Genomic DNA, 72,089 nt, shown 5'->3' on the forward strand with positions numbered 1-72,089 from the left:
GTAATATTGTCTGCTTCGGGCCAAAGCCCGACAGCTTTAAAACGCGTCACTAAGATCTAAGACCTGTTTACTTATATACCCAACATCTCTCCCATATTTTGTCGATATGAGATTAGCCTATGATGTCACAAATTTATATAGATACTAATAAGAAAAATCCCCCTTTATACAAAGTTCTATTTTCAATAAAGAAAATTCAATTGAACTCCTCTTAGTAAGTGTGATTTCAGAAAAAAAATCAGAAATAGTCATATTTACAACAGATAATTAAACAATAGCTACATTTTCAAAAGTAATTAAAATTTAGCCACTTTTCATTTAAAGATAAAATCTGAATAAAATACTCTTAAAAATCCCGAAATATTCCAGCATAATATGTTGGAGTTCGAATTTTTTACATATGAACTTCCGGCATAATATGCTGAAATTTTATAATGTGTTGCAGTTTCATCATAATATGCTGGAAGTTTATATGCATGAGCTCCATAATCCCGCATATTATGCTGGAACTTTCCGTGTTTCAACAAAACAATGGCTATTTTTCAATGACTTTGCAAATACTGGCTATTTTTCAATTACCAATACGAAAACTGGTTAGTCCGTGTTATTTTAACTATGATTTCGCCACTGGCGAAACTGGCTCAACCAAGCTGTATAGGGTAAAATATATTATGCTAGGTGGTAGCATAAGAAAGTGACGCGTGGAGCCGAAGGCAGAGGATAGTTAAAACCTAAGACAACGGTTCCATTTGTCACCGAAAAGAATAATGCTCATAAAAATATATTAAATACCTACCACCCGGTAGCATTCAATGGAGAATATTTTACATCATTTAGTACACTGCATGTTACAAAGAATTTGTCATTTATGCTCACCGTTACACATTGTTCAATTGCCCTCATAGTTGACATTAAAGAAGGGCATGATCCTAGGACCTTACTATGTGCAGCTATAAATTGTGAGCTCTACTATCATTGTAAAGGACACGAATTTTTTGACAAACTTACACTATAATCTTTTCAAAGCTTTGTATAATTTTATCTTCTTATTTCTCGATTTTATTATTGTTGTGCCCAGAAACCTTGCTCCCGGATTTACTGTTTCTACTATTTCATATTCGTCTTAAGGCTAAGTATTACGTATTTCCTCAATTCTCTTATTATTTCAGGATCGAATTAATTCACTTGTCTAGAAATTACGTATAAATTCAACTATATCATTTTATGGGTAAACAGTTTGGCGCCCACCGTGGGGCCTAGACAATAGTGTAATTAAGTTGGTCCTTACCTCTTTTACTAACGTGTTTTGATTATTTGTTCTTAGCAAAAACTCACAGAAAATGGCAGATAATAGTGTTAACAACACACACAATCTTGAGGCCCAAGGAGACCAGCCTCAGCACGAGGATTCAATCAGTGACACCCGCAATGAGAGAAACAATGCTACGCCGGTCCATGCCAGGCGGTACCCGCGACATGTTCGGGAGGCGACTCTCGATGATGCTGAAGAGGAGCATGTTGTTGAAGCGGTAAGGGTCCTGCAAAAGCAGCAAGGGATCATTCTAGGACATCTCACACGGCAGGATAAGGTTATAAAAGAAATAAAGCACGCGTTGTCGGGTGCTTCCAATAACGCAAATGGACGAGTACCCGTTTCTCCTGGCACTCCTGCAAATCAAGCAACGCAGAGCGTCGACAACAAGACCCTGAGTGGCGAGGTTGACTCTGATAAGGCGGGGGGGGGGGGGGGGAGTAGTTCCAGTCATAACAACAAGAGCGATCCCTTTAAAAGAGAGCTCCTGTGATTTATGAGGGGAGTGAACTTCCGCATGGACCAAATCCTGTGCGCACCACCCGTGCTGAAAAGGCCGGATTCAAAGAAGTATACTCAGTTGCCGTATAAACCAAGCGTGGCACCAGAATTGATCCCGAAGCGGTTTAAAATGCCTGACGTGCCGAAATATGATGGGACTTCAGACCCTCATGAGCATATTACCACCTATACAATGGCAGTGAAGGAGAACGATTTAGCTCCCCACGAGATTGTATCTGTTTTGCTGAAGAAATTCGGAGAGACCCTTATGAGGGGAGACTTGACATTATATTCACTGTTACCCAAGCATTCCATATATTCCTTTGAGATGCTCACAGATTCTTTTATTAAGGCCCATGCCGGGGCCAAAAAGGTACAGGCTCGAAAGGCCGACATATTCAGAATTGCACAAGGAGAGTCCGAGTTACTACGGGAATTCGTCACCCTATTCCAAAAGGAGAGGATGTTGCTCCCAGCTGTTCCGAATGAATGGGCGGCTGAAGCATTCACCAAGGGTCTGAATCTGAGAAGCTTTGATGCTTACCAGAAATTGAAGGAAAGCTTGCTCGAATTCCAAGCAACAACTTGGGCTAATATTCACAACTGGTACGAGTTCAAGATAAGGATTGAAGATGATCAGATTGGCTTTCTGACGTCTGCCAAAGGCCGGGAGAAGAATAAGAAAATATCAAAGGACGATTTTGACTTAGATAAATGACCTTTGAGGGGCCAATATTTCCCCTACAAATGGGTAGAAGGACGCGGCAGAGATTTCCGGTCGGCAAACAGGTTAACTACCTACAGAAGAGCTGATCGTGGTCGAAATAACAAATCATTTCAGGACAAGAAAACGTCAGGTTCTCTTGATCCTTTCTACCCCAGTCTATCAGAATAAAACTTCAACGTCAGTATAGTAGAGTTGGTATCGGCTGTGAGGAACATTAAAGAAGCACGATTTTCAAAGCCGATGAGGTCCGATCCCAGCCAGAGGGATCCTAATTTGTAATACATATACCACGGGACGGATGGCCATCGGACTAGGGACTACCTACATCTGTGGGAGGAGGTGGCGACACTGCTGAAAAATGGCCATCTCAGAGCATTCTTAAGTAACCGGACCAAGAACACTTACGGTCGCAACCTTGATAATGCGGAGAACTCAAAAACAGGAGAAGACCCCCGTGCCAAACGATCAACATGATCTTCGGGGGGAACGAGATCAACGGGGTCACATTCTCGGTAGAAAAAAAGAAGAAGGTATGAATAACCCATAGCAAGAGACTCAGGGAAGTCGCTGAAGACGACATCAGTTTCACGGAGGAGGACACATGCGGACTGTTGCTACTGCACAATGACGCATTGGTAATTTCTTTAAATATACTAGATTTTAAAATCAAACGCATTCGGCTAATATGATACAATGGAGGATATTGGAGCAAGCCAAACTTAACGTAAGAATAATTCTGTCTACAAAACTCCTCATCGGATTCAACCTCGCAAGCGTGACAACTCGATGAGAGATCCTGCTGCCCACGAACGCTGAAGGGGTGATGAAGATGATTCTTTTTGAAGTGGTGGACGGTGATATCGGTTATAACATTATTCTGGGAAGATCGCGGTTGCACGAGATGAGAGTTGTACCATCAACATATCATTCGTTGTTGAAATTCCCAGCACTCGAAGGAATCAAACAGATAAAAGACGACCAACTAGTGGCAAGGGAGATGAATGCGATTTCGGTCTCCAATAGCAAAGGGAAGGAGCATGCGGCATAATAATTACAGGAACCGGCATCTGCTCCCGAATCGAGTGAAGTTAGCCAGGGGGAGAAGCGTCTGAATCTTATCAAGTGGTGAGATATTTCCAAGTATCAGAAGAGAAAGATGCAATAAAATCCACTACGGAATAGCTCGAGCAAGTTGCATTGTTTGAAAAGTTCTTGGAGAGGAAATTCCACATGGGGACAGGACTGCACCCCGAGCTCAGGTCTGGCTTTATTGAATTTCTTAAATATAATGCCGATTGTTTTGCGTGGTCGCATGCGGATATGACAGGTATCCCAACGGAAGTGGCCGCACACAAGCTTAGCTTGGATCCCAACATCCCTCCGGTAAGACAAAAAAATGCCATATTGCGGAGGCCATGAATAAATTAGTCAAAGAAGATGTGACTCTCCTACTTGATATCGGTTCGATCCGGGAGGTAAAGCATCCAGACTAGCTAGTTAATGTAGTAGTAGTTCCTAAGAAGAACAATAAACTTCGCATGTGTGTAGATTATAAAGACTTGAATAAGGCGTACCCAAAAGACTCGTTCCCACTGCCAAACATCGATTAAATGATTGATGCGATGGCCGGGCACGAGTTAATGAGTTTCCTCGATGCTTATTCCGGGTACAATCAAATTAAGATGAACCCGGAGGATCAGGAAAAGACTTCGTTTATAATGATTTTCGACACATATTGCTATAATGTGATGCCCTTCGGGCTAAAGAACACTAGAGCCACTTATCAATGGCTCGTAAACAAGATGTTTGAAAAATAGATAGGGAAGACTATGGGAGTTTATATAGACGATATGCTCGTTAAGTCTTTGAATGCAGGTGATCATCTTAAGCATTTGCAAGAAACTTTCGACATCCTAAGGAAGCATAACATGAAGTTTAACCCTGATTTCTGGTATCACAAAGAGGGATTGAGGTAAACCCCGATAAGATCAAAGCCATCGAAGACATCCCGGACCAATTATGAAGAGTGAAAGAAGTTCAAATGCTCACAGGGAGATTGGCCGCTTTTAGTAGGTTTATTTCCTGATCATCAGAGAAATGCCACCGTTTCTTCGCACTGCTCAAAAATAAAAACAACTTCGAATGGACCCCGGAATGCCAGCAGGTTTTGAGAGATTTGAAAAGGTAATTGTAAAGCCCTCTGTTACTATCAAAACCGAAGGAAGATGAAACACTATTATTTACCTCGCAGTCACGGAGGTAGCGGTAAGCGTCGTTTTAGTCTGTGAGGATGAAGGTACGCAATCTCCCATTTATTACGTTAGTAGAATTTTAAAGGGAGCAGAAACTCTCTACCCGCATTTGGAGAAGCTGGCCTTAGCTCTTTTCGTCACCGCTCGGAAGCTGAGGCCTTACTTTCAATGTCACTCGATAGCTATGGTGACCACCTTTCCTTTGCGGAACATCCTTCACAAACCCGAACTCTCGGGTAGATTAGCCAAATGGGCCATCAAAATGAGGGAATTTGACATAGAGTATAAACCGAGGACTGCGATTACGTTACAAGTTTTGGCCGACTTTGTGGCCGATTTCAGTCTGGGGTTTCTGCCTCTGGCAACCAAAGAAGCAGTGATGGTGTCAGAATCGACATCAAGAGTTTGGACCTTAATTACGGATGTAGCTTCCCACGTAAAAGGGTCCAGGCTTGGTATAGTAATAACCACGCCTTCGGGAGAAACCCTAAGGCAGGCCATAAGAACGGTCCTTTATCTAACAACGAAGCAGAGTATGAAGCTTTGATTGTAGGACTCCAATTGATCCGGGGACTATATTCTAAGGTCATAGAAATTAAATACGAATCCCAGCTGGTGGTAAATCAGGTTTACAAGATCTTCGAAACCAAAGAGGAGCACATGCAACAATATGTAGTGAAGGTCCAGGCTCTACTAGCTCGATTTCGGGAGTGTTCGATTCCTCACATATCGAGGGAAGAAAATGCAGAAGCATATGCATTAGCTAACCTCGGCTCATCAACGGAAATGAAGATATCAGATTTTGGACGCAGATAGCTACTATGAGGTAAATATGACTAATCTGGTCTGGGATTGGAGGAATGATATCAATTATCTCGAGCACGGGAAGTTGCCCGAAGACTCCAAAGCGTCTCGGGAACTGCACGCCAAAGCATCACGATATAGCTTCAAAGGAAGCCAATTGTACAGGAAATCTTTCCAAGGCCCACTGGCCCGATGCTTGGGAGCGTCCGAAGCTAATTATGTTATGCAAGAAGTCCACGAAGGGATATGTGAAAACAATTCGGGCGCACATTCCTTAGCCTTAATACCAGTAAGGGCATGATATTATTTGCCCCGAATGGAACAAGATGCCAAATCTTTCGTGCAAAAATGCGATAAGTTCCAATGCTACGCACCACTAGTACATCAACCAGTAGAACCATTATATTCAGTTCTATCTCTATGGTCGTTCATGAAATGGGGAATAGATATCGTTGGACCACTGCCGCTGGCCCCTGGTAAGGTAATATTTCTTTTAATTTTAACTGACTATTTTTCTAAGTGGGTTGAAATAGGTCCTTATCAGAAGATTGGCAAACGTGAAGTGGTGGATTTCTTATGGGAGAACATAATTTGCAGATTTGGAATACTAAAAGAGATAGCCTGCGATAACGGGCCACAATTTATGGGCACAAAGATCACAAAGTTCCTTGAAGATTTGAAAATCAAGAGAATCACATCTTCACCCTATCATTCGAGCACAAATGGTCAAGCGGAATCAACGAACAAAGTGATTATACAAAATCTCAAGAAGAAGTTGGAAGCAGCTAAAGGTAAATGGCCTGAGAAACTGCCTGGAATGCTATGGGCGTACCGAACAATGGCCAAATCGAGCAAGGGAGAAACTCATTTTTTCCTTGTGTGCAGATCAGAAGCCTTAATTCCAATAGAAGTAGAAGGGCATACCTTGAGATATTTCCAGGCAAGTGAAGAGACGAACAACGAAGCGATGTTAGTCAACTTGGAGCTACTCGATGAGTGCAGGGACTTGGCACATATAAGAATGGCAGCCCAGAAGCAGAGAATGGAAAGATATTATAATCGAAGAGCGAACTTCCGTTATTTCAAAATGGGAGACTTGGTTCTAAGGAAAGTAACTCAGAACACCCGGGAACTCAATGCAGGAAAGCTAGGTCCAACCTGGGAAGGCCCCTACTGGATTTCAGCTGTCACCAGGAAAGGTTCATACGAGTTGGAGAATCAGGATGGAGAAAAGTTTCCAAGCAACTGGAATGTGGCACACCTTAAGAGATATTATTGCTGACAAACATCACTTGTACTGAAAGTATGTGTTGCACTCTTTTTCCCTTCGTCCAGTTTTTGTCCCAATTGGGTTTTCCGGGCAAGGTTTTTAACGAGGCAGCAACAGAAAGCATACTAAGCAGAAAGTTTCAACAGCAGCAATAAAACCTTTAATATCAAGGTACACAAGCGAATAACCACTCCAGAGCGGTTAGATAATCTTTGGCTCGATAGCAAAATTCCCACCGGGAAAGTGAGTTTGCTATCAAGAAAAGGTTACCCGACCATTCACAAGTGCAAACCACTAGAGAATTGTTAGATGTATTTTGCTCGATAGCATAAACTCCTACGAGGAAGCAAAGTTTGTTACCAAGCTAAAGATTGTCTAGCAATTCATTAGTAGGGTCCTCGAAGGTGCAAAACTTCCAGTGTTCCAATTCGCATTCTTCGCATTCGAACACTCGGAGGGAATGATATGAGAGTACGGCAACAATGACTGCCACGTCGAACGGAACACAAAAACCAGGAACATAGTTGTATCATCGGGGCTGGGGACAGTGCTGTCAGCCCCGTAGAAACAAGTTGTACAAGTTAGCCACAAGAAATGGCAATTTATTTTTAGCATAACGAATGCATATATACTTTTTGAAAAATAAAGGAATAAAGTAAAGTCCTTTTATTTTCCATCTTGTTTCTTGTGAGACCGATGAATTGATTTTATCATTTTAAAGTTAAACAAGTACTTCAAATGCTAGTGTTATAATGAAAAGGAGTCGTCATCTTCAAGAGCACTGTAAACATAAGAGGGCCCTATCTTATAAAAACTCTCACCATAAAGGGTTGATTTCGAAAGAACTTGTGCCAGAAATCCAAATGCTTTTAGGGAAAAATACACCCAAGGCATTACATAATAAGATGCAAACAGTAAAACTTACGCATAACACTTAAGCAAAAAAGAATGCAAAGATTAAAACTTGCATAAATGTTCAAACCAAAAACAAAAGACTCATGCAATACTTGAGCAAAATATGTCTTTATTCACAATAAACGTGCTGAAACGACACAGATACAAAAGTTGGGGAAAAAAAGGAAAAGCTAAACTGCTGCATCTCCGGAACCCGGAGGAAGAGAAGTGTTCGCGCCTCCAGGGGAAGTGGGTAGATTCGTCGATGGCTCAACATCTTGGCCCTCATCAGTTTGGCCTTCAACATCGTCGCCTTCCAGTTCCTGAAGTTTCGGAACCAGAATCAGAAGAATTAGAAACATCAGGCCCCACCGGGAGACCCTTTTTAGCAGCTAACTCAAGCTCACGAGACTTAGCGATTTTGGCATCAAAGTCAATAATACCAGTTTTATCCTCTTCCAAGGTTTTTCTCCTCATGCTCTACATAACATAAGTTTTCTCAACAACGAGGGAAGCCGCTCAGCACTTAAGTTCTTCTTTGAGTTGGATAACCTCGGAAGAAAGGTTTTCTAGAGCGGATCTAATGGACTTGAGGCTAATGTCGAGTTCGCGGACAGTTGATGTGAAAATTTTATTATGCTCAATGGTCTTCTTGTACTTCTTCTCCAATTAGGCATATTTCACCCCAGCAGCAGCAAGCTCTTCAGTTTTGGAATTCAAGGCTGCCTCTAGGTTGGTCAATCTCTTAGCGGAGTCAACCTCATAATCGGTTACATCAAGAACATCACTATGGACTTCAGCCCATTTGGCCTTGGCCTCATCAAATTGAACCCTCAGCGGGCCAATCTCTTGGCTAAAGGTTTTCACTTCTTGCTCGTTTTTCTGCAAATGAGTCTCTAACACAACGGCCTCAACAGCTTTGGCTTCCAATTCTGAGAGGCGGGCAGCAGTTTCCTCCCGCTCGACCAAAATTGGATCCCGTGAGGAGGTAAGTTCTTCTTTTTCCCGAATCAACCTCTGGAGGCCCTCGAAAGCAAGGAAATTGGCCTACAAAACAAGAAAGGCAAACTCAGGATATTTTCAGTCAAAGACATAAGAAATGACAAAAGAAGTGAAGAATGTACCGCTGCGGAGTTGTGCATGGCATTGTTCAACAAACACTCTCCCGAGAGAGCCTGTATCTTTTTTCAATCTTTTTCTGAAGCCAAAGGCTTCAGATAGTTAGCAAGTTCCACCGACCGAGATAGCCAATTGCATCCGGTGGAGACCGAGAGAGTAACACTCCTCCTCCTTTGCGGATCTTCTGAGAAGGCAGCATAATTTTACCCCAAATTCCATGAACTGTGACTGGGGAAGAGGAACATCTTCTTCTCGGACAGATGCGGCCGGTGGAGATGATGTAGTTGTTGCTGGTGGAAGAGTTGGTGAAGATGGAGATGAAGCTGATGGTGTTGAAGAGTGAGAAGTAGTTGCGACAAACGCAGTGCTCGTTGTTGGTTTCTCATCAACCGAAGACGGAATGGACCCGGTACTCAGCCCCAAAATACCGGGCGCAGTGACTGGGATCCGGAAGCGGGAGTTAGCATTTTACACCATTTCATACTCCCCTAGAGCACCGAGACATCGTCTTCGATTGGTGTAATTAACTCAACATATTGAGTGGTCTGTTGAGTTGAGGAAGGTCATCGTCTTCTATGTAGAGAATCTCCCTCCTCGCTAGTTTCTCCATCATCGTCAATCATCACGGTATATATGGCCGGATCGGGAGGAGGGATCATCACCAGGACTTCCGGAGACGACTTGGGGGCAGCATTCTACTCCCTCCTATTCTTTCCCCCAACCTGTCACGACCCAAAATCCCACTAGTCGTGATGGCACCTAACCCAACCCGTTAGGTAAGCCAATTTTCATCTATCCAATTCCAATAAAATTAATTTTAAAAAAATATCTAAAACCAATACATCTCCCCAAGAACTGGTAGTACAAATCATGGGCTTCTAAGAATAGAGTGTACAAAGCGGAAATAAAATAAATACATAGTCTATTTGAATAATATATAAACAGAGCTTATATAAATCTAAGGCTACCCTGAACAAGAGGGAGCTACAACAGGAACGTAGGTACATCTTCAAATCCCGCAACCATCGAGCACAGCAACAACGGCAGCCAATATCTGCACACAATGTGCAGAAGTGTAGTATCAATACAACTGACCCCATGTACTGAGTAAGTAACAAACCTAGCCATAGGTTAAAAGTAGTGACGAGCTTCTACCAAGGTCAGGTCCAAAATCACTAGTCCACAACAGTCCATAACAAAATAAAGCAAATAGTACCAGAAGAAACACAGAGATAAAAATGCTCAGCCGAAACATGATTTCAAAAATAATAGTTCTTCCTTTCAAATACAACAGTGAAAATCCAAATCGTTTGCCGAAGTTGCCCAAAATATGAATAATTTGAGAACAGTAATTCTTCCAAAGTAAATAAAATATCTCATTTTCTTTCCCAGATAACCACTGTAAAACAAATGCATCACTATGCCCATCTGTCAACATGTGTGAAAAATCATAAATAATGTGATACTGTACAGCATGAGGAAAACATATCTCTATGCATATATGTCATGTGTGCATGTCAATGCAATGTATCTCAGAGATTGCACTCATGTACTCACAGTCTCAGAGTACTCAATCTCATTGTCTCGCATTCTCTCTCACTGTGCTCAGCACACTCAATCACTCAGCGCTATACAATACCTGTTGCGGCGTGCAGTCTGATCCCTGTTTATAGTCGATTGCGCTCACTGGGGTGTACAGACTCATGAGGGGCTGGCACTTCCCAAGTGCTATAAGCACGGACAACTCATGTGCGGCACGGATAACTCACGTGCTATAATATCATATCTGGATCCGCACGGATAAATCACGTGCTGCACGGATAACTCACATGCTATAATAATATCTGGATCCGCACGGCCAACTCACGTGCTATAATAATATCTGGATCCGCACGGCCAACTCACGTGCTATAATAATATCTGGATCCGCACGGCCACCTCACGTGCTATAATAATATCTGGATCCGCACAACCAACTCACGTGCAATAGTATAATATATAGATCCACACGGCCAACTCACGTGCAATAGTATAATATATAGATCCGCATGGCCAACTCACGTGCAATAGTATAATATATATAAAGCCAACATGGCCTGCTGTGGCGTGCAGCCCGATCCCAAAAATATCCTCACAATCAGGCCCTCGGCCTCCCTCAGTCATCAATCTCTCCAGTCTCTCTTTCATAGGCTCACAATGTCATGAGAATAGCCCAAAAATGATGATATTATGTATCAATAAATAACAATAGAGACTAAGATATGATATGCAATAAAATGAATATGACTAAGTATAAATTTTCATTTTAAAATAAATATTTCACAACAATATGACCTCTGTGGGTCCCAATAATACTGGCACATAGCCTCAACATGATTTTTAATATGCTTTTCAGCTCAATTTCTTTAACTCATAAAATCGCATGAAAAATGCCAAGATCATTTAACTACAAACTTCCACAGAAACAATTATGTTATAATTTCTATAGTGTACACCCACACGTCCGCCACCTAGCATGTGCGTCACCTCCCAACAATTTACGAAATACATATATTCAGGGTTCATACCCTCAACTCCAAGATTAGAAGAGTTACATACCTCGAACAAGTCAAATCCAATGCCGAGCAAGCTAAACAATGCTCCAGAAATCCCATTATGTGTGTATCAACTTCCAAACGGCTCGAATCTAGTCAAAATAATTTGATTCAGCATACAAAAATTATAGGAATTAATTCCATATCAAAATACTAATATTTTCCAAAAATTCAAAATTACGCCCCAAATATCACCCGTGGGGCCCACGAAAGTTACAAAATATTAACGCCCATTCAACCGCGAGTCCAACCATATAAATTTTACTCAAATCCGACAACGACTCGACCCTCAAATCTCCAAATTAAACCAAGAGGGTTTTCACAAATTTTCCAACTTAATTCACCAATTAAATGTTAAAAACAACTATGGATTCGGGTAATTTAACCAATATTGAGATAAGAACACTTACCCTGTTGTTTCCTCTGAAAATCTCCCAAAAATCGCCTCAATCCGAGCTCCAAATCGTTAAAAATGGAAAATGGGACGAAGTCCCATTTTCTGAACTTGAACTTTCTGCCCAGGCTTTTCTTCTTCGCGAACTCGACTACCCAAAAATTTAACTATTCGCGAACGCGACCGTGTCGTCGCGAATGCGAAGCTTTGCAAATCTTACCCTTCGCGAACGTGACCACGACTTCGCGAACGCGAAGCTTTACCAGCTCAGACCTTCGCGAACACGACCGCCACCTCGCGAACGCGTAGAACAAGATCTCGGGGTCCCCAATCGTCTCACTCCTTTTCGCGAACGCGACACCTCTCACGCGTTCGCGATGCACACACAAACCATACCTTCACGTTCGCGTCCTTCCCTTCGCGAATGCGAAGAACAAAACCTCACACTAAGAAAACACTCTTCGCGAACGCGAGGGCCCACTCGCAAACGCGAAAGAGAAAAATCAGAAAAATGCAGCAACAGATATCAGCAATCTCACTAAGGCCAAAAATGATCCGTTAACCCCCCGGAACTCACCCGAACCCCTCGCGAAACTCATCAGAGCCCCTCGAAACCTCAACCAAATATACCGACAAGTCCTAAAATATCATACGGACTTAGTCGAACCCTCAAATCACCTCAAACAACGCTAAAACCATGAATTACACCCCAATAAAGCCTAATGAACTTTGAACTTTCAAATTATATATCTTGTGCCGAAATACATCAAATCAATCCGGAATAACTTCAAATTTTGCACACAAGTCATATATGACATAACTAAGCTATTCCAATTTACACAATCGAATTCCGACCTCGATATCAAAAAGTCAACCCCCGGTCAAACTTCCTAAAAATTCAACTTTCGGCATTTCAAGCCTAATTTCACTACGGACCTCCAAATAATTTTCCGGATACGCTCCTAAGTCCAAAATCACCATACGGAGCTATTGGAATTATTAGAATTAAATTCCGAGGTCGTTTAGACATAAGTCGACATCCGGTCACTATTTTAACTTAAGCTTTAAACCTTGGAACTAAGTGTTCCAATTCATTCCAAAACCTCACTGGACCCGAACCAATTGCCGCGGCAAGTCACACAACAACTATAAATCGTAATTTGAGCAGTAAATAGGGAAACAGAGTTGTAAAACTCAAAACGATCGGTCGGGTTGTTACATTCTCCCCCACTTAAACATACGTTCGTCCTCGAACGTGCCAAGAGTTATTTCCAAGCCATCAAATCACTGTTCCATCTTACCACACACGTACTCGGGGGTGAACCCACGTCCCCCTATTCCATATGAGCTTGACAACACAATACAACTGAAATCATTGATTTAACTTTAGCCAGAAGAAGGCGCCTTATACTATAAAAGATAACCAGCTCAACCAGTGATTTGATCTTGGAGTGGAGAAAGTTCATAAAAAAGACTGATTTTATACCTTGGCACATCCCGGGCAAATCCTCAACAACACGGTACACTCATACCCTGGCAGAATTTGATGATTAGCTGAAGTATTATGTTATTTTAGATATCTATAGATTTTTTGTTTGAAAATTGTAGTTAAATTGTATGCAACAGTGAGAAATTATGAAATCTATTTTTTTTGTAGCACATTGATATTATTTTATACTATTTGAGGAAGAGAGGAAAGTATGGTCCTGAAAATAGAACACGATTTACAACCACTGACTGTATGTTCAAGACTAGAATAGAACAAATTTATGAGAGGTACAATAATCCCCCTGCCGATAAAAAGCTTACTGTTGTCAAAACCCAGGACATCGTATCAGAATACATATTGGGGTACCGATTACTTGCAAATGTTGCATGGGACAAAGTTGATTTTATGATTATGCCCATAAACATTATTGAGAAATTTCATTGGTTGTTGGTTGTGTTTGACATTACTGATAGGGTTCTATATGTTTATGATTCTATGGTCTCTTCACGTAATCAAAAACTTATTGAATTTGTTGTCAACAAGTTTGCTATTATGACCCCCCCCCCCCTCTACTTTTCATGCACCTGCTTATATGGAAAGCGTCCATACATCAACTACAAGAACATAAGGCATACATTGAAAAAGGTGTTACTGACCCTCTTGACATTCAGTGGTTGGTCAGTGAGATGCCCCATCAAAAAGAGGGATCACTGTATGTGCTGCTTTTTCTTCAATTTAACCAATTGTATTTTACATTGAATGCTAAATCTTTTTCACTATTATTTATTGCAGTGACTGTGGTGTATACGTGGCGGCATTTGCAGAATATGTCAGCATTGGACAACTCTCGATTTCAAAGGAAGACCTTTCTGATATTGATCAACACCGTAGATGCTATAGAGCGCTCCTATGGGATTATACTAGAAAACAACAAGAGCTTGGTGCAATTAGTTAAAGTGAGGTGACTGGGAGATTAGCAAGAAGAAGAGGTGCACCAGCTGTGAGGGAGAGACCACGAGTCCGGAACAAGAAGAAATAGTTGCCCTTTTCAGTAAAAATATTATAGTGAAAATGTTTAGTTGAAGCTGGATTATACTAAAGTTGTAGGAAAATTATTTATTAAGAACAATTCAGCTACAATTTATTTGTAGCATATTTGTGCTACAATTGTTTCACCTTTTATTTTGTTATTTTGTCCATAATTCTACTACTTACGATAGAAAATATTTGTGGCTTTTTTTTTTGTTGAAAGTTGTTAGTACTTGATCTCGATATTGATACTATATAATTTCTTTACATCATAACTACAATTATGTCTACAACTACTATACAAAAATACATAATCTATTCAATTTTAACATTGTTGTTAGGAAAAGCTTAAAACTAATAAATAAACCCAGTTTTTGAACAAAATAACTACAAACTAATTGCATTAAGAGTTGAAATCTGTTTACCAAACATTCATTATAGGAGATAATCTTTATTCAAATTAGCAACACAATTACACCACAACTATAATTCTCCAGAACAGAACAAATATAACTAAATATGTCTTAAAGGACATATTATCATCAATAGTACTCATTAAAAGACAATTCTTTTATACTATATCAATTCTTATTTCCTTTTGCGAGCATTCCTACAAGATCTTTTGTTATGCCCTTCTTGTCCACAGTTTCCACATGAAACCTTGTATTTCTTTGTATTTATTTCATCATATGGTTTGTATCTTTATTTTTGAGGTCTCCCTGGCTGCCTTTTCCTAGTAGGTGGCATTACAACTTCTTCTGCTATATGTTGTGGCACATTCCATTTGCTTTCATCAGGAAGCGGGTCTACTGGTATTTCATAAGTCTGCAGAAGTCTCTCCCCCGTGTAATAAGGAGAACAATAGTTTTCATAAGACTCGTTCATGTGTCTCAAAGCCGTCAAAGCATGTGGACAATAAGTTCATCAAGCTGGAATTGTCCACAACTACATCTCTTGTTTTGAAGGCAAACAATGAAGCGCTTCACACCATCTATCATAGTATGGATGTAATTTGTTGAAGCCCTCACCTACAATTTTATTACAAACACACAACAAGTTGTCAGCTACAGATAAAAGACAAAATAACTACAAATTATACAACAACATGTCTACAATTATCAATATATATTTAGTTTGATAAAATAAATGATCTGATGTTATTGGCCAAAACTTATTCTAATCTTCTGCGATAATGTCCTGTTATCCTCCAACTCTTTGTTGTATTTTTTTCCAAGGTATGTGAACGTACCCTTTGCATTCACTAACTTTTCATTAGTCTAACGTTCAAGAAGAGCCCTCATGTACTCTAATAGTTCAACTACGCACAGCTCTCTTGCATCTTTGGTTACTGCCTTCAAGGACTCTGCAATGTTTGATGTCATCGTTCATGTTCTGTTCACCGTAGCATGTACTCGAGACCATCTGTGATAGTGTTACGACCCAAAATCCAACTAGTCGTGATGGCACCTAACCCAACCCGCTAGGTAAGCCACTTTCAACTATCCAATTCCAATAACAATTATTAAAGCAATTTAAGTAACTAAAGATCTTAATCTTATACATTTTCCAAGAACGGGTAGTACAAATCACGAGCTTCTAAGAATAGAGTTTACAAAGCGGAGATGAAATAAATACATAGTCTGTTTGAATAGTACATAAACAGATCTTTTATAACTCTAAGGCTATCATGAACAAGAGGCAGCTACAACAGGAACGCATGTACATCTTCAAATCCGGCAACCATCGAGCACATCAATAACATCAGCCAACATCTGCACCCAATGTGCAGAAGTGTAGTATCAGTACAACCGACCCCATTTACTGAGTAAGTAACAAACCTAGCCTTAGGTTGAAAGTAGTGACGAGCTTTTACCAAGGTCGGGTCCCACACCAATAGTCCACAATATTCCATAACAACATAAAGCAAATAATACAAGAAGTAACTCAGAAATAAAATGCTCAGCTAAATCATGATTTTCTAAAAATAGTTCTTCATTTCAAGTACATCAGTGAAAAACCCAAATCGTTTACCGAAATTGTCAAAAATATGAATAAGTTTGAAAACAGTAATTTTTTCAAAATCCTTTCAATAATAAATGAGATATTTTATTTTCTTTCCAGATAACCCGTGTAAAACAAATGCTTCACTATGCCCATCTGTCAACATGTGTGAGAAATCATAAATGATGTGATACTGTACAGCATGAGGAAAATACATCTCTATGCATGTATGTAATGTGTGCATGTCAATGCGATGCAACTCAGTGATAAAATCATATGCATACTCTCAGAGTATCATTTCACTCAGTCCTCCCAGTCACTCATTCCTCCCAATCGCTCAACACTCGCACTCGGCACTCGCACTCAGTAGGTACCTGCGCTCACTGGGGTTGTTCAGACTCATGAGGGGCTCCTACAGCCTAAACGCTATAATCTGCACGGACAACTCACGTGTTGCACGAACAACTCACGTATTATAATAATATCTGGATATGTACGGACAACTCAAGTGCTGCACGGATAACTCACGTGCTATAATAATATCTGGATCCGTACGGACAACTCATGTGCTGCACGGATAACTCACGTGCTATAATAAATCCTATAAGGCCTGCTGCAGGCGGGCAACCCCGATCCACATAATAATCCTCACAATCAGGCCCTCAGCCTCACTCAGTCATTAATCTCTCCAGTCTCTCTCTCATGGGCTCACAATATCATGAAATAGCCCAAAAATGATGATATGATGTATCAATAATTAACAACAGAGACTGAGATATGATATGTAATGACATGAATATGAGTGAGTATGAATTTTCAATTTAAAACAAATAATTCACAGTAATATGACCTTTGTGGGTCCCAATAATACTGACACATAGCCTCAACATGATTTTTAATATGCTTTTCAGCTCAATTTCTTTAACACATAAAACTGCATGGAAAATGCCAAGATTATTTAACTACAAAATTCCACAAAAATAATTATGTCACAATTTCTATAGTGCACGCCCACACGCCTGTCACCTAGCATGTGCGTCACATCCCAACAATTCACATAATACATATATTCAGGGTTCATACCCTCAGCTCCAAGATTAGAAGAGTTACTTACCTAGAACAAGCCAAATCCAATGCCGAGCAAGCTAAACAATGTTCCAGAAATTCCAATATGCGCGTATCAACTTCCAAACGGCTCGAATCTAGTCACAATTAATTTGATTCAGCCCATAAAATTTATAGGAATTAATTCCATATCAAAATACTAATATTTTCCACAAAATCCTAAATTACGCCCCAAAAATCACCCGTGGGGACCACGTCTCGGAATCCGACGAAACTCACAAAATACGACAACCCATCCAATTACAAAGTTCAACCATACTAATTTCACTCAAATCCGACTCCGAATCGGTATTCAAACACAAAAAATTTATTTTGTGACATTATAGAAATGTTCTTCTATTTCTCTTGAAGATTCGATAATCTTACACCAAAAATAAAGATTAATTCATGAAATATAATCACAAGGGAGTCAAGAACACTTACCCCAAATTGTGTAGAAAAAATTCCTCTCCAAAAGCACCCAAACCGAGCTCCAAAATGACCAAAATGAGAAAAATCTCGGAAACTCACGTTTTTAACACTGCCCAGGCATTTCCGCACCTGCGATGCCTGGGCTCGCACCTGCGCATCCGCTTTTGCGTACGAAAATGCGCGCCTGCAAAAACAGCCGGCCTTCTCAAATCTTGCATCTGCGGCGCCCTTCTCGCATCTGCGGGCTCGCAGATGTGCATACCCCTTCGCACATGCGGCCTCGCAGATGCGGCAATTTCTTCGTACCTGCGAGCACTGTCCAGTTCCACTCTTGGCTGCTTCCGTGAGTGGTTGCGCGCACGTGCGGCTTCGCACCTGCAATCAAAATCTTTGCAGGTGCAATCACACCAGTAGGCAGCAGTCCCAGCATTTCCTTAAGTCCGAATTTGATCCGTTAACTATCCGAAACTCACCCGAGGCCCCCGGGACCTCAACCAAATATACCAACAAGTACCATAACATAATACGGACATACGCGATGCCTCAAATCACACCTAATAACATCAAAACAACGAATTATACCTCAATTCAAAATCAATAAATTTTGAACTTTCAAATTCTATATCTTGTGCCGAAACACATCAAATCAATCCGGAATAACTTCGAATTTGCACAAGTCACATTTCACATTACGAACCTATTCCAATTTCCAGAATCGGATTCCGACCCCGATATCAAAAGGTCAACCCCCCGGTCAAACTTCCCAAAAATTCAACTTTCAGCATTTCAAGTCAAATTCCACTACGTACCTCCAAATAATTTTTCGGACACGCTCCTAAGTCCAAAATCACCATACAGAGCTATTAGAATCATAAAAACTCCCTTCCGGGGTCGTTTACACATAAGTCGACATCCACTCACTATTTTAACTTAAGCTTTAAACCTTGAAACTAAGTATTCCAATTCATTCCAAAACCTCACCGACCCGAATCATTTACCTTAGCAATTTACACAAAAACTGTAAAGTATAATTTGAGCAGTAAATTGGGAAGCGGGGTTGTAATACTCAAAATGACCGGCCGGGTCATTACAGATAGCTAATATCGTATAGGTATGCTTTAACACGTGTGTCGATCTCTTCAATCTTTGACATTCTTTTATTAAATTCATCAAGCGTGTATGATCGTGTCATGACAAAGTATAATTCGCCTAACTTTAGATGACCTTTCTTGAACTTTGACCTTACATTTGTCCAAATATGCCACATGCAAGTATAATGTGGCACGCCGGTATAAATAGTAGATGTTGCCTTCAATATACTCTCATTCCGGTCTGAAATAACACACATATTTGATTTTTTACCATATGCATGTTTGAATTGCTCAAAAAGACACCTCCATGATGCGTCATTTTCTAAATCAACAACGACGTATGCTAGTGGTAATATGCTACCTATCACATAGGTAGCAAAAAAAAATTCAATTTCAGTAATAAAACTTGAAAATATAAAAAATACAGTCTCAAAAACAACTTTATTACAATATTTTTACAATTAATCTACATTACCTGCTGCATCCATTGTGCTAGCTGTTAGTATGATTCCCTTATATGCCAACTTCAAGAAGGTGCCATCGACTATTACAACTGGCCTACAATGCTCCCAACCCTTGATGGGCGTACCAAGAGCAACAAATTCATACAAGAAACAGTCATCTTCAGTCTTCTGCAATTTTACTACCGACCCCGGATAAACCTTCTCAAGAATATACAAATAACTCGGCAAGCGATTGTAAGAATCAACAGGATGACCTCTCAAAAATTCCAAAGCCTTTTCCTTTGCTCTTCCAGCTTGCGTGTATGTTAAGTTCACACCATGTTCCGACAACATGTCACTTTGTATATCTTTTGGTGTGTATATTGTCTTAGGATCCGCATATTTTGGCATCACCATGCTGCCAACTATCATGACAGTAGCTTTGCATTGTATATATGTGTTGTCCATCAAAGAGCATGTGTGCAAACTGTTGAATTTTCGAACCTTGAGCAATGCTGATTCATTTATGCTGGTGGACTTGAAGTGCCACGTACAATTGTCCCAAACACATACGAGGCAGTAGCTACAAAATAAAAATAATTAAAAAATATTATGCAAATTGTAGCTACAGAATACGAGGTTATTTATGCACAATAAATTATTTTAAACAATTTATATATAATTTATATATAACTTATACACAATATGAATTTGACAAATAAAATGTTCCTACCTTCTTGCACTAGACCTTTTCACCCTAAATCGAAACTTATTCATAACAGAATAGTGCTTTATTGTACTGATAATTATTTGCTTGTTTTGGCAAACTTGGCCTACTTCAATTACATTTGGCGTATGTTCTGTCATGATGATACTTTCATATTCCACAATTGCCGGAGATGTTGGCATATCAATCAACTTCGCAATTCCTGATACTTCTCGAATTGTGTTACAAATGCTTGACAATTGTACCATGTTATTATTACGATAATCAGAAGTACCTGTACTCAATTAAAAGTATAGTAATTCAGAACTCTGTATATTCAAGTATTCAGTACTTGACAGAATACTTTTAGATACTTTGTTCTGTGATCACATTTTTATTTTTTTAAACCTTAAGTAATGTGTAACAGTTAAACTTCAATTGTATTTAGAGATATAACAGTTAAACTACATTTGCTATGCAGTATAGTTGTAGAACACTTGAAATTGAAAAACATCAGTATTGGAAAAACAGAGAAAACCTGCAATTGTGCTCGCATTCGACATACTGCATTCCAAATCGAAATCACGTACTGTTATACACAACAGATATATTCCTAAGTTTTTATTTTCCTTTTTAGTCTCCATATACACTCGAACTCCCATATCGTTCCGAATTTTCATTGGAGGACAACGTTCGTTGACAGTGTATTTGATTTCGACGATTTTTGCCGAGCTATCTATCATTAGATGCTCTGCAATTGCGGAATTCATTTGACTATAATTTGAATCTTCATTGACTATAATTCTGTCAACATCAAAATCTTTGTATCTCCCAACGCTATCCCACCGACCATTGAGCTGAAGCATAATCACCAATTTTGACATTATGTCGCGAAGTTCAATTCAATTGTAGCTAAATGTTTGCAATTGTTTTCTTCAGAAGTTTTTTTTTTTTGAGTTTGTTGACTTGTTTATGGAAAACCAGAGGAAATCTGCATAATAGAAGGATTCTACAGATATGTTGCCTTGATTAGGGTGCGATGATAACCAGAGAAAATCTGAGTAATAGAAGCATTTTACATATATGTTTGCCTTAATTATGGTGCGATGATTGCGTCTAAAATTTCTAACTGAAATATAAGTTATCCCAAAATCGCGTGTATAAATAAGGAAGTCTAACGCAGAAAGGAGTCTAGTTTAAACAAATGTATATTTTTTGTAGCTAAAACATGTTTAGGTCGGGTAAATTCCAAAACAGGGATATTTTTGGTAATAAGGTTTCAAATAATGTATAAGAACGAAAAAATCTCTTTCTTTTAACCATTTTGCCACCACTAGTCATAGCTCTTAATCTTGGATAATGATATACGCACAATAAATCTGTAGTAACAACAACAAACCCAGTAAGTTTCCAAAAGTGGAGTTTGGGGAAGATAATATATAGTTGTATACGCAGACCTTATCTCTATCTTGGGAGGCTTTTTCTGATGGACCTTATCTCTAAACAAGAAATCTGTAGCAAGCTTCAGTTTTTCATCCAAGAAAATAACATTAGAGGCAACATTTGACAAGGTATTTGTTGTCAACTCTAAAATCTATTAAAAAGGGACTTAGTTCTTCGACTGAAATGAGAGATTGACCAACAGAGCAAAAACAGGAAAAATGACTTTCACTCTGAAGAGAAAACCTTGGTTTCTAACTGGTAAGCTTTTGTGAAGAATGAGGGCCAAGATAGATACGTCGAGAAGATACTACTAACAGTAGAAGCTCCAATAAGCATATTCATTACTACAATTTGCAATTGAATTGCCTCAAGAGGAGATGCTCCTCCCATTATAAGTCCTGTCATTGCACCTGGAAGCGATATTAGACCAACTGTTTTTGCATTGTCCAACACAGGAGATAAAGCAATAACCAACGATCTTTTCACTTGTTGAATTGTTGCTTGTCTTGGCGTTGCCCCTAGAGCCAAGGCTGTCTCTACCTAGCCAAAAAAAGAAAACTTTTTGAGTATCATAGTACGAAAAGTGCCATATACCAAAATTGAACATAATAGTATAGCAACATTATTACAGATTAAATAAATTTGTCGTGATTGGGCAGGAATTTAGAGAGAAAATGATCAAATTTGCCACTGTACTATCCGAAATTGATCAACTTTACAGATATGTTAGACTTTTGGTCTAATAATACCTTCACTGTTAGAAAAAAGTCTCGTTTTGCCCGTGTGGAGCTCCCCTGAGGATAATTTTAAACTAGTTTAAGTTAAGGGGTAAATTTTGAAGAAATATAACATATATGTGCGTGCACCTATGCTCAAAGACTTCTATGGTGCAATAATTACTGGGTGCACTTTTACAAGTGAAATTGACGGAATATAGATATATAAATGAAAATACTAAAATTTCAAAAAGAATATAATTTTGAAACTATAATTTCAAAAGTATGGTGTGCTCAGGGTACGAGACTATAGTTAACCATCAAATATAAATTCTAGATCCACTTCTTCATAATAGTGTACCCATCCTTTTGAAATTCTGGATCCCCCTCTGTGACTATTAGTAGCAACAAAAAATATGAGACGATTTGCCAAGAGTATGAATAAGACCAAACGTGTAACAGAAGTCAAAATTGAGAAATTTCGGATAATATAGAGATGTTGCATGTATTAAGATGTCAAACTTATCGTCTACTTTTAGAAGATGTTTGAAACAGAGAACTTATAAGTTGTGACGATTAATCGATAGGGATATGAGACGTACCAGGGCCATTTGTATCTTGATGTCATCGCGAAGTTTTTTCATTGTAACGCCAGTGACTGTCATTGAATTGCCAACCATCATCCCCGCGACGGGGATGATGTAGCGAGGAGTGAAAGGGAAAACATTCAAAATTACCAATAAAAACATAGTGATAGCAGTTCCAGTAAGAATGGAAACTCCTGCTATATATTTTCCCCTTGGTACATGTTTGGCACGTTGTCCTGCCGTATAACCAGCAATAGTAACCTGCATAATCAACAAATTTTAATTAGTAAGAAGATTATCTACTTAATTTGATGCCATAAAATCATTAGTAATGAGACCATGATTTAGTTAATATATACTGGCCAATATTCGCAGTGTAAACAACAACAACAAAGTAATCTCACAAGTGGGGTTTGGGGAGGGTAGAGTGTACACAGACCTTACCTTTGCCTTTAAAAAGACAGGGAGACTGTTACCGGTAGACCCTTGGCTCAGGAAGGAAAAAGGGGAGGGACAATAACACGCAAACCAATCTGACAGCCGAAAAGAAAATATTCGTAGTGTAATTGGTTTGAAAATCAGCATAAACACTTGTGAAAAGAAAATATTTTCTAATTATTTTCCTTGATTGTTGAAAAATCTGGAGTCAAGATTGTTGGTAGTTTTGGTGTTCACCTCGTCGATTATGATCCCACTGACAGAAGTAAGCTTAATTTCTGAAAAGTGTTTGTTAAGAAGCCTAAAATATTAAAAGGACTAGATTTAGGTGTCTTTTGTAAAACATAAGTCATTTTCCACAAAAATCTCTTTCAGAAAATGGCTTACATTTTCCGATATTTGGCCGGAAAATAATTTTTTTTTTTAATTATAACGGGAGCTTAGTACACCATGCTGCCTTTGGCCGGAAAATAAAACTTTTATTGATTAAAAATTGATACATTCTACTATTTTAGCAAATTTGATAATGTTTTGATGAATCTTTTTTGTATAAAAATTGATAATAATGTATAATTATTAGCTGAAACAAGGATATGAAGTCCAGAGTTAAGATATTTATTAAAGAACATCACTCCCGCCCAAAACTAAGGGAAGCCATTTTCAACTTTTATTTAAAAATACTTTTTCTAATTTTATCGGATGTCCCCTAGGGGACAAAATACCTTTTTCTAATCAAACACAAAAAGACTGCCTAATTAAAAGATGATTTAGAAGGTTAACATACTCAAAGGGAGAGGAAAAGAAAAATTAACCTAAATAGCCGTCTATCCGACTGCTTAAACTAAATATAATTGGTGGATGTATAATATGTATATAATCTTTGCATGATTTTTGAATAAATATATATAATTAGTGTATAATTTATGTATATCGACTAAGAAAAGTAAACAATGAATTCGGGTGGCTATTTGTATAAAAAATCCTAAAAAAGAAAAAAAGAGAACATGGATGCCAATTGCAATAAAGTCAACTACAGAATCAGCAAGTGGGAGAAGAATACCATTATTTAATTCCTTTTGGATTCTGTAATCAAATAGATAATGATAGAATAAAATAGGAGTGCAACCAACCAAATCATAATAAGAAAAATGAAAAACATGTATTTGTTGAATGATTCTTTGCTTAACGCGAAAAGAAGAGGAGAATCTTGATGAAATAGGTTTTATATCTTTAGACTTTGGTAAATAATTGACCTCGAGAAACAAGAGGAAATAGTAATAAACTACAATAACAATATTAAATATGCTTCAATTTAAAATAAGTTAAATATTCACTATATAAATTGTTACTAGTCATGTCACTCCGTTTAACCTTATCTTAGACCCTTATGGTCTAAAATAAAAAAATAAAAAAATACTAGAATTTATCTATATTTTCTAGTGATATATAAATCCCGGGCATGTCTATGATGTACATTGACTTGTATTTTATAGATGTTTGGAGGGAGATTGGATACTTAATTTATCTCACGCTTTTTTGCACAGGCTAGTGCTGTAATAGTAGTCCTAGTCTAGAATATCTAAGAGTTTGGAAATGTCCAACTCTCTGATTTAGGAAGTTAAGAGGTAAGGTCACATGTCCTCCTCCTTTGTACCATTTTGGATGTTAATATACACGGTAGGAGTAAGCCAAAACCCTCCATTACCGCAGGAGGTGAAAACCAGGGTGGATGGATTTTTTTTAAAAAAAATAAAAAATAAAAAAAATCCCGGGCATGATTAGATGACTCTTAGAAATATAGGACCTATAATAAATGTGCTAACATGACTAGAACGCATATATACATATAAGGGTGTTCATAAAAATCGGAAAAATCGAACCAAACCGATAACCGAATCAAATCGACGAAAAAAACCGATACTTTTTAGGTTTGGTTTGATTTTGGTTTTGAATTTTAAAAACCAATCAAATTTGGTTTGGGTTTGATTTTAATCAAAAAATAACCAGAAAAAACCAAATCAAACCGACTATAGAAGTAACTATTTAAATTTATTATTACACCTATATACATGTATATTTTTATATAAAGTTTCTAAAATGTTATGGTGCATATTAGTCGTTTGTATTTTAAGTCGAGTTCTTTGCTATTACAATAATCTAATTCTTTGCCTTTACATTCTAGTTTGATTGGTAGTTTGTTTTTGCTAAGAACAAGAATTATTTTTTGTTAAAAATAAACAATTTTTAATTGAGTACTTAAATTATTCATCACTATTCAATTCAATTATCATCAATATATCATGGTAAATGATAGATTTCTCAAAGAGCAATTAGTTTGATAGTGTTACGTTGAAAATGTAGTCGCTGGGATATGTGTTTGGTAGTGTATGTCTCATATTTAAGAAAAAACCCGATAAATAACCGAAAAACCGATAAAAACCGACAAAAATCGAATCGCTAAAAAACCGACTTAATTGGTTTGGTTTGGTTCCAATATTTTAAGAACCGACTTACTTAATTTGATTTCTTTTTAGAAAAAAATCGATCCAAACCGAACCATAAACATCTCTATATACATACCTTTATTCTATAGTGCCTTATCTTTCATTGAGTGAGAAGGAATTTTATTTCGGTACAACTTCTTTTTTATGCTTACCTTGTTCATTTAACACTTTCACTATGATCTCGTACATGTGGAAATCGACATAAGTTATACCATATGACTAAACCATCTCAAGCGATTTTTGTAAAATTTGTAAAGGAAAATCAATTCTAGAAATTCACTATTTATTGGAGAAAAATAGTAAAATAAATAAAATCAGATAAGCCTTTACGGTTTTATTTAGTAATTACATAAGTGTAACAAAATTATATATTTCTGCATTTGTTTGATTCATTTTCTAAAGAAGAAGAAAAGGAGTACATACTACATACCATGAATAGATAAGCAAGAATGATCCAACCAGCATTCTTCTGACTGAAAATGAATTGAAGAACAAAACCAATAATGGATAGTTGAACAAAAGCTCTGAAAACTGAGTAAATCATTTCACCTTCCAATCCCAGTTTCTGTACATAAGACAAAGCTACAGCCATAAATACAACTGCAAGTGCTGCAATTGGCTTTATCATTCCTCTCAAGAAATCCTTCAGCCAGTTCCACTCCATGTCTTCTAAATTGAACATCAAATTTATTTAGGAGGAGAAATTTCTAAATTGTGAAAAACAGAAAACTAAAAGATAATAATTATTAGAGAGTTCGAGAATATTTATGGGTGTAAGAAACTTTAGGAAATGACCTCACTCTTTTTTTTATAGTATATAATATATATTCTTTTTCTTGTTTTAACTTTTGTTTCTTTTCCTTTCTAAAGGATGAAAAGTAGAAAAGACCTTCCCTAGATGGTCTGTACCCGAAAGCATAGGAACGTACGTACGACCACATACGAAGTGGGCCCCACTATTTGTGGGCAAAGTATATCTTCTGTTTAGTGGGCTTGGATTTTAGTGATATTGTGGGACCTCAGGATACTGTGTTTTAGAGGTGAGGTACACGACAAAATGTATATTTTTTTTTATATATAATATACTTTCGACTAATAAATACAATTAATTTCAATTGGTCAATCAGTTTTGTATTTTGTCCAATTCTACAACTTATGACCAATGGATAAAAGTCTACTCCCGCTCACATTTTTATATCAGATCAATAAATATAAGATATTTTATCATACAAAAATTTATTACTTAATTATAGTTAAATAATACATATTTTTACTTTAAGATTTAACTATTAAAGTTAAACTGTTTAATTTAATTTAAATATCGAGTGCAATGAATATTTATCAACTTTTCAGTAATGAAGCAGAGAATGGAACTGCTCTGATCCCGCGACTGAGCTGGTGTAATGTGTTGCCTACCTCTCTTTCTTTCAATCTTTAAAAGTTAGGCGTGGGTTTAATTGGGGAAAGAATGCAAAGGAAAGGAAAGGAAAGTGTAAATTTTTAATAATTTTATTTAAAAAGAAGAAGAGAGAATGGATAAAAAGGGATATTTTTTTGGTTGCTATTTATAAGCAAGTGGAGTAAGGAGAGATAGCTTTTAAAGGCAATTGTAAATTTGTAATTGAGAATACTCTCCTTGTTATTTTCTTTGTTACTTATGAGAAAAGAGAATTTAATTTTGAATCATATACTGTAAGGGCTAAGGGAATTACTAGGCTGAGAGTGTGGTCTTGGAACATAGAAACTTTGACTAAAAAATCTGTAGAGTTAGCGAAGATTCTCGAGAAAAGGAAGATTAATATAGCTTGTGTAAAGAAGACTAGGTGGATAGGAGATAAGGCGCGGGATGTGGGTAGTTTCAAACTTTGGTAATTTGGGAGGGTAGGGGGCATGAACGAGGTAGGTATCTTGGTTGATAAGGATCGCCATGAACTAGTGGTGGAGGTTAGGAGGATGAATGAGAGGTTGATGACTATTAAGCTAGTTGTTGGAAGTTTTACTTTGAACATAATCAGTGCGTACGCACCCCAAGCAGGCTTGGATGAGGAAGTCAAGAGGCGTTTTTGGGAGAATTTGGATGAGATGGTGCGTGGTATCCCGTATACCGAGAAGCTTTTCATAGAAGGAGATTTCAACGGCCATATTGGAGCGACATATGGGGGTATGATGATGTGCATGGTGGCTTTGATTTTGGAGATAGAAACGGAGGAGGAACGTCTTTGCTGGACTTTACTAGAGCATTTGATTTGGTGATAGCAAACTCGAGTTTCCCGAAGAAGAGGGAGCCCTTGGTCACCTTCCTGCGTTCGGTGGCCGAGACTCAGATTGATTATTTACTCTGCAGGAAGTCCGATAGAGGTTTTTTCATGGATTGCAAGGTCATCCCGAGTGAGAACCTCTCGACCTTTCATAGGCTCATGGTCATGGACCTTGAGAGCACGAGGAAGAGGAGGAAAAGGGAGATGTATAGCCAACATAGGATCAAGTGGGGAGCCTTGACGGAAGCTAAAGCGCAGGAGTTGGGATCAAGCTGGTGACTATGGGGGCTTGGAGGAGTAGTGGGGACGCAAGCGCTATGTGGACCACGACTGCGCAATGCATTAGAGAAGCCGCGAGAGAGGTATTAGGGGTCTCAAAGGGTTACTCTGGTAGTCACAAGAGAGACTGGTGGTGGAATAGAGAGGTGGAAGAAAAAGTGAAAACCAAGAAAGCAGCGTATCTGAAGCTAGTGGAAAGTGTAGACAAGGAGGAGAAGAGGGCGAATAGGGAGCATTATAAGTTGGCTAAGAAAGAGGCAAAGCTAGCAGTTACGGCGGCCAAGACTGAAACTTTTAGTCGTTTGTATGAGGAACTCGAGGGCCGAGGTGGGGATAAGAGGTTGTTCAAGTTAGCAAAGGCGCGAGAAAGGAAGGCGCGTGACTTGGACCAAGTGAAGTGCATCAAGGACGAAGAAGGTAGAGTTTTGTTGGATGGGGGGCTTATCTGTCGGAGATGGCAGACCTACTTCCATAGTCTCTTGAACGAGGAGGGGGACAAGAGCATTGTACTGGGTGATTTGGAACTCTTCGGGAGTCGTTGTGACTTTGGATATTGTAGGCGGATTAGAGTTGATGAAGTTGAGGGGGCTATGCGTAAGATGAGGAGGGCCAAAACGACCGAGCCAGATGAAATCTCGGTGGAGTTTTGGAAGAGTGCAGGCAAGGCAGGCTTGGAGTGGCTCACTAGGTTATTTAATGTCATTTTTAGAACGAATAAGATGCCCAAAGAGTGGAGGCGGAGCATGATGGTTCCTTGATACAAGAACAAGGGTGATATCCAAAATTACAATAACTATCAGGGTATCAAGCTGCTTAGTCATATTATGAAAGTCTGGGAAAGAGTGGTGACGAGCGCAAAACACACACTTAAATTGTGCTCGCTAGTCAAAGATAGTATAGTAAAATATCGTATCCACAGGGATTGGATTTAAACAGTATTATCATAGTTTGTAGCTAGATTGCTATCTAGGAGGATCAACAATGGAGATATATATGAATTCTAACTACAATAAACTAAAAATCTAAAGCTATTGACTAATGACAACCGCAACAAAGGTAAGCAAGGAAGTTATCAATGAAAGAAAATATGAGTTGATAGGATAGGTGCAAGATATGTTCGGGATCTAACTCTAGATAATTCACTTCTAATATTCAAGTGAGTCTCTCGAATTCACTTAATTATCAGTACAAATGTTTAGTGAAACTGCTCTCTCGATTAAGTCTCAACCTCACTATATGAACCAATTTAAGCTCAGTGAAGATATGCAAGAATTCGTAATGGATTGGTATTTAGGAGAACCTCTTTCGATTATCCTCCTAACTAGGTTTAATCAAGGATTCAACTAGCCTTTTTTGATTACTAAGAAGAATCTATGAACTCAACCAACAATATAGTGCAAATATATCACACGTTATGCCTCTTTCGATTACAAGAACAAGTGAACATAGATGCAATAATTAAATCTTCCAAAAATGATTCAAATATATAAACATAGAGTTATAATCCACAAACAACCATCAATATACCAAATCTATCAAAACCCAAATGGTTCTACTCCATAGACACGGAGAAGTTCTTCACAAATGAAATAATAGTAGAGAAAAACATAAATACAATCCAAATCCGGATTTGAGTGAGGAAGGAAGGATGAAATCCTTGTACTCTTTCTTCTCCCTCGTCTCCTTAGCTACCCTAGGTCTAAGGTATGTCAAAAGTCCTTCTAAAATGGTGTTTTGGGGTATTTAATCCGCCCCCAAAACAAAAGCAGACAAAACAACCCTTTTCTTAGTAAAATAGGACTCTTCCCGGATAGGACATGCGCTGTCGCACACCTGGGGACTTGGTCGCGCATTTTGCACACCGTTCTGCCCCAAGTGCGTGCCCAATGCGCGATTGCTCACTTGGTCGCGCACCTGGGTGGTATAGGTTGGGAATTTCGGAAAGTGTAAAACATGAAAAATGTGGCCCTTTTAAATAGCTTTCCAAATATATATTGTGGAGCCTAAGCGGATTTATGAGCTAAACGTTATGTGCATTTTATTGGACAAGGCGATGTATGCCTGCTCGATTCTTCATTTCGTTCTTAAAGTGCACTATTATCCATTGATCCCCGAACACGATCCCAACTTAATTATTGGGCTTTTAATCAGACTTCAAAGCTCTAAAATAGCATGAATTCATTTTACAACATCTACATAGATCGGAATCATTCCTACAAGGCATAAAACACACAATTAGTGTAAAACACTAGCGATTAAAGCTCCAACTCTATTAAAGTGCAGTAAATTGGAGTGGAATAAGCGACAAAAATACGAGATTATAGCCTACCATCAACACCCTACACTTAAACCATTGCTCGTCCTCGAGCAATCAAACTACACTTCATATAGACATCATACCAAGAATATTTAAAATAGACTAAGCACAATAGTGTAACATCCTAGCCTCAAGATTTGACTCAATAGCACCACACATTTTTCACAACTCGCTCACTTACTCTAACACAGAGGTCAATGACAATACCTTTCCTTCATGAATCAAGTGCCCTCACCCAACAATAGAGAGTAGTTTGTCACGACCCAAAATCCAATTAGTCGTGATGGCACCCAACCCAACCCGCTAGGTAAGCCAACTTTCAATTATCAAATTTCAATAATTATTATTAAAGTAATTTATGTGAATAAACATCTTAATCTTATACATCCCCCAAGAACTGGTAGTACAAATCATGAGCTTTTAAGAATAGAGTATACAAAGCGAAAATGAAATAAATACATAGTCTGTTTGAATAATACATAAACAGAGCTTTTTATAAATCTAAGGCTACCCTGAACAAGAGGCAGCTACAACAGGAATGAAGGTACATCTTCAAGTCCCGCAACCATCGAGCATAGCAACAACAACAGCCAACATCTGCACGCAATGTGCAGAAGTATAGTATCAGTACAACCGACCCCATGTACTGAGTAAGTAACAAATCTTGTCGTAGGTTGAAAGTAGTGACGAGCTTCTACCAAGGTCAGAGTCCAACTTACATAACCAACAATAGTTCATAACAATATTAAACAAGTAATACCAGAAGTAACTCAAGAATAAATGCTCACCTAAATCATGACTTCTGAAAATAGTTCTGCCTTTCAAGTACATCAATGAAAACCCGAATCGTTTACCGAAGTTACCAAAAATATGAATAAGTTTGAAAACAGTAATTTTTCCAAAATCCTTTCAATAATAAATATCTTATTTTCTTTCTCAGATAACCAGTGTAAAACAAATGCATCACTATGCCCATCTGCCAACATGTGTGAGAAATCATGAATAATGTGATACCGTACAACATGAGGAAAACACATCTCTATGCATATATGCCATATGTGCATGTCAATGCAATGTATCTTAGAGATTACACTCATGTACTCACACTCTCAGAGTATTCAATCTCATTGTCTCGCATTCTCTCTCACTGTGCTCAGCACACTCAATCACTCAGCGCTATACAATACCTGCTGCGGCTTGTAGCCCGATCCCTGTTTATAGTCGACTGCGCTCACTGGGGGTGTGTACAGATTCATGAGGAGCTCCTACAAGCGCTATAAGCATAGATAACTCACGTGCTGCACGGACAACTCACATGCTATAATATCATATATGGATCCGCACGGATAACTCATGTGCTATAATAATATCTGGATCCGCACTGCCAACTCACGTGCTGCACGGCCAACTCACGTGCAATAGTATAATATATGTATCCGCACGGCCAACTCACATGCAATAGTATAATATATATAAAGCCAACATAACCTGCTGCGGGCGGGCAGCCCCGATCCACATAATAATCCTCACAATCAGGCCCTCGGCCTCATTCAGTCATCAATCTCTCCAGTTTCTCTCTCATGGGATCATAATGTCATGAAAATAGCCCAAAAATGATGATATGATGTATCAATAAATAATAACAGAGACTGAGATAGGATATGTAATGACATGAATATGACGACCCAAAATCCCACTAGTTGTGATGGCACCTAACCCAACCCGTTAAGTAAGCCAATTTCCATCTATCCAATTCCAATGAAATTAATTTAAAAAAATATCTAAAACCAATACATCTCGCCAAGAACTAGTAGTACAAATCATGAGCTTCTAAGAATAGAGTGTACAAAGCGGAAATGAAATAAATACATAGTCTGTTTGAATAATACATAAACAGAGCTTATATAAATCTAAGGCTACCCTGAACAAGAGGCAGCTACAACAGGAATGCAGGTACATCTTTAGATCCCGCAACCATCGAGTACAGCAACAACGACAGCCAATATCTGCACGCAATGTGCAGAAGTGTTGTATCAGTACAACCGACCCCATGTACTAAGTAAGTAACAAACCTAGCCGTAGGTTAAAAGCAGTGACGAGCTTCTACCAAGGTCAGGTCCAAAACCACTAGTCCACAACAGTCCATAACAACATAAAGCAAATAGTACCAGAAGAAACACAGAGATAAAAATGCTCAGCCAAAACATGATTTCAAAAATAATAGTTCCTCCTTTCAAGTACATCAGTGAAAACCCAAATCGTTTGCCGAAGTTGCCAAAAATATGAATAATTTGAGAACAGTAATTCTTCCAAAATTCATTTCAATAGTAAATAAAATATCTCATTTTATTTCCCAGATAACCAGTGTAAAACAAATGCATCACTATGCCCATTTGTCAACATGTGTGAAAAATCATGAATAATGTGATACCGTACAGCATGAGAAAAATATATCTCTATGCATATATGTCATGTTTGCATGTCAATGCAATATATATCAGAGATTGCACTCATGTACTCACAGTCTCAGAGTACTCAATCTCATTGTCTCGCATTCTCTCTCACTGTGCTCAGCACACTCAATCACTCAGCGCTATACAATACCTGCTGCGGCGTGCAGCCCGATCCCTGTTTATAGTCGACTGCACTCACTGGGGGTGTACAGACTCATGAGGGGCTCCTACAGCCCAAGCGCTATAATCACGGATAACTCATGTGCTGCACGGATAACTCACGTGCTATAATATCATATCTGGATCCGCACGGACAACTCACGTGCTGCACGGACAACTCACGTGCTATAATAATATCTGGATCCGCACGGCCAACTCACGTGCTATAATAATATATGGATCCGCACGGCCAACTCACGTGCTATAATAATATATGGATCCGCACGGCCAACTCACATGCTATAATAATATCTGGATTCCTACGGCCAACTCACGTGCAATAGTATAATATATAGATTTACACGGCCAACTCACGTGCAATAGTATAATATATAGATCCGCACGGCCAACTCACGTGCAATAGTATAATAAATATAAAGTCAACATGGCATGCTGCGGCATGCAACCTGATCCCAAAAATATCCTCACAATCAGGCCTTCGGCCTCCCTCAGTCATCAATCTCTCCAGTCTCTCTTTCATGGGCTCACAATGTCATGAGAATAGCCCAAAAATGATGATATGACGTATCAATAAATAACAACAGAGACTAAGATATGATATGTAATGAAATAAATATGACTAAGTATAAATTTTCATTTTAAAATAAATATTTCACAACAATATGACCTATGTGGGTCCCAATAATACTGGCACATAGCCTCAATATGATTTTTAATATGCTTTTCAGCTCAATTTCTTTAACACATAAACCAACATGGAAAATGCCAATATTATTTAACTATAAAATTCCACATAAATAATTAGGTCACAATTTTTATAGTGCACGCCCACACGTCCGTCACCTAGCATGTGCGTCACCTCCCAACAATTCACATAATACATATATTCAGGGTTCATACCCTCAACTCCATGATTAGAAGAGTTACTTACCTCGAACAAGCCGAATCCAAAGTCGAGCAAGCTAAACAATGCTCCAGAAATCCCATTATGCGCGTATCAACTCCCGAACGATTTGAATCTACCATAATTAATTTGATTCAGTCCACACAATTTATAGGAATTAATTCTATATCAAAATGCTAATATTTTCCACAAAATTCGAAATTACGTCCCAAAAATCACCCGTGGGACCCATATCTCGAAATTTGACGAAACTCACAAAATACGAAAACCCATCCAATTACAAGTTCAACCATATTAATTTCACTCAAATCCGACTCCAAATCGGTATTCAAACTTGAAAAATTCATTTTGTGACATTATAGAAATTTCCTTCTATTTCTCTTGAAGATTCAATAATATTACACCAAAAATAAAGATTAATTCATGGAATATAATCACAAGGGAGTTAAGAACACTTACCCCAAGTTGTGTGAAAAATTTCCTCTCCAAAATCGCCCAACCCGAGCTCCAAAATCCGAAAATGGGTGAAAATGTCGAACCCTCGAATTTAAGGTTCTGCCCCAGCGATTTCTGCATCTACGGACAAGTTTTGCGCACCTGCGCATCCGCTTGTGCGAGCAAAACGTCGCATTTGCGGACTCCACTTGCCTACCCAGTTTTCGCTTCTGCGCGCGTCCGTCCGCATCTGCGCTCACGCAGGTGCGGAATTTTCCCTCGCACCTGTGACCAATGCCTCACAGCCCTCTGCCTGCATTTGTGCTCCTTCTCGCGCAGGTGCGATTCCGCACCTGCAAAGCACCTTCCGCACCTGCGCACCTCGCTTCAGCGCACCCCTGCTCGCACTTGCGAGCTCGCAGCTACAACTACTTTTCCACAGGTGCGATTACACCAGAAGGCTTCAGTTCCAGCAGTCTTCCAAATTCAAAAATTAATCCGTTAACCATCCGAAACTCACCCGAGGCCCTAGGGTCCCCGTTCGAACATACCAACAAGTTCCATAACATAACACGGACCTACTCGAGGCCTCAAATCATACCTAACAACCTCAAATATACGAACTACACACGGATTCAAGCCTAATAAATTTCCAAATTTCCAAATTCTACAAACGACGCCGAAACCTATCAAATCATGTCCGATTGACCTCAAATTTTGCACACAAGTGGCCTACAATGCTCCCAACCCTTGATGGGCGTACCAAGAGCAACAAATTCATACAAGAAACAGTCATCTTCAGTCTTCTGCAATTTTACTACCGACCCCGGATAAACCTTCTCAAGAATATACAAATAACTCGGCAAGCGATTGTAGGAATCAACAGGATGACCTCTCAAAAATTCCAAAGCCTTTTCCTTTGCTCTTCCAGCTTGCGTGTATGTTAAGTTCACACCATGTTCCGACAACATGTCACTTTGTATATCTTTTGGTGTGTATATTGTCTTAGGATCCGCATATTTTGGCATCACCATGCTGCCAACTACCATGACAGTAGCTTTGCATTGTATATATGTGTTGTCCATCAAAGAGCATGTGTGCAAACTGTTGAATTTTCGAACCTTGAGCAATGCTGATTCATTTATGCTGGTGGACTTGAAGTGCCACGTACAATTGTCCCAAACACATACGAGGCAGTAGCTACAAAATAAAAATAATTAAAAAATATTATGCAAATTGTCGCTACAGAATACGAGGTTATTTATGCACAATAAATTATTTTAAACAATTTATATACAATTTATATATAACTTATACACAATATGAATTTGACAAATAAAATGTTCCTACCTTCTTGCACTAGACCTTTTCACCCTAAATCGAAACTTATTCATAACAGAATAGTGCTTTATTGTACTGATAATTATTTGCTTGTTTTGGCAAACTTGGCCTACTTCAATTACATTTGGCGTATGTTCTGTCATGATGATACTTTCATATTCCACAATTGTCGGAGATGTTGGCATATCAATCAACTTCGCAATTCCTGATACTTCTCGAATTGTGTTACAAATGCTTGACAATTGTACCATGTTATTATTACGATAATCAGAAGTACCTGTACTCAATTAAAATATAATCACAAGGGAGTTAAGAACACTTACCCCAAGTTGTGTGAAAAATTTCCTCTCCAAAATCGCCCAACCCGAGCTCCAAAATCCGAAAATGGGTGAAAATGTCGAACCCTCGAATTTAAGGTTCTGCCCCAGCGATTTCTGCATCTACGGACAAGTTTTGCGCACCTGCGCATCCGCTTGTGCGAGCAAAACGTCGCATTTGCGGACTCCACTTGCCTACCCAGTTTTCGCTTCTGCGCGCGTCCGTCCGCATCTGCGCTCACGCAGGTGCGGAATTTTCCCTCGCACCTGTGACCAATGCCTCACAGCCCTCTGCCTGCATTTGTGCTCCTTCTCGCGCAGGTGCGATTCCGCACCTGCAAAGCACCTTCCGCACCTGCGCACCTCGCTTCAGCGCACCCCTGCTCGCACTTGCGAGCTCGCAGCTACAACTACTTTTCCACAGGTGCGATTACACCAGAAGGCTTCAGTTCCAGCAGTCTTCCAAATTCAAAAATTAATCCGTTAACCATCCGAAACTCACCCGAGGCCCTAGGGTCCCCGTTCGAACATACCAACAAGTTCCATAACATAACACGGACCTACTCGAGGCCTCAAATCATACCTAACAACCTCAAATATACGAACTACACACGGATTCAAGCCTAATAAATTTCCAAATTTCCAAATTCTACAAACGACGCCGAAACCTATCAAATCATGTCCGATTGACCTCAAATTTTGCACACAAGTCACGTTTCACATTACAGACCTATTCAAATTTTCGTAATCAGATTCCGACCTCGATATCAGAAAGTCAACTCCCTAGTCAAACTTCCAAAAAATTCATCTTTCGGCATTTCAAGCCTAATTCCACTACGGACCTCCAAATAATTTTCCGGACACGCTCCTAAGTCCAAAATTACCATACGGAGCTATTGGAATCATCAAAATTTAAATCCGAGGTCGTTTACCCATAAGTCTGCATCCGGTCACTATTTTAACTTAAGCTTTAAACTTTGGAACTAAGTGTTCCAATTACTTCCAAAACCTCAATGGACCCGAACCAATTACCCCGTCAGTTCACACAACAACTGTAAAGTACAATTTGAGAATTAAATAGGAAAACGGGGTTGTAATACTCAAAATGACCAGCCGGATCGTTATATAGTTCCACACACAATTAAAGTTAAGAATAATTAGGATCTCAAGATAGAAATAATTCACTCACTCTAAGAAACAACATTCATATGCCCCAAAATATGCACCATAGGCTTGCCCGTAGTGTACTACTCTACTAATCGAGCTTATTCAATCAAGGATCAAGTAGGACTTTAATTGGTTGTAATGTAGGCTGCGTGACGGGTAGGATACATTTAGATATAAGAGTAACTACGCCTCCCTAAACACTTTTAATACATATACTTGACCTTTAAACCCCACATTTATGTCAAACCATAACTCCACCTTTACATCCGTATATGTCAACTCCCAACTTCTTTAAGCAAAAATACATCAAGAGTTACCACTATCAATGACTATAAACTATTTTTTTTTCATTTTCTTTTTCAATTCAAGTGGCTCATACTTTTTCACAACACTGAACCTTTCTCCTTATTTCAATAGTTCCACTCAAAAGCCAAACCAACCACCCCACACTTCAACTTTTACAAAGTTCATACCAATTTCAAGTGCTCACGAGAGGTAAATGGTTCAAATAGATGGTCAATTCAAACAAAAGGATAAGGCTTGTAATGTGGTTGCCAAAGAAACAAGATTACAGGCTAAACAGAGTTAACTACGATACATAATAATTTGGTGGGTAAACTATATAGCTGGCTCAACAAAGAAATGCCTATATCACTTCCAAGACTAAACAAAATACTATTTCGCTTTGCGGACACATGGGGCAAGTTCTAGACATCAAATGCAATACACAGAATACACGAAACCTCACACACACATGGCACATAACTCACTCAGGATCGGACTTATCAAGACACTCTAATCAAAGTAGTTTAGCAAAGTTAAGATTGTACAATTTAAGGTGCTTATACAAGATTCAAAAACTGAGCCTAAGCGTCACAACTAAAGCACTTACTATTCTCAGGGAATAATAAAGTTAAGAGATATTACTTTCATTTAAAATCACAACACAAGATCTCCTACTCCTAAAAAAAAAAATAACTATACCCGGTTCAAACAAAACCCTTGAAAAAGAACCGCGGCACAAAGAAAAACCAAAGGGAAATTATATATATATATATATATATATATATATATATATATATATATATATATATTCTTTTCTTCCTTCGACTTAATCCCTCAAGAAACCTGTCGAATGACATCCATCGTCGGGAAAAATAAAATTTTTTAAAATTTTCAATCAAATGAATTACAAAAACACACATAAACATTTATACATTCTATACATATATATACATCCCTACCCCACACTTTAAATTATGTCATGTCCCTATGACCCATAAATAAAAAGAAAGAGGTAAGGACAACTTCCCTAAACATCTAGTCGGGATATGAATCGAAGTTGGACTCCATCCCTCGTGCCCGAACTAATGCACACATCCATGTAGACAACTTCTTCTCGGTCTTCCTTGGATACACCCCACACTTATCTTTTTCACTCGCCACAGTCTTCTCTTTCCCGCCCTTCACTTTCCACACAACACCAGTAACTAACTTCTCCCTTTTTACCCCCCGTTTCTCTCATGTATATCTAATATTGCTCTACTCGTTACTAGGAATGGTCTTCCTAGGATGAGGGGGACCTCCTAGTTCTCTTCCATATTAACCACTATGAAATCCACAGGAAATACAAACTTATTTACCCGAACTAAGACATCTTCAACTATTCCCTTGGGTATTAGAGTCGTTTGGTCTGCCAGATGCAAAGATATTAGTGCAGACCTTATCTCTCCAATATCCTTCTCCAGTTTTCTGTAAATAAATAGAGACATTAAATTAATTGAGGCACCAGAATCACATAGAGACTTATCAAAATTAGTAGTGCCTAAAGAGCAAGGTATAGTAAAACTCCCTGGATCTCCACACTTTTATGGGAGTTTGTTTTGCAATATTGCACTACAATGCTCTGTGAGCTTGACCACTGAGGTCTCTTATATTTTCCTCTTCTTTGTCAGAATTTCCTTCAAGAACTTGGCATAAGCCGGCATTTGTGAGAGCACTTCTGTGAATGGTAGGTTTATATGAACCTGTTTCAGCACATCTAGAAATCTCTCAAAACTGCTTGTCTAGCTTTTCTCGACTCAACTTTTGGGGAAAAGGCAACGCAGACATATGCTTGCTCTCATCATGTTCCGCCCTTCTTGATTTTTCTTCCTTCTTTTTCTCAGTTTTCATCGGGCCTTTATTCTTTTTATCAACATCACCCTTCAACTGCTTCTCACTTTCTTTTTCAAAGTTTACCTCATTTTGGATCGGGGTGGGATCTTTCAACACTTGTCCACTTCTCAAAGTTACATCCATCAATGTTTATTTTGGATTTACGGGAAGTGTTCCTGGGGCTCTCTCCTACATTAGAGTAGCTAAGTGCCCAACCTGTTTTTCCAGTCTTCAAAAAGATGTACTCAATTCTTTGATAGCTGCATCATAGGCATCAAGCCTCTCATCTATCTTTATAATGAAGGTCTTCATAAGATCTTCCATGCTAGATTGATTCAACTGTGGAGAGTGATACTGCTGCCTCTGCTTATTTTGAAAACTTGTAGCTCCTTGTTCTTGGAATCTAGGGTTGTTTTGTTGCCATGCAATTGCAGTACCCCAGGTGAACTCCATGAAAAGCCGGGGTGCCTCTGACCCATTGCATTATAGTTTCCTACATCATTCACTTCCTCAATTGAGGCTTGGCACTCATGGGTGAGGTATCCTCTTCTACATATATCACAAGCTGCGTGGTGTACATTTTGCATCGAAGCTACAGTTAGCTTCCGTATTTCTTTAGCCATAGTATCAAGTTGTACGCACGCAAATGTAGTAGCATCAACTTGGTGAACACCAGTTGATTTTCTTCTTTCCATACTCTTAGAGGGCCACTGATTAGCATCTTCAGATAATTCATCAAGAATTGTAACTATCTCTTCTGTAGTCTTCTTCATAAAAGGGCCTCCAACTGCATTGCTCAAAGTTCTACGCGAGGCCGATGTCAATCCATCCCAAAAATCCTGGAGTGTCATCCAGAGTTAAATTCCGCTATGTTGACACCTTCTAACTATCTCCTTAAACCTCTCCCATGCTTCAAAAACAGTTTCATTCTCTTTCTGGAAGAAGTTATGGAATTCTCTTCTAAACTTGCTCGTCTTGGCTGAGGAGAAGTATTTATCAAGAAATTTTCTGGTCATTTTCTCCCATGTTATAATTGATCCATTTGGCAAGCTTCGAAGCCATTGCTTCATGTCATCTTTAAGTGAAAAGGGGAATGCCCTTAAATACACTGTATTTTGTGATACCCCATTATATTGAAAAGTGTTCTTAATCTCCTCGAAGTCCATTAGATGCATGTTTGGATCTTCGTTCATCTTCCATCTGAAAACGCAACTGCTTTGAATGGTTTGAAGCAAACCTTGCTTCAACTCAAATTTATTGTTTGCAATTGGAGGTGGTCTAACACTTGACAATCCTTGATTGTAGACTGGTCTGGCATAGTCACCCAGTGCTCTACCAGGCCTTGGTAGCGCATTCTCGAACTAGTCTTCAATCAAGGGTCGATTTAAATTGAATCTTCGATCCCTATTGTCTTCGACAGTTTCCTCAGCAGCTCTATGGGCTGCCTCAGCAGCTATCCTTGTAGCTTCCTCTACCTCATTGTCATCGTTATTAGCCATGTGTTCTTGGGTTGAAGGTTGCCCCAAGAACCTTACGGTAAACTCTTTCTCCTTCCTCTGTTGCCGCAGGTGTTTTTCCAATTCCGGTTTGTAGGTTATTACTTCTCTACAAGAAGATCATGTCATATACCATAGACTTAACCTGTTGCCTGCACACGGAGGAGAAACCCGTGAACAACAAAAATAAAGTAAAAATAAAAATAAAAATAAAAATAAATTCATGAATTAGCACTACAAACTATTTCCAACACTATTAATTGCCAATATTCGGCAACGACGCCAAAATTTGACGAGCGCAAAACACACACTTAAATTGTGCTCGCTAGTTAAAGATGGTATAGTAAAATATCGTATCGACATAGATTGGATTTAACAGTATTATCGTAGTTTGTAGCTATATTGCTATCCAGGAGGATTAACAATGGTATATATATATATATATATATATATATATATATATATATATATATATATATATATATGAATTCTAACTACAATTAACTAAGAATCTAAAGCTATTGACTAATGACAACCACAACAAAGGTAAGCAAGGAAGTTATCAATGAAAGAAAATATGGGTTGATAGGATAGGTGCAAGATATGTTCGGGATCTAACTCTAGATAATTCACTTCTAATGTTCAAGTGAGTCTCTCGAATTCACTTAATTATCAGTACAAATGTTTAGTGAAACTGCTCTCTCGATTAAGTCTCAACCCCACTATATGAACCAATTTAAGCTCAGTGAAGATATGCAAGAATTCGTAATGGATTGGTCTTTAGGAGAACCTCTTTCGATTATCCTCCTAACTAGGTTTAATCAAGGATTCAACTAGCCTTTTTTGATTACTAAGAAGAATCTATGAACTCAACCAACAATATAGTACAAATATATCACACGTTATGCCTCTTTCGATTACAAGAACAAGTGAACATAGATGCAATAATTAAATCTTCCAAAAATGATTCAAATACATAAACATAGAGTTATAATCCACAAACAACCATCAATATACCAAATCTATCAAAACCCAAATGGTTCTACTCCATAGACATGGAGAAGTTCTTCACAAATGAAATAAAAATAGAGGAAAACATAAATACAATCCAAACCCGGATTTGAGTGAGGAAGGAAGGATGAAATCCTTGTGCTCTTGCTTCTCCCTCTTCTCCTTAGCTACCCTAGGTCTAAGGTATGTCAAAAGTTCTTCTAAAATGATGTTTTGGGGTATTTAATCCGCCCCCAAAACAAAAACGGATGAAACTATCATTTTCTTAGTGAAATAGGACTTTTCCCGGATAGGACATGCACGGTCGCGCACCTGGGGACTTGGTCGTGCATTTTGCACACCGTTCTGCCCCAAGTGCGTGCCCAATGCGTGATCGCGCACTTGGTCGCGCACCAAGGTGGTATCAGTTGCGAATTTGGGAATATGTAAAATATGATAGTTGTATCCCTTTTAAATAGCTTTCCAACAATATATTGTGGAGCCCAGACGGATTTAAGATCTAAATGTTATGTGCATTTTATTGGACAGGGCGCATTATGCATGCTCGATTCTTCGTTTCGTTCTTAAAGTGCACTATCATCCGTTGATCCCCGAATACGATCCCAGCTTAATCCTTGGGCTTTTACTCAGACTTCAAATCTCCAAAATAACATGAATTCATTCCACAACATCTACATAGATCGGAATCACTTCTACAAGGCATAAAATACATAATTAGTGCAAAACACTAGCGATTAAAGCTCCAACTCAATTAAAGTGCAGTAAATTAGAGTGCATTAAGCGACTAAAATACGAGATTATAGCCTACCATCAAGTGGTAGATCTAAGGGTGAGGAGGAGTGTGTCTATTTCCGAAAATCAGTTTTGATTTATGCTGGGGCGTTCGACTACAGAAGCCATTCACCTTGTTAGGAGATTGATGGAGCAGTATAGGGAGAGAAAGAAGGACTTGCACATGGTGTTCATCGACTTAGAAAAGGTGTACGATAAAGTTCTGAGGGAGGTTTTGTGGAGATGTTTGGAGGTGGCTATAGGTGTTCATATTGCCTACGTTAGGTTGATTAAGTACATGTATGATGGAGTAAAGACCCAAGTGAGGAGAGTGTGTGGGGACTCGGACCATTTTCCGATTATGATGGGGTTGCATCAGGAGTCGGAACTCGGTCCTTTTATGTTTGCTCTAGCGTTGGACGTACTGATGCGCGACATCCAAGGGGAGGTGCCGTGGTGCATGCTGTTTGCAGATGATATTGTATTGATTGATGAAATGCGAGAAGGTATGAACGCGCAATTAGAGGTATGGAGGCATGCCCTGGAATATAAAGGTTTCAGGTTGAGCAGGACCAAGACGGAATACTTGGAGTGTAAGTTCAGTGGAGAGACTCAAGGAGGGGAAGGGGAGGTGAGGCTGGACTCACAGTTCATCCCTAGGAGAGGGATGTTTTAGTACCTTGGGTCTATTATTCAGGGGGATGTGGAGATTGATGAAGATGTCACATATCGTATTGGGGCGGGATGGAGGAAATGGAGACTCGCTTCCAGTATTTTTTATGACAAGAATGTGCCACCGAAACTTAAGGGTAAGTTCTACAGAGTGGTGGTCACACCAACGATGTTGTATGTGGCTGAGTGTTGGCCAGTCAAGATCGCTCATGTCCAGAAGATGAAGGCAGCAGAGATGAGGATGTTGAGATGGATGTGCGAGCATATCAGGTTAGATGGGATCAGATATGATATTAACCGCGACAAGGTGGGTGTGGCCCCTATTGAGGACAAGATGCGGGAAGCGCGGCTTAAGTGGTTTGGTCATGTGAGGAGGAAGAGCACAGATGCCCCGGTAAGGAGGTGCGAGAGGTTGACATTGGAGGGCCTACGGAGAGGTAGAGGTAGGCCAAAGAAGAGGTGAAGAGAGGGGATTAGGCAAGACATGGCGCAACTTCAATTGACCGAGGACATGACCCTTGATAAGAAGGTATAGAGGTCGAGGATCAGGGTAGTAGAGTAGGTAGTCTAGAGTGTTCATAACAGTAGTATTACCACGCAGTCTCGCTTTCTGTTAGTAGTATGTTTTTATGACTAACCGTTGTTTTCTTTCATTGTTGATCACCTTACTATCTTGTTGTTTTTATTCTGCTTTTATATGGCTTTTTGGTTATGTCCGTTCTTGTCTATATTTTCATTAATGTGGTGCTTATGCTTTCCTGAACTGAGGGTCTATTGGAAACAACCCATCTATCCTCATAAGGTAGGGATAAAGTCTATGTATACACTATATTCCCCAGATCCCACGGTATGGAATAATATTGGATATGTTATTGTATATTGTATTCTATGAATAAGTACAATATTGAGGAAAAGTACAAATATCACAGCAGAATCACATGGGATCCCACGTTCTTATAGCAACATGCAAGTCTAATTAGCTGCTACCATTTCATTAAATAGTCGTTGAAAAATTAAACACAGATGTTCACATTTTTCATTACAACTAGTACTACTAGAATGGAATTTGTCTAATTCCATTCACACTTGGATCCCATTTACAGTAAACAAGGCAAACGCAGGGGTGTGTGCGGCAATTTTTGTAAGGAGTGTAGAAATGTATAGTTGAACGAGAATAATAATTTTAATTATCATACTTTGAGATAAAAAATAACCTTAGTCTACTGGTGTTGTTGAGTGTTAAGTTAGAAAAGGTCATGAGTTCAATTCTACTTCATCACTAATTTTTAATTACAGAGGCTCTCTCAAATATTTACAAAAAAATGAGCTAGTTGAGGTTAGAACCTCTGACCTCTTACAGCTTGTTTGGATGGTTGTTACCTATTGTATTGTATCGTATTGTTACTTTAAATATAATATTTGTTTTGATTATTACTTAAACTTTATTGTATCGTATCGCTAAATTTATCGTTACGGAACCACGAAAAGTGCTACTTTATGAAACGACGAATTTGGTGTGATAGCATCGTTTTCTTGCTTTTTTCTCTTATCTTGCCGTTTTTTATTATTAAATAATCATATTTTATCCTTTACCCTGCTTTTTATATAATAATTCTACTTCGTGTCCTATTTTTTTTTAGTAATGTTGCAAGTTTATTTTTCATATGATAGGTGCGTGACATCATGAAACGACGACAAATGATAAAATCTATCCAAACGTTGTATTCATCAAACAATATAATACAATGCACAACAATACAATACGATACATTATAAAACGACATGTAACAACAATCCAAACAAGTTGTTAGAGCAAAAGCATGCACATGACCAATACCCCAAGAGACAATTTATGTCATTGATGTCATTTTTTCCTACTTATCCATTTCCTCGCAGTATTAATATGTATATTTAGTAAAAAATTTCGATGAAGCGATGTCGCGTGACACCGCTTCATTAGGCATGCATCCGCCCCTGGGCAAAAGTTGTTTTTTTTTTTTTTTTTTTTTTTTTGTGGGGGGAGGGGGGTAGAATGAAGGTTAGAGCTCTGCGCACCGAGTAATTGCACGAAACTATATTAACTTATCATAGTTAAGTGATCCGATGAAGTGAACAAATATGCTATAGTCAATCATAATTAAGAAGTGTATATGCAAATATATACTAGTACATGTTATATATTTATTAATTTAGTGTAAATATCTTAGGCGGATAAATTTTTACCAAAAACTTAATTTGATTGAGATAAATCCAGACTCAATAAAACATGGCAAATTTTTTGTAAGTCCAAGTAGCTCTCATGTATCGCAAATCATACTACTTACACCTGTAAGCATTTGCACAGAACTGATTAAGGATTTATTAAATGGGTCATCATATAAAGAAAGAATCTGGCTTTTTGCCTGCATTATATATATACAATGGGACTTTCTTTAATTTGTTTTATCCTATGTCTTTAATAGTATCAGCACTGAGTGTGCACATTTAAAATAAACCTATCCATTTCACAACATGATAAATAAACATAACACAGTGACACGTCGATCTTAACTTGTAAGAAAATATAGTTTTGTTTAATAACTATAAATAAATACTTAATTATCAGGCCTCACTTTGAACCCAAATAATTTGCTTGACTTATTCTCAAGTTTAAAAAGGTTAAGTAAATTTATTGACAGTAAGGTACTAATTACTGAGGGGTCTTTTGGTACATGGGATAAGAGGATAAAAATTTCGGGATAGTATTTGGGATTAACTTTATTTCATGTTTGGTTTGGGATATTAGCTAATCCTGGGACAACTTTTACATTAATATGATGAGATTAGTTATCCCATATAAAAATGAGATGACTAAACCCATGGGATGGGATATCCTGGGATATTCCACTATTGTACCAAACGGTCCCTAAGTATTTCATCTGTACTATTTATGTGGCGCGATTTTCTTTTTACTTTGTTCGAAAAGAATATAATGTCATATTTTTATATTTAAAAATAATTTAACTTAAGAATTTTCACCGTAACCTTAAATCTTAATAGATGATTTATATATAGCCATACAATTATCTAAAATTCTTTTTAAATCACAACTTTTAATTTTTTTTTTCCTTTCTTAAATTCCATGTAAAATCAAAGGGTACCACATAAATTGGGATGGAAGGAGTAATAATCATTGTACACAACCAAATTGTACTCGTATGATTGTTGAAATCATAGTTATATTTGTAGAGTCATTATCTTATTTTCTAGTTGTACTTGGTGGTCATCTATTCTACTTTTACTTTGAAACCGTTGAATTGATTTCTAAAACTCTTTTTTGAAAATCCAAAAAAGATGGAGTATTAATAAACAGTAAACAAAAAAGGAAAATAAACTAATGCAGCTACATCATTTACTCGTTATATACGGAATCTTCAACTTCTTGACGGGTTGTATCCGAAAATAAGTAATAAATAAAGTGCAAGAGAGATGTTAAAGGTATCAGAATAGTTTCAGAATATTTAAATGTGTAGGCAGAGAATCTAACCCACGCAATATGAGGAGTGTTACGACTTACGATATGTGTTTTCCCATTTTGATTTTTTTTTTTTTGCGAATCATAAAATTAGGAACTCGATTTTACAACATCGTGCAAGTAGATATTAATTAATTTATGTAATAAGCCTTCCTTTTAAAAATGGATTATTTAAAACATTTGAAGTTGATGTTAGAAAAAGAATTGAAGTAGAAGAGGGATGAACTAATAAGATCTTCTAGCTTTATATCCCTTCTATATATAGGGAAGAAAAGGAGAAACGATCTAAAAGATTTGATCTTTTATTTTCTGAAATTAAATATCTTTAATTTCTTAATAGTTTGGATGATAAATTGATTGCCATTTACTAATTACAGTAAACAAGGCAAAAGGTGTTAAATACAAACGAAGGAGAGAAGAAAGAGAGAGAGAGAGTTTGATCAAATATTATAGTGGTGAGTGGTAAATACTCTATCAATTATTCCGGGTTCGAGTCTTTGGTACGAAGTCAATTTATTTAATAGTGCTTCACTCTCAATATGAGACTTTCCAACGCGAGTCAAAATATTAATTAAGCCTTAATATGGATATTGTAACTCTTGGAAATGTAGCCAAGTGCACAAGGTATCATATGTTCAGGCAGATCCGATTAACGGTTACGATAAAAGGATGTAATGTAGATAATTTATCCTCATACCAATATTAGATACTATATTCACGATTTGAAACTGTAACGTATAAATCATAGGGATATAATTTTACTAAGGCTCCTCCTACGTGAACAAAAAGAAAAGTTTGATCAGATAAGTTGAGGCTGAATAAAACCGGGCAAGTTATGATAAGTCCGAGTAGTTCTCAAATGGTACTGCTTGTTGTTGTTGATAAGCATTTCACCCACTTGTACTGAATATATACGACAAAAATAGATGGGACTTTTTTATATATGGTGCTACTTTTTCTCCCTTTCCTTTACTTGAGAAGAATCTGGCTTTTTGTAAAGGCTGAGACATTTTCTTGTTTTATAAATCAAAAGAATATATTTTCCAAAGGATGTTTTCAACTTGGAAGCATATTATTTTTGGAAATATTGAAACTTAAAAAAAGAAATTAATCTTTTTCTTTGCAATTTTTTCACAAAACAAAAACACTTTTTCCTGCAATATTTTCTTGTTCATCTTTTTCCCCCAAAAGTCACTTAAAATGCATGTATATATTTTTCAACTTTTGGTGTTACTATAGTTGAATTTAAACGTGGTTTCTAGACAAGTGAATAAATTCGATCCTAAGATAATAAAGAATTGAATAAATATGCAATACTTAGCCTTGAGACGAAGATGAAAAAGTATAAACAATAAGTACGGGAGCAAGGCTTCCGGGCACAACAGTAATGAAATTGAGAAATAAGAAGATAAAATTATATAGAGCTTTGAATAGATTATAGCGTAAGTTTGTCAGAAAATTCGTGTCATTTACAATGATAACAGAACTCACAATTTATAGTTGCACCTAGGGAACAAAGTCCTAGGATCATGCCCTTCTTTAATGTCAATTATAAGGGCCACTGAAGAATGTGTAACAGTGAGCATAAAAGACAAAAAATTCTTTATAACGGGCAGTGTACTAAATGCTATAGAATATTGTCCATTGAATGCTACCGGTGGCAGGTATTTAATGCATCTTTATGAGCGTCATTCTTTCCGGTGACAAATGGAACAACTGTCTTTGGTTTTAACTATCATTTGCCTTTGGTTCCACGTGTCACTCTCTTAGGCAACGACCTAGCATAGTATATTTTACCCTATACAGATAGCCCCTCTGCTTTCCTATGAAATAACTTTGTGTCACCGAAAAGTTGGTAGAAACATTCTTTTTGGCGGAAATTTCTCCGATCCCCTCTTAAAAGCTTCTGACGATTGATTAGACGCACGTCTCTCCGCGTATAATGCCCCGAACACGCGTCATCTCATGATTCAACATAACTTATTTTGGTTATCGAGGTAATCATGGACACAAATTTGGCCGCCTAAACCTTTACTTATGCGCTTCAACCTCCTTCATTCAAACTCCATAATTCTCCAAACTCTCACAAGCTCTCTTCATTCAACTTGTATTCTATTCTTCAACCTTTCCTTAACTCTCTCCAAAAGAGAAAAGCTTTTCCTTCTTCCATAACATACAATGGCTTCTTCTTCAAAAAATACCAGTTCCTCAAAGAACAAAAACAAAGCCGATGACACCGCTCCTCCAACAGTGAGCACCATCATCCCTAGAAGTCTTGTTACAACAAAAGATTTCGAAGAAAAATTTCCTTCTGTTAGCCCTCCTACATGGGCCGTTAGCAGATATCCTTATTCCACCCGTCCTTCCAGTATTCCTACTGTGAAGGAAGATTGTCGTTGCCAGGATTTAGACATTATCGCTCCTGATCTAGCGGAGCGAGTAACCTTACCCAATAAGGGTTTTACGTACTTCTATACGTATCCCTTCACTTTGGGAATATTTTCTCTGAGTGGAGAGCTTGACTCCGTTATTGAGGAGTTTTGCCTTCGCTACCAAGTGTGTTTGACATAGGTGAGTCCCTCTGTGTGGAGGACGATTGCTTGGCTTCGGCGCGTGTGCCAGGAAACGGGAGATGAGCTATCCCTAACTCATATGATGGATCTATATTCCCCCAAGATCTTCCGTGGGGGGATGATTAACTTCAGTAAATAAGTCCATCATGCACTGCTATCCAGCATGGATGATGATAACGATCGTGGGTGGATGGAATGGTTTGTTTCAGTTGCCACCAGTGAAATCATCCCGGCCTCAGCTCCTTCCCTCCCGGAATTGTGGAACCGTACTCGTAAGTATACAATTTGCTTCTACTCTTATTAAAGATCCTTTCCTTATCATTATTAACTTTTCATCCTTTACTTGCCTCAGCGACTTAGTGGGTTCCTCCTAGGGTTTAGGTCTTAGACCAATGGGTTCAGAAAATTTTGGACGTTACAATGCCCAAAACCCGCTTGTGGAAAGAGCTGTCACTGAAATATGGGTGGAAGGCCAAAAATCATGGTAAGTTTAACTCATCATGTCCTTACCTTTTCTCGTGAGAAAGTTATCTGATTCTTCTCTCTTGTTGAATATAGGTCTACCCCAGGGCTTAGTTGTCATTCCCAAGGAGGACGTTTTGGATGATCCTGTTGATACGGCGAGGCTGCTGCAGAAAGTTTTTTCACAGACGGGTGTCTCTGGGCCTCTTCTGGTGCAATTGCTTCTTCTCGTAGTCCCCGGCCGGAAAACAAGCAACCAAAAAGAAGGTGTTCCTCCGCGGTCGTGTAACGACCCGACCAGTCATTTTGAGTATTACAATCCCGTTTCCCCATTTACTGCTCAAATTGGGCTTTACAGTTATTGTGTGACTTGCCGGGGCAATTGATTCGGGTCCGGTGAGGCTTTGGAATGAATTGGAACACTTAGTTCCAAGGTTTAAAGCTTAAGTTAAAATAGTGACCGGATATCGATTTATGTGTAAACAACCTCAGAATTCAATTTAGATGATTCCAATAGCTCCGTATGGTGATTTTGGACTTAGGAGCATGTCCGAAAAATTATTTGACGGTCTGTAGTGGAATTAGACTTGAAATGCCGAAAGTTAAATTTTTAGAAAATTTGATCGGGGGGTTGACTTTTTGATATCGAGATCGAAATCTGATTCTGAAAATTGAAATAGTTTTGTTATGTTATTTATGACTTGTGTGTAAAATTTGAAGTCATTCCGGATTGATTTGAGGGTTCGACTAAGTTTGTATGATGTTTTAGGACTTTTCGGTATATTTGGTTGAGGTCCCGAGGGGCTCGGGTGAGTTCTGGAGGGTTAATAGATCATTTTTGGCCTTGGTGAGATTGCTGATATCTGTTGCTGCATTTTTCTGATTTTTCTCTTTCGCGTTCGCGAGTGGGCCCTTGCGTTCGCGAAGAGTGTTTTCTGAGTGTGAGGTTTTGTTCTTCGCGTTCGCAAAGGGGAGGACGTGAACGTGAAGGTATGGTCTCTGTGTGCATCGTGAATGCGTGAGAGGTGTCTCGTTCGCGAAGAGGAGTGAGGCGATTGGGGACCCCAGGTTCTTGTTCTACGCGTTCGCGAGGTGGCGGTCACCTTCGCGAAGGTCTTAGCTGGTAAAGCTTCGTGTTCGCGAAGCCGTTGTCACATACGCGAAGGGTAAGATTTGCAAAGCTTCGCGTTCGCGAAGACACGGTCGCGTTCACGAAGACACGGTCGCGTTTGCGAAGAGTTAAATTTTTGGGCAGCCAAGTTGTGCTTCGCGAACGTGAGGGACCTGTCGCGTTCGCGAAGAAGAAAAGCCTGGGCGGAAAGTTTAAGTTCAGATTTTCCATTTTAAATAATTTGGAGCTCGGATTGAGGCGATTTTTGGGAGATTTTCAGAGGAAACAATGGGATAAGTGTTCTTAACTCAATATTGGCTAAATTACCCTAATTCATGATTATTTTTAATATTTAATTGGTGAATTAAGTTAAAAATATTATGAAACCCCTCTTGGTTTAATTTGGAGATTTGAGGGTCGAGTCGATGTCGATTTGAGTAAAATTTATATGGTTGGACTCGTGATTGAATGGGCGTTAATATTTTGTAACTTTCGTCGGATTCTGAGACGTGGGCCTCACGGGTGATTTTTGGGGCGTAATTTCGGATTTTTGGAAAATATTAGTATTTTGATATGGAATTAATTCCTATAATTTTTATGGGCTGAATCAAATTATTTTGACTAGATTTGAGCTGCTTGGAAGTTGATACGCGCATAATGAGATTTTTGGAGCATTGTTTAGCTTGCTCGGCATTGGATTTGGCTTGTTTGAGGTATGTAACTCTTCTAATCTTGGAGTTGAGGATATGAATCCTGAATATATATATTTCGTGAATTATTGGGAGGTGACGTACATGCTAGGTAACCGGCGTGTGGGCGTGCACTATAGAAATTATGACATAATTGTTTCTGTGGAAGTTTGTAGTTAAATGATCTTGGCATTTTCCATGCGATTTTATGAGTTAAAGAAATTGAGCTGAAAAGCATATTAAAAATCATGTTGAAGCTATGTGCCAGTATTATTGGGACCCACAGAGGTCATATTATTGTGAAATATTTATTTTAAAATGAAAATTTATACTTAGTCATATTCATTTCATTACATATCATATCTTAGTCTCTGTTGTTATTTATTGATACATCATATCATCATTTTTGGGCTATTCTCATGACATTGTGAGCCCATGAAAGAGAGACTGGAGAGATTGATGACTGAGGGAGGCCGAGGGCCTGATTGTGAGGATATTTTTGGGATCGGATTGCACGCCGCAGCATACCATGTTGGCTTTATATTTATTATACTATTGCACGTGAGTTAGCCGTGCGGATCTATATATTATACTATTGCACGTGAGTTGGCCGCGTGGATCTATATATTATACTATTGCACGTGAGTTGGCCGTGCGGATCCAGATATTATTATAGCATGTGAGTTGGCCGTGCGGATCCATATATTATTATAGCACGTGAGTTGGCCGTGCGGATCCATATATTATTATAGCACGTGAGTTGGCCGTGCGGATCCAGATATTATTATAGCACGTGAATTGTCCGTGCAGCACGTGAGTTGTCCGTGCGGATCCAGATATGATATTATAGCACGTGAGTTGTCCGTGCAGCACGTGAGTTGTCTGTGATTATAGCGCTTGGGCTGTAGGAGCCCCTCATGAGTCTGTACACCCCCAGTGAGTGCAGTCGACTATAAACAGGGATCGAGCTGCACGCCGCAGCAGGTATTGTATAGCGCTGAGTGATTGAGTGTGCTGAGCACAGTGAGAGAGAATGCGAGACAATGAGATTGAGTACTCTGAGACTGTGAGTACATGAGTGCAATCTCTGAGATATATTGCATTGACATGCACACATGACATATATGCATAGAGATGTGTTTTCCTCATGTTGTACGGTATCACATTATTCATGATTTTTCACACATGTTGACAAATGGGCATAGTGATGCATTTGTTTTACACTGGTTATCTGGGAAATAAAATGAGATATTTTATTTACTATTGAAATGAATTTTGGAAGAATTACTGTTCTCAAATTATTCATATTTTTGGCAACTTCGGCAAACGATTTGGGTTTTCACTGATGTATTTGAAAGGAGGAACTATTATTTTTGAAATCATATTTTGGCTGAGCATTTTTATCTCTGTGTTTCTTCTGGTACTATTTGCTTTATGTTGTTATGGACTGTTGTGGACTAGTGGTTTTGGACCTGACCTTGGTAGAAGCTCGTCACTGCTTTTAACCTACGGCTAGGTTTGTTACTTACTTAGTACATGGGGTCGGTTGTACTGATACAACACTTCTGCACATTGCGTGCAGATATTGGCTGTCGTTGTTGCTGTACTCGATGGTTGCGGGATCTAAAGATGTACCTGCATTCCTGTTGTAGATGCCTCTTGTTCAGGGTAGCCTTAGATTTATACAAGCTCTGTTTATGTATTATTCAAACAGACTATGTATTTATTTCATTTTCGCTTTGTACACTCTATTCTTAGAAGCTCATGATTTGTACTACCAGTTCTTGGCGAGATGTATTGGTTTTAGATATTTTTTTAAATTAATTTCATTAGAATTGGATAGATGGAAATTGGCTTACTTAACGGGTTGGGTTAGGTGCCATCACAACTAGTGGGATTTTGGGTCGTGACAAGGTGGTATCAGAGCTCTAGGTTCATAGGTTCTACAAGTCATGAGCAAGTGTCTAGTAGAGTCTTGCGGATCGGTATGATGACGTCCATACTTATCTTTGAGAGGCTACAAGGCATTTTGGATATATACTTCCCATCTTTCTTTCCTTATCGTGCGAGATTGATTCAGCTTGAGACATAACTCTTTGAATTCCTTCCACGTATTCGTATGCGCACATGAGCGCTCGGTATTAGCTATGCATCGCCAACTTGTGATTTTATGAATGAGGTTCAAGATGTGTATTCTGTGTTTTGGTGATGGGCCAGTTTAGAGGACTTGAGGCCAGGTTTAGACCGCTGCTTAGGCTCGGTAGCTTCAATTGTAACCTGTACATTTGGACTCATATGTCCGGTAATATCCCTATGGGGGGAAGTTGTTACTCGATAAACGGCGGAATGGCTTTGTGATGAGTATGATGTAAATGCGGGATGTGTTAAGACGATTTGAATATGACGAGAAGTGTTTCCTTGAAATGTAAAGGAAAGGCCATTGGGTACTTGATTTTCGAATTGATGTGGCGTACAGTCTCCAGTATGAATATTTTGAAGGATCTTTCACATTGTTAAATTTTAGGGTAAAACTAAATTCTGGCGTCTGGTTAATGAGTTTGGACTGAGATAGACTAAGTGATTGCATAGTAATTGTGAATGCGAAAGGGTATAACAAGATACCAGATTGAGGCTAAGCAGGTGGATTATCCCCTGCAGAGTAATCTACGAAGGTGTATTCCTTATGATGTGAGTAAAGAGTTTCTTTTCTGCCGACGGGGTGTATGGGTGGAGATTTGAATTTGAATCTGGCTAATAAAGTTGACTTGAGTGTCAAGAGAATAAATACGAGCTTAGTGAATGATTGAGGTATTTTATGGTTGGCGTTGTATGAGCTTGAGAAAGATTTTTCATTGAACCGACTGCGGTATTATGACAGTAATAGAGTATGGATATTGCGAGTTATCTAGTGTTTAAATTTATGGCTTTGAGCTAAGTGGGAGAGTCTGCTATTGACAATTTAATTTCATGGTTAGGTATAAATTTTAATTTTGGTCTAAGGCATACTTGTGGGTTAGCTATGACTTGCAGAAGTTGAGATCGAGGATCTGGTTAAGGATTATATTGCACGTATGAGTATATGAAATTCGTGGGATGAGTGAATTATTATTGGTGAATGACGTAGTGCGCACGGAGTATGAATTTAATTGGGGGTATTAGAGCAAAGTTACTTCTTTGAGTGTCGTTGTGCTAATGGGGCACGTGTCTTTTCACCCATTTGGGCGGTGCAATTAGATGCGAGCAAAGTGGGTAACTCCCGAAAAATTTCCAGTGGGTTTGAAAATTATATATAGCAATTGAGAATGTTTCAGGACTTGTGTATGGATTCTACATTTTTGTGTAAGGAAGGTAAGAAGAACAATTTCAAATTCACATAAGGTATTCTCAAAGTGAGTGTCACAGTTGTGGTATTTTTGAAAGGACTTAAGAAGAATACATTTGCTTATGGGCCGTAAGGCGTTGTGGTTCTACGCTAGGTTTGTGGGGTGAGTTGTGGTTAAAGATCGTGGTGTTTTAGCAAGGAGAAGTATCAATTTCAAGACAAATTTGGAAGGGACTTGGAGAAATAGGACGTCTTGGTAGTAGGTTGGATCAGTATGGTAATGGATATGATCGGTTCTTTGAGTGCTTATGATGTGGGGGTTTTCTACAGGTGCTTTGTAGCAATACTCTTGAGTTTAGAGACCTGCGTGGCTTGGTTGAGTTAGAGAGATTTAAATTTGACGGAATCAGAAATAGTGATTCGTGTGTTCTATGGATTTGGAGACTGGGAGTTCTCAGGAGTAGATTGTTTTATGGTTGTGAACTGTGAAATCGTGACCGAAGCGAGTCAGATGATATAATATATTATGAATCAGTCGCGGTGAATTTTTGTAGGGTTATTTATCTATTGTGGTGACGAGAGTTGATTTGGGGTCCATATGTAGTCCCAATTAAGATGTGTATTCTACACCGAGTCGTAATGGTTGACTCCATACTGCTATTATTGAGGGATGTGTCATTCGGTTGATGTTGAACTTATCCGTGTTCTGAAGTGATCTGTGAGTTACTCCTTTATGCTACGAGGAATTATGATTCATTGGTTATGTGCACAGATGGTGCGGTTCTATTTAAGCTTTATAGCGGAATTTGAGAATATTTGGGTATTGCATGAGCAATTGCGTAATGGTTATGTTCTTTTAGGTTTTGTGTGGCATTTTTGTCCTTTGCCTCTCTGTGGTAATTGATTTTGAGCGGGGTGGCTCGAGGTATATATTATGGACCAGTGTTTGGATGTGGTCAAACATTGCAGCAGAGTTATGTTAAGGTATGAACCTTGTGTTAGAATCGGATGATGGTTCTACGGTGTATGATGAATTTTCAGCGTTTCGTTGTCGCGGTACTTGTTAATCTGGCGGGGCAATTCTCTCATTTGAGTCATTTTTCATGACTGGGTACATTTGAATTGTTGCTTATTGGTGCACGGATTGCACGGGTTGTGGCTCTGAGTTATATTGGTGCGGTATGTCTGTGGAACAGTTATGTTTAGTAATATAAGGTCATTGGACCTGGAATGGGTACTATCAGGTTTAATTTCGGTATATTTAAGAGTATAATATTGAAAGTCGGCTCAGGAAGTGATTACGGTTCTAGTTGGGGCGAGAGAGCTTTGTGACTTGTTGATCTGATAAGTGGTCATGAAATTTCGCGTGTTTCTTTTATTATCAACAGTGGTTATGGTTATGGTTATGGCTTGATACTTTTGTTCAATCTCATACATGGTGTAAATGTAAGATTCGTGTCTTGAAAGAAATTCTAAAGGTTAGAAATTAAATTAAAGACATAGCAAGTATAATTGAAATGTAGTTGCAATTGGAAATCCATAAATTATATGCACTCGATAATACGAAGAAGTGTATAATCTAACCTATTTGAAATCGTGTCGGTACCTAAATATAACCATTTATTGAATTCTTCCAATAAATCAGGATCAACATCGTCGCCAATAACTCCAGTAAATGGATGCTTGATGTTGAAAATTGGAGGAGGTCAAGCAGAAGTGCTTACACTAGAACTGAAATAAGGGAGAAAGGGGGATCTGGCATGCTTTCCAGGAACCCTTGTTCTTTCTTGATGGATAGGGGTTATTTCATCTTCATTAACCTCGCCGAACTTAACTATCTGTGAGAAGTTCTCGGGCAGCTCAAAATCATCAAGTGTTATTGCCCTTTTTTCACACCTGGAGTCATTGTCCGAATCAGCTACATTGATGAAATTGACTGGTTAACCTACAAAGTTAAAAACAAAAGAATAACATTGTATGTTTTTTGAATCAAAAATGATGGGAAACTATAAATGATATGAAAGTTATTGTTTTTTCTACAATTATATTGTAATATATAATACCACTGAAATCTTCATTGTAATCCTCTCTTTGTTGTATAACATTTGCTTCTTGAATTGGAGATTGCAAATGCATAGTCTCCTTCTCCTCATTGAAATGCTCTCCTTGTATGCCAACATTTGCATCCTGTTTTGGAGAGTGCACATGCATAGTTTCCTTCTCTGTGACAACAAATGTGTACAACTTAAGAGAATTGTAGATCATTTATAGTAAACTCAAATAGAAATTGTAGATAAATTATAATTGAATTGTAGTTAATTTGTTGAAATATTTTCATGTAGCTGACATGTAATATGTATTATGAAATATGTAGATAAAATGTACTAAATCATACCTGCAGTTTCTTCCTCCAATGCCTCTTGAAATTGGAAAGATAAGTCAACACCTACCAGGCATTATATAGGAACATTCTCCTCTTTTTGAATGACAGACATGTGTCATGTATCTAAGGCAACAATTGTAAATAAAATGTAAATTATTTGTTGATAATTTAGGCTATATGTAGATATAATGTAGATTATTTATCATCTAATTGTGTTAAAACTGTTTAGTACTATTGCCATGATACTGTTGTTTGTTCTTTTCTTTGTAATGCTCATCATTTTTCGCAGAAATGCCAGTAAACTGCAAGCAGAATTTGTTAGGCTATATACATTATGAATGCTAATATAAACATAAACATGATAAAAAATATTTTCCATAATGAATATATTTTTAATGAAACCTTAGCATCAATGTTAGTATCATGTTGACGTTTTATTGCCTGTAACACAGACTTGATGGAATCATTGAGTAGCACTCGAATGCTACCTAGTTCTTCAAAAACCTAAAAAACAAAAAAATGCTTATAATGTATCTGACAATAAGAGGCTTACATATATATATAAAGAAGACTAAAAATCAAGAATTAGCTATACCTCTTTCTTGAACAAAAAATCTAACGTCTGAACCGACCTAAGTATAAAAATAGAAAGATTTAATGAAATAATTTGCATAACATAGATTAAAGAAATCATTTAGGAATATCATCAGTTGTTGTCTTATCAACATCTTTTCTTAGTTTTTTTTAGTTATTTCAGAATATCTTTCTTGTTATCTATTCTCATTGACTGCTTCTTGCCAGATGAATATGGAGCATCTGTCGGATGCTCGGCCTACGTTTCAGCTTCTTTAAGGATGTATTCAACTTTGTCTGGCAAAGTCATTCTAGAAAGCTCTTCTGGGGCTTCAATCATGTTGGTGAACTGAGTGAAATAAAAATGTGAGGTACTTAGTCATCATATGTATAAAATGTATAGATAATTTATATTTATATTGTCCGTACCATTAAATTGTAGTCTAGTTGTGTTAAGTATGTCAATATTTTGAGATACCTTATACAAAAGTAAAAAATATTTACCTTGATCCATGATGGTTTGATCATCTTCTCTTCCAATGCAAAAATCCATATCTTGCCCTTACTAGCTGTCCAGTTAAGTATTCAGGGGATCGAATTACCAACCCTTGTAGTTACACTATTATTGACTGTAGAGTAACACTCATACAATCAGATTTGCATAGCGAGTGAAAAACCTCGAATGAGATAAAAATACACAGAAGGGTTCAGCTTATGCCTAACAGACTGAAGCAATTGTGTATAAGTTTCGATACCCCCATGCAAAATTCGCATACTGCCCCAAGTCCACCAAATAGAACTTAAAATGGTCTATCAAACCATTATCTTTCTCTGAAGGACAAAGGAAGAATTCTATCAGATAGAGAATACACAACTTGACTGCACCCTCATCATTCACCCAACTACGGTTGGTTATAATTTGTTTCAAGTACGACTTCTTAACTTTTTCCTTATTCGAAAAATAGCTCCTCATTGTTTCACTGTCATACTTAGTTGTGTAACCAAAATCCGTTACTTCTGTAAAACATCTAAGGCCAGTGATAAGGAAAAATTCTCTCAACCCAAAGTTCAGTCTCTCATCCTTTATCTCTGCTGTAAAAAAAAATGAGAACCGGATGTGTTCAATTCATACTTCATGAGAAGGTGAATTGCTTGATTTTGGATACATATTTTGGGCATGCAAAGAAAGTGCCCAAAACATGTCTTCTTAAACAACTTTAACCTATTTTCAGACAATAACACCTTGATTTGGGCAGGAACAGCAGGGTCAGATAATGTCTGGAACCTAGTGATGCCATAATCAAAATCATGTGGTGCAAAAAATGTCTGATTCTGCACCAAAAAAAATAATAAATTAATAAAACATGTTTAAAGACCAAAAAACAAAGTAATAACAATTCTACTATACTTTAGCTACAACCATAAAGGCATTAATATATTACATACAAATAAGTTACAAAATTAGTAAACATATATAACAACTGAACTACATTGAAGCTACAAATGCACTGATAAATTTATGTTTAGAGCAAGAAAGTAGAAACTAACAAATAGACATAATATATATACAATTTGTTTACAGAAAATGAAACTAACATCTACAAATAGAGAAAAAAATAACCAATAAAACCTACTAAATCATGTAGTGCATTCCCTAATAAAATTATTTCAAATAATGTACGACAAATTTATAATTTTCAGAAAAATATAGAAAAGTTATTAACCAACAACAAATATACACAATGCATATAAAATTTTTACAAATATAGAGTCATGAGAATGAAAACAGGTTTTGTAACTAAAAAAAAAAAGAGCAAAAATTGGAAGTACTACAATTTTACCGTCTCTAATGACTGTTGGGATATGTTTGTAGGAGATTTTTGAACCTTCTTTCTTTTTGAAGGTTTGACAGTAGGAGAAACTTTGATTTTTTTTGGCAGGGTTCGGGATAACTTCTTCTTCGATCAAATCATCATCACGAGCAATTTATTTGCCCTTCCGCTTTACTGATTTAGCAAATATCGAAACTTCACCAGCATCCATGTCATGCTTGAATTTTGTTCGCGCTTCTGCCCTAACTTCACAAGGGGAAAGCTTGAACTTTGTCTCTGATTTTGCATGTCTCGATTTCACTATTTTTTGGGTGAATCCTGTGAGAAAACACCCAAATCAAAAGTAGGAATATCACCGACATTAGCTTTTTTAGGGCTATTCTTCGGAAATCTTTTCTTCTTCATCGTAAAGGAAAGAAAATTTGAAGTTGATACTGATTTCGTAGGGTTTTGAGAGAGAAATCAGAAAGTTTGAGAGAGATATTATAAAAACAATTTGAACAAAATGGAAGAGAGCGTTAATGGAGGGAGAGAGTATCAGAATCGTGGGGGGTATGGACAGAGAAACGTGGAGGGAGTGAGTTATATACGTTAGCGAGATTATAGGAGTTAATTGATATCTCATTTGATTCCTAATATATATATAATTGATAAATTATATATGCCTATGTAATTAAATTGAAACTTGAGTAGGGAGGGTAATAAGGTTTTAAATAGTGTATAGGAAGATAAAAATCCCTAAAAGAAAACAGTTATACATCCATATTATTTATCAAAAAAATGGGTTGGATAAAGAACTTTTTAAAAACGGGTCAAATATGGATAAGAACCATATTATTCATTTAAAAAATGCATAATCAATGGATAACTAATGAGTTTAATTTTTACATTTGTAAAGCCTCAAATTGGGGGCTCCTCAAGTTTGGGAGACTAGAAATTCTCCCAAAAGTAATCATATTCAAGGAGTCATAGATAATATGAATATTCATATTATCTGCCGGTTAACCAGTTTTTTATCCGTATTAAATATGGGTTGGGACAAATATTTTATCCGATTTTGCATTACCCATTTTCGATCCAACCTGCCCGTTTGTCGCCCCTAACCGTGACATCTAATAGTATAATCCCACATGAGGTTCAACGGAGGAAGAACTTCATTGTAGGAAAGTGGTAGAAAAATCCTTGTTAATCAAGCCATTCTCTCTTTTCCATTCTCTTCCTACACAAGATGGTATTTGTATAATTCAAGTTATACTCGTGCTCCTCGAGAAAAGTTTGCTTGTACAACTTGTCATTAAGGGTAAAATCAAAAGTTTAAGTTAAAGTGATTCCATATATAAAATGTGTTATGATCCTTAATAAAAAGGTGTAGAGGTCAAGGATCAGGGTAGTAGGTTAAGTTGCCTAGTATTTTTCTTGTTCATACCAGTAGTATTAGTACATACTCTCGTATTTTGTTAGTGTTAGGTTTCAATTATTAACTGTCGTTTCTCTCATTTTGATCATCCTACTATTTTGTTATTATTTATGTTGCTTTCTTGAGCCGGGGGTCTATTAGAAATTATTTCTTTATCTCCACAAGGTAGGGATAAGGTTTGCATATACACTATCTTTCTCAAACTCCATCATGTGAGATTATACTAGATATGTTGTTGTTGTTGTTGTAGAGCAAAAAGAAGAAAATTGAATAAAGAGAGTTAAAAAAAAAAGTGTTTCCCTTAAATTAGCACGAGTTCAAATCAGAAAATATGTTGATGCATTAATGTATGAGTTGAACAGAAGCAGAACACTTGTTACATTCTGAACACACAAAGTGCTACATTGGAGATCATATCTCAGCTATTTTTGGAGTACCGTCATTAATCATGACGATGCTCCAATAGTGAAATTAGAGACGTTTAAACACGCTTGTTTCGTCTACCTCTGCCACGTCGAGACTTTCTGCCTCTGCCTCTGCCTCTTCCTCTAGCATGTCGCGCAGTACCATTATTCAAAGGTTTTGGTGGTAAATTTGGTGATGTTACACCCACATTGTTACCAGGATTCAAAGGGTTAACACCTTTTACATTTCCTATAGGATCATAGGAACACACAACGTAAACACCCTTTTGATCATTGCAATAAGTAAATGAACTGCAGCCAACTTTTGTGGTAGTACGCCATATAATGTTAAGGTAATGGCCACATTCACATCTCTCGCGTTCAGGCTGGCAATTGCAAAGATTTGTCGCGTGGTTGAAAAATTGCTTCTCTGAGAACCATTTTTGGACAACCCCACTCGCGGGTGTCTGTCTATATAGTTCCCAGTATATGTTTTCGCCATAAGAACTAGTGGAATGTTGTCTATAATTGCAATCTTGTTTGCGCGAATTAGCCCAAGATTGTGCAAAATTAGCCAAATTGGCGTCCCATTGCAATGGAGGGACGACAACGCTTGCTCTTAGATCATTGTGAGCCTTGAGGAATTCTTGTTGGACCCAGTCGAATGTTGTTGCATCTGCAGAAGAAATGAAAGTGAAAATGAAGAACAGCAGCAATACTGCTGATAAAATTTGGATTTTTGGGATTCGTATTGTCATTGATAATGACAATGCATGTAAATGGAAATGAAAAATAGTTTCCCCCCTAGGGTCCTGGAATTTTGGGTTGCTATAATTTTTACTTTTTATGTTTGATTTTGATTTTCTTGTTTGTTCTACATGAAAAGAGCAGCGTCAAAATAGGAGCAAAGGATGCGGAGATGCAAGAAGATTCATATACTAGTATTAGCACCCGCGCGGATGCGCGGATACTATTCATGTCAAATATTTAAGTTATTTGGATTATATGTAAATAATATTAAAATTTAAACTTTTTCGATAAATATAGATAATCATTGGATATTAATAAAAAATACTACATGAAAAAAAATAACCATTTCTACTATTTTTCTTTTTTGGTACCATTCTCGCCGGTGTCATTGGATCCTAAAAATAGTCAGGAAGCAAAATAATAACTCATATTTATGGCAAAACAATCAAATGTTGAGAATATGAATGACTCTTTGGATACCACTTGCCTCTTTTACTACTACTTGAACTCTTATTTGGTGTGTTGATATCTCTTAAAAATTATTTCTTTTTTAAAATTTAAGTTTCAAAAATTTTATTTTTTAATAATAATTATTTTTATAATAATGTAAATGAAAATATTATCCTTAATTCAAAACTCATTTTAGTTGGCTATCTAAAAAATTTAATAACTTTTTAGCCAGTGAATATTTTTTTCCAGTATGACTCCATTTTGATATTTGACATTAACCATGTTAAAAATCTGAGTTATTTGAATTATATGTAAATAACCTTAAAATTTAAACCTTCTAAATAATTATAGATAATCGTTAGATATTAATTAAGAAACACTGTGTGAAAAAAGTCTAACATTTTCTCAAATCTCGTAGTGATAATTTTATTTTTGCACGATTCTCATTGGTGTCATTGAAACCTAAAAATAGCCACAAAGCGAAATAATAACTCATATTTATGGCAAAGCACAAAGGTTGACACAATATAAATGATTCTTTGATTACGATGTGACTCTTTTACTACGACTTGAACTCTTATTTGGTATGATATTATCTTTCAAAATATCTTTCTATTTTGAAATTCCAATTTCTAAAATTTTATATATATTTCAATAATTATTATCTTTATAATGATGCAAGTGAAGATATTATCCTTAATTTAAAATTCACTTTAATCGGCTATCTAAAAATTTAAATGATTTCAGTATGACTCCATTTTAAGTTTATCGATATCTCTAGCCACAAATTTTAAATTTTTAATACCCTATATATACAAAATATTTGTTCTTTGAATCATTAAATGTTAAATTAGTTGATTGTTATATATAAATGTTAAATTAGTTGATTGTTATATATAACATTGCATATATTATCTTAAAATTGTCAAGTAGTTTATTTTTCGACACCATACTTGGCTTTCCCTCAATGCAAACTACTCAAATTACATTTAAATTCAAATTCGAATATCATATCAGTTTGTTAGTAATAGTGATTTTTTAAAAACGACACACAATGTAAATAAAAAATAATATTCTAAGATATCCTTATCTTATAATCTATGTATTTGAGTTGAAAAAAATATTTGAAATTGATGAGATTAGCTTCTAAATTTATACTCAACAAAGATGAAACATAAGAAGAATTTCGTTGTCATTTCTTATTTCTGGTTTTTAGATCTTACATACATTTTTTTCAATATTTATTTTCTTTTATCTTATTTTTTATGTCATTCTTTCTTTTGTTACAAAAAATTAATTTATTTCACTATAAAAGGATGAGTTTTAATGGAAATTGTCTACACAAGAACTTTATTTATATTTTTAGTCTTTGGTTGAAATTCTTTCATACTTTTCTTTTGGCTTTATCTAATTGGCCTAAATAGGTGCTCACCCGACCACTTAAATTAAAAAATTGAAGGATATGTAGTTTATATATAATCCATATATAATATGTATATAATCGTGTGTTGTCGGTATATCATCTATTTATATTAGCTATAAAAAGTAAACAATAAATCTGGCCGGATATTTATGTAAATATTCCATACCATTTCGATTTTTTGAGTTTATCCGTGATATGACTTCTATTATAATAATTTTAAAAACTCTCTACTAATGTTCAAAAATATCTTATCTTTTTATTATATTTGAAGTAGAAAAAAATAAAGAGTTTTTTCGAAATAATTTGTTTACATTTTTAAAAAAATATTTCACGTCATACCATTTTTAAAAACATATACTCTTTGTTACACTTGAAAATCGCTATAGAAACTATCAATTAGAAACCAATATCTCTCTTGTTGAGTTAGAGAAAAAAAAACCTTTCACATAATCTAATGATTCAAAACTAATATTCTTTAACAAGAAAAATATTATACACTTGCAATATTGGCTTGACTGAAGCTAAATGAAGTGGTTTCACCTTATACCCTTTAATTCCTAAAATGTGCTAAATTAAAATTAATGATAGCAATTGTATAGCCAAAGTTTTGTTATTTGTTTGACGTTCATTTATACAAATATTGACTGATTTTTGTGATGTTTCTTTCTCCAGCATGTATGTTTATTTCATTATATATGTAAGTAAACTTTTATTCGATTTTTAATTTTTTTTTTTGTTATTTGGATAAACATAGACGTGTACCCTATATATTACATTTATTTTAAAAGAAATTAACTTTATTCAAATCTAGCTACATTATTTTAAAGAACTATAATTATAGGATTTTAAATGTGAGAGATTTATAGTAATATGGAGTTTTTTTTTTGCCAGAGGCGAAGTAGTATTTAAATAATTAAAAAATATAAAAAAAGCTTCTAACATGATTGCATATGATCATTAATCGAATTAAGTATGATAACATGATAAAAAAAAGATAAATTTTTATTTTTAATTTTTAATTTAAATTCGAATTTTAAAATTTTATCTATAAATTCAAAATTATCTTTTAATTCAAATTCAGTATATATATATATATATATATAATTTGTATTTGACTAACATAGTCAAAAATAGAGTAAAGTTACCATATACTATTGACATTTATTAGCTTGCCACTTGGCTAAGCCATAATACCAATTATATATGGTAACTTTATTCCTTTAATATATATATATATATATATATATATATATATATATATATAGTAGCTAAAAGCTGCGGGTAAAAATTGCACGGGGCGCCCTATTTGGTCGCCCCCATTTAACCTATACCCACTTTTTAAAAAAGTTTTAACTTGTACCCACTTTTTAAATAACTTAGGCCTCTTCCTTCTCCTCCTTCGTTTTCTTCTTCTCCTTCTTCTTATTCTTCTTCGGGTTCTTCGGGTGATAATGATTTTATATGACGGTTGTGAACATATTTTAATGTAGTTTATGATGTTTTACAATGGTGAGCTGTTGTGACGATTTATTTTTTGTTATTGCTTAGGGTTTCTTCTTTTTCTTGATTACAAAATGGGTTCATTAGATTTATTATTGTTTTGACAAATTGATGATTGTGGTTTGTTCCTGATGATATTTAGAGGTTATGTTTCAAATTTGAGCTCATTTGGAATAGATTTAGGTATAAAATCGTATATTAGATTGTTATAACTCGAAGAACAAATTTTTGTTTCTCGGCAATTTGCACTTCATGCCTATTTGGCCTTAAGTGCATAAAAACGTTGGATGCACTTCAGACCTTTTGGCCTTAAGTGCATCTGAAGTGCAATTTTTCACATCAGACTTATTGGCCTTAAGTGTAGCAAAACGTTTGTTGCACATCAGACCTTTTGGCCTTAAGTGCATCTGAAGTGTAATTTTTCACTTCAGACTTATTGGCCTTAAGTATATCAAAACATTTGTTGTACTTCAAACTTTTTGGCCTTAAGTACATCTGAAGTGTAATTTTTCACTTCAGACTTATTGGCCTTAAGTGTATCAAAATATTTATTGCACTTCAGACCTTTTGGCCTTAAGTGCATCTGAAGTGCAATTTTTCACTTCAGACTTATTTGCCTTAAGTGTAGCAAAACGTTTGTTGCACTTCAGACCTTTTGGCCTTAAGTGCATCTGAAGTGCAATTTTTCACTTCAGACTTATTGGCCTTAAGTGTATCAAAATGCTTGTTGCACTTCTGACCTTTTGGCCTTAAGTGCATCTGAAGTATAATTTTTCACTTCAGACTTATTGGCCTTAAGTGTAGCAAAACGTTTGTTGCACTACAGACCTTTTGGCCTTAAGTGCATCTGAAGTGTAATTTTTGACTTCAGACTTATTGGCATTAAATGTAGCAAAACGTTTGTTGCACATCAGACCTTTTGGCCTTAAGTGCATCTGAAGTGCAATTTTTCACTTCAGACTTATTGGCCTTAAGTGTATCAAAACGTTTGTTGCAGTTTAGACCTTTTGGCCTTAAGTGCATCTGAAGTGCAATTTTTTACTTCAAACTTATTGGCCTTAAGTGTAGCAAAACGTTTGTTGCACTTCAGACCTTTTGGCCTTAAGTGCATCTGAAGTGCAATTTTTCACTTCAGGCTTATTGGCCTTAAGTGTAGCAAAACGTTTGTTGCACTTCAGACCTTTTGGCCTTAAGTGCATCTGAAGTGCAATTTTTCACTTCGGACTTATTGGCCTTAAGTGTATCAAAATATTTGTTGCACTTCAGACCTTTTGGCCTTAAGTGCATCTGAAGTGCAATTTTTTACTTCAGACTTATTGGTCTTAAGTGTAGCAAAACGTTTGTTGCACTTTAGACCTTTTGGCCTTAAGTGCATCTGAAGTGCAATTTTTCACTTCAGACTTATTGGCCTTAAATGTAGCAAAACGTTTGTTGCATTTCAGACCTTTTGGCCTTAAGTGCATCTGAAGTGCAATTTTTATTTCAGACTTATTGGCCTTAAGTGTAGCAAAACGTTTGTTGCACTTCAGACCTTTTGGCCTTAAATGCATCTGAAGTGCAATTTTTCACTTCAGGCTTATTGGCCTTAAGTGTAGCAAAACGTTTGTTGCAATTCATACCTTTTGGCATTAAGTGCATCTAAAGTACTATTTTTCACTTAAGACTTATTGGACTTAAGTGTACCAAAATATTTGTTGCACTTCAGACATTTTGGCCTTAAGTGAAATGCAATTTTTTACTTCAGACTTATTAGATTTAAATGTATCAAAACTTTTGTTGAACTTCAGACCTTTTGGCCTTAAGTGCATCTGAAGTGCAATTTTTCACTTCAGACTTATTGGCCTTAAATGTAGCAAAACGATCTTTGTACTTCAGACCTTTTGGCCTTAAGTGCACCTGAAGTGTAATTTTTTACTTCAGACTTATTGGCCTTAAGTGTATCAAAATATTAGTTGCACTTCAGAACTTTTGGCCTTAAGTACATCTGAAGTGCAATTTTTCACTTCAGACTTATTTGCCTTAAGTGTAGCAAAACGTTTGTTGCACTTCAGACCTTTTGGCCTTAAGTGCATCTGAAGTGCAATTTTTCACTTCAGACTTATTGGCCTTAAGTGTATCAAAACGCTTGTTGCACTTCTGACCTTTTGGCCTTGAGTGCATCTGAAGTGTAATTTTTCACTTCAGACTTATTGGCCTTAAGTGGAACAAAACATTTGTTGCACTACAGACCTTTTGGCCTTAAGTGCATCTGAAGTGCAATTTTTCACTTCAGACTTATTGGCCTTAAGTGTAGCAAAACGTTTGTTGCACTTCATACCTTTTGGCCTTAAGTGCATCTGAAGTGCAATTTTTCACTTCGGACTTATTGGCCTTAAGTGTATCAAAATGTTTGTTGTACTTCAGACCATTTGGCCTTAAGTTCATCTGAAATGCAATTTTTTACTTCAGACTTATTGGTCTTAAGTGTAGCAAAACGTTTGTTGTACTTCAGACCTTTTGGCCTTAAGTGCATCTGAAGTGCAATTTTTATTTCAGACTTATTGGCCTTAAGTGTAGCAAAACGTTTGTTGCACTTCAGACCTTTTGGCCTTAAGTGCATCTGAAGTGCAATTTTTCACTTCAGGCTTATTGGCCTTAAGTGTAGCAAAACGTTTGTTGCAATTCATACCTTTTGGCATTAAGTGCATCTAAAGTGCCATTTTTCACTTAAAACTTATTGGACTTAAGTGTATCAAAATGTTTGTTGCACTTCAGACATTTTGGCCTTAAGTGCACCTGAAATGCAATTTTTTACTTCAGACTTATTAGATTTAAATGTATCAAAACTTTTGTTGAACTTCAGACCTTTTGGCCTTAAGTGCATCTGAAGTGCAATTTTTCACTTCAGACTTATTGGCCTTAAATGTAGAAAAACGATCTTTGCACTTCAGACCTTTTGGCCTTAGGTGCACCTGAAGTGCAATTTTTTACTTCAGACTTATTGGCCTTAAGTGTATCAAAATATTTGTTGCACTTCAGAACTTTTGGCCTTAAGTACATCTGAAGTGCAATTTTTTACTTCAGACTTATTGGCTTTTAGTGTATCAAAATGTTTGTTGCACTTCAGACCTTTTGGCCTTAAGTGCATCTGAAGTGCAATTTTTCACTTCAGACTTATTTGCCTTAAGTGTAGCAAAACGTTTGTTGCACTTCAGACCTTTTGGCCTTAAGTGCATCAGAAGTACAATTTTTCACTTCAGACTTATTGGCCTTAAGTGTATCAAAACGCTTGTTGCACTTCTGACCTTTTGGCCTTAAGTGCATCTGAAGTGTAATTTTTCACTTCAGACTTATTGGCCTTAAGTGTAGCAAAACGTTTGTCGCACTACAGACCTTTTGGCCTTAAGTGCATCTGAAGTGCAATTTTTGACTTCAGACTTATTGGCCTTAAGTGTAGCAAAACGTTTGTTGCACTTCAGACCTTTTGGCCTTAAGTGCATCTGAAGTGCAATTTTTTACTTCAGACTTATTGGCCTTAAGTGTATCAAAACATTTGTTGCACTTGAGACCTTTTGGCCTTAAGTGCATCTCAAGTGCAATTTTTCACTTCAGACTTATTGGCCTTAAGTGTAGCAAAACGTTTGTTGCACTTCAGACCTTTTGGCCTTAAGTGCATCTGAAGTGTAATTTTTCACTTCAGACTTATTGGCCTTTAGTGTAGCAAAACGTTTGTTGCACTTCAGACCTTTTGGCCTTAAGTGCATCTGAAGTGCAATTTTTCACTTCAGGCTTATTGGCCTTAAGTGTAGCAAAACGTTTGTTGCACTTCAGACCTTTTGGCCTTAAGTGCATATGAAGTGTAATTTTTCACTTCGGACTTATTGGCCTTAAGTGTATCAAAATGTTTGTTGCACTTCAGACCATTTGGCCTTAAGTTCATCTGAAATGCAATTTTTTACTTCAGACTTATTGGTCTTAAGTGTAGCAAAACGTTTGTTGCATTTCAGACCTTTTGGCCTTAAGTGCATCTGAAGTGCAATTTTTATTTCAGACTTATTGGCCTTAAGTGTAGCAAAACGTTTGTTGCACTTCAGACCTTTTGGCCTTAAATGCATCTGAAGTGCAATTTTTCACTTCAGGCTTATTGGCCTTAAGTGTAGCAAAACGTTTGTTGCAATTCATACCTTTTGGCATTAAGTGCATCTAAAGTACTATTTTTCACTTAAGACTTATTGGACTTAAGTGTACCAAAATATTTGTTGCACTTCAGACATTTTGGCCTTAAGTGAAATGCAATTTTTTACTTCAGACTTATTAGATTTAAATGTATCAAAACTTTTGTTGAACTTCAGACCTTTTGGCCTTAAGTGCATCTGAAGTGCAATTTTTCACTTCAGACTTATTGGCCTTAAATGTAGCAAAACGATCTTTGTACTTCAGACCTTTTGGCCTTAAGTGCACCTGAAGTGTAATTTTTTACTTCAGACTTATTGGCCTTAAGTGTATCAAAATATTAGTTGCACTTCAGAACTTTTGGCCTTAAGTACATCTGAAGTGCAATTTTTCACTTCAGACTTATTTGCCTTAAGTGTAGCAAAACGTTTGTTGCACTTCAGACCTTTTGGCCTTAAGTGCATCTGAAGTGCAATTTTTCACTTCAGACTTATTGGCCTTAAGTGTATCAAAACGCTTGTTGCACTTCTGACCTTTTGGCCTTGAGTGCATCTGAAGTGTAATTTTTCACTTCAGACTTATTGGCCTTAAGTGGAACAAAACATTTGTTGCACTACAGACCTTTTGGCCTTAAGTGCATCTGAAGTGCAATTTTTCACTTCAGACTTATTGGCCTTAAGTGTAGCAAAACGTTTGTTGCACTTCATACCTTTTGGCCTTAAGTGCATCTGAAGTGCAATTTTTCACTTCGGACTTATTGGCCTTAAGTGTATCAAAATGTTTGTTGTACTTCAGACCATTTGGCCTTAAGTTCATCTGAAATGCAATTTTTTACTTCAGACTTATTGGTCTTAAGTGTAGCAAAACGTTTGTTGTACTTCAGACCTTTTGGCCTTAAGTGCATCTGAAGTGCAATTTTTATTTCAGACTTATTGGCCTTAAGTGTAGCAAAACGTTTGTTGCACTTCAGACCTTTTGGCCTTAAGTGCATCTGAAGTGCAATTTTTCACTTCAGGCTTATTGGCCTTAAGTGTAGCAAAACGTTTGTTGCAATTCATACCTTTTGGCATTAAGTGCATCTAAAGTGCCATTTTTCACTTAAAACTTATTGGACTTAAGTGTATCAAAATGTTTGTTGCACTTCAGACATTTTGGCCTTAAGTGCACCTGAAATGCAATTTTTTACTTCAGACTTATTAGATTTAAATGTATCAAAACTTTTGTTGAACTTCAGACCTTTTGGCCTTAAGTGCATCTGAAGTGCAATTTTTCACTTCAGACTTATTGGCCTTAAATGTAGAAAAACGATCTTTGCACTTCAGACCTTTTGGCCTTAGGTGCACCTGAAGTGCAATTTTTTACTTCAGACTTATTGGCCTTAAGTGTATCAAAATATTTGTTGCACTTCAGAACTTTTGGCCTTAAGTACATCTGAAGTGCAATTTTTTACTTCAGACTTATTGGCTTTTAGTGTATCAAAATGTTTGTTGCACTTCAGACCTTTTGGCCTTAAGTGCATCTGAAGTGCAATTTTTCACTTCAGACTTATTTGCCTTAAGTGTAGCAAAACGTTTGTTGCACTTCAGACCTTTTGGCCTTAAGTGTATCAGAAGTACAATTTTTCACTTCAGACTTATTGGCCTTAAGTGTATCAAAACGCTTGTTGCACTTCTGACCTTTTGGCCTTAAGTGCATCTGAAGTGTAATTTTTCACTTCAGACTTATTGGCCTTAAGTGTAGCAAAACGTTTGTCGCACTACAGACCTTTTGGCCTTAAGTGCATCTGAAGTGCAATTTTTGACTTCAGACTTATTGGCCTTAAGTGTAGCAAAACGTTTGTTGCACTTCAGACCTTTTGGCCTTAAGTGCATCTGAAGTGCAATTTTTTACTTCAGACTTATTGGCCTTAAGTGTATCAAAACATTT

At 37.2% G+C, this 72,089-nt stretch overlaps 4 protein-coding genes and 1 non-coding gene across 5 annotated transcripts; 4 read left to right on the forward strand and 1 right to left on the reverse strand.

Annotated features, from left to right (window-relative positions):
• The first annotated feature begins 1,943 nt into the window (after positions 1-1,943).
• Positions 1,944-2,531, forward strand: LOC138904523 (uncharacterized). The gene has a single exon (XM_070193029.1). It carries the CDS (start codon positions 1,944-1,946, stop codon positions 2,529-2,531), a length of 588 nt encoding a protein of 195 aa, XP_070049130.1.
• An 18,996-nt stretch (positions 2,532-21,527) lies between these two features.
• Positions 21,528-26,641, reverse strand: LOC104091169 (protein ALUMINUM SENSITIVE 3). The gene is made up of 3 exons (XM_009596448.4): positions 26,281-26,641; positions 22,924-23,169; positions 21,528-22,145 (listed from the first exon to the last, which is right to left on the reverse strand). The coding sequence occupies exons 1-3, from the start codon at positions 26,530-26,532 to the stop codon at positions 21,831-21,833; spliced, it is 813 nt and encodes a 270-aa protein (XP_009594743.1). The 5' UTR covers positions 26,533-26,641; the 3' UTR covers positions 21,528-21,830.
• Positions 26,642-27,740: 1,099 nt separating this feature from the next.
• On the forward strand, positions 27,741-28,387 carry LOC104091170 (uncharacterized). Its single transcript, XM_009596449.1, has 2 exons — positions 27,741-28,011; positions 28,107-28,387. The coding sequence occupies exons 1-2, from the start codon at positions 27,741-27,743 to the stop codon at positions 28,385-28,387; spliced, it is 552 nt and encodes a 183-aa protein (XP_009594744.1).
• A 2-nt stretch (positions 28,388-28,389) lies between these two features.
• On the forward strand, positions 28,390-28,955 carry LOC138904524 (uncharacterized). Its single transcript, XM_070193030.1, has 2 exons — positions 28,390-28,893; positions 28,947-28,955. Exons 1-2 carry the CDS (start codon positions 28,390-28,392, stop codon positions 28,953-28,955), a joined length of 513 nt encoding a protein of 170 aa, XP_070049131.1.
• An 11,564-nt stretch (positions 28,956-40,519) lies between these two features.
• LOC117279788 (small nucleolar RNA R71) lies at positions 40,520-40,626 on the forward strand. The gene has a single exon (XR_004510199.1). It is a non-coding gene; the product is annotated as a small nucleolar RNA R71 (small nucleolar RNA).
• Positions 40,627-72,089: the final 31,463 nt, after the last annotated feature.

This window comes from Nicotiana tomentosiformis, chromosome 2 (assembly GCF_000390325.3).
Source record: "Nicotiana tomentosiformis chromosome 2, ASM39032v3, whole genome shotgun sequence".
NCBI lineage: Eukaryota > Viridiplantae > Streptophyta > Magnoliopsida > Solanales > Solanaceae > Nicotiana > Nicotiana tomentosiformis.

What these genes read in the sequence shown, in the direction of transcription:
- LOC138904523 (XM_070193029.1), top strand. Translation starts at nt 1,944, where the DNA reads ATGCCTGACGTGCCGAAATATGATGGGACTTCAGACCCTCATGAGCAT.
- LOC104091169 (XM_009596448.4), bottom strand. Translation starts at nt 26,532, where the DNA reads ATGTTCAATTTAGAAGACATGGAGTGGAACTGGCTGAAGGATTTCTTG. An exon ending in TTCTTGCTTATCTATTCATG is followed by an intron (nt 23,170 to 26,280) that starts GTATGTAGTATG and finishes TTGATTATGCAG; the next exon opens with GTTACTATTGCTGGTTATAC. An exon ending in TCAAGATACAAATGGCCCTG is followed by an intron (nt 22,146 to 22,923) that starts GTACGTCTCATA and finishes TTTTTTGGCTAG; the next exon opens with GTAGAGACAGCCTTGGCTCT.
- LOC104091170 (XM_009596449.1), top strand. Translation starts at nt 27,741, where the DNA reads ATGAACGAGGTAGGTATCTTGGTTGATAAGGATCGCCATGAACTAGTG. An exon ending in TATTGGAGCGACATATGGGG is followed by an intron (nt 28,012 to 28,106) that starts GTATGATGATGT and finishes ATTTGGTGATAG; the next exon opens with CAAACTCGAGTTTCCCGAAG.
- LOC138904524 (XM_070193030.1), top strand. Translation starts at nt 28,390, where the DNA reads ATGGGGGCTTGGAGGAGTAGTGGGGACGCAAGCGCTATGTGGACCACG.